This window comes from Spermophilus citellus (assembly GCF_964194105.1).
Source record: "Spermophilus citellus genome assembly, chromosome: 16".
NCBI classification, from domain to species: domain Eukaryota; kingdom Metazoa; phylum Chordata; class Mammalia; order Rodentia; family Sciuridae; genus Spermophilus; species Spermophilus citellus.
Window position 1 is genome coordinate 73,373,693 of NC_138196.1, and position 72,089 is coordinate 73,445,781.

Genomic DNA, 72,089 nt, shown 5'->3' on the forward strand with positions numbered 1-72,089 from the left:
TCTTCTGGGTAATTCTCCTGATCGTCTAAATTTATGGGCTGCATTGTTTGCCCTTCAAAGTTCTACATTGAGGTCCTCAGTCCTAATACCTCAGTGCGTGACTATTTTTGGAGGCAGGGCCTCTAAAGAAGGAATTGCCTGAAAACCAAGACATTAGGGAAGGCTCTGAACCAACAGGACTGATGTTCTTACAAGAGGAAATCAAGACCCAGATGGGCATAGTGATAAGATCATATAAAGGCAAAAGGAGAAGGTAGCTATCTACAAGCCAAGGAGAAAGCCCTGGCGGGGGGGGGGGGACAACTTGATTTTGGAACTCCAGTTTTCAGAAGTATGGAAAAAAAACAAATTTATGTTGTGTAAACTCTCAGATTGTTTGGTATTTTGTTATGGCAGCCCTGGTAAACAAATACAGGCACTATAAAGTGAGTCCAGACTCCTCCTGATAAAGATAGAACCTGTGGTCTAGGAAGGTCAAGTGAGTTACCCAAGGCCACTGAACAGGTGATCAGCGGGGCTGAAGCTCAAACTCATGTGCCCTGATTTACGGCCCAGACCTCATTTTGTGACCTGTACTGAGTCTTAAGGAACAGAGAACCAGACCAGCCCAGCCCACTGTCCTGCACTAACTTTCTCCTGCCTCTGCCCAGCACTGAGTAGCATCAGCTTTACAATGAAAATCCTCTGGTCTTCCCTACTGAGCCGGGCTCCGGCGGAACAGAGGAGAGCAGCAGAATTCCAGTAGAGCTGTTTCAGTGGGAAGACTGACTGACCTGTAAATGGCAGAGAGCAGGGCTGAGGAGATGGAGGATGTGCCTTCTCTCACAGACACTTCTGAAAGGGGCATGAGAGTCACTTATAGAGGGTCCAGCATGGTATTCACTACAGGATTCAAAGGGGACTACTTTCCAAATCCATCCTTTGAAAAGGGAATTCTCCAATCAGAGGACACAGTCCCAATTCTGTCACTAATTTTCTCTGTGATCTTGAGTCTATCACTTGATTATTCAAGCACTCATGGCTCATATGTAGAATGGGACAAGAATAAATGTCTGCCTTATCTACCTGATAGACATACAGTGAATATCAAATAAGATCATGTATAAGAAAGCCCTTGGAAAAGTATAAAAATGTTATTCAAATAGGAAATGTGACAGATCCTTCATGCTCGAAAAATATACCTGGGTCAGAATGAATTTCTGACCGAAAGAGGCAGCAGCAATCATAATAGAAATGCGATATCTGATTGATAGGCAGCTTACATGAGTGGCTTTCAAATTTGGGGATGGAATTTGGATATGTAATGAAAAGAACTTGAGACTTGAAACCTGGAGATGAGGTTTGGGGCCAACCCAAATAGAAACAATCTGTGATTTTTTTTTTTTTAACAAGACCTTAAAATCCTTTGGCATGTGTTTCTTTGTACCAAAGAAGAGGATTATAATACCCACTTCATAGTCCAAACAAGTTTATTATAAATATCAAATTAGATTACACGTCAACAAAGAGCAGAATGTTATGCAAACAGACAATCTGCCTAAATTTTAAGAGGACACTATGTTAAATAAAGTAGATACAAACTGAATAGTGTGGTCTAAGTTATTGGGGGAGAAATTGGAGGTCAGAAAAATTCTACATGAAGGAACTGCAACTTTAACCAAAATGCATTCTTATTATGGAGTCACAGAGTGTCAGAAATGGCTTGAAAGAAGGTAATTACCAATGTAAGCAGAAGTTGACCAACTAAGGGAGAAAATGTCGATTCAGAGATATTCTGCAAGGAAAGGTTGTGTGATTTTAAGAATTTCAATACCAAAAGGTTAAATGGAACAAACTAAACCTTTTAACAGGTGGAATGCTTGAAGAAAACATGCATAAAGCCTGCATTTCCTGGGGAAATAGGAAACAGGCCACTGTGTGAAAGGGTTCTAGCATATGCCATGGACAGAAGCTCAAAACATTGCAGTAAGGCAGAAATTGAAAACATGATCATTTATTTTACCAATGTCAAACTTAATGGAGCAATAAAATTCTGTATTTATACTTTGGCCACTAGCCATACAGTTCATCTCTTGATTGTTCTAACTATTCTTGTTACATGGTTTTTATATCCAGCTACTTATATGTGAGGTAAAAATGAGAAGGTAGAGAAAGTAGCAGGAATTGAGTGGTGCTTTGCATCTATTCAGCACTTATTCAATGTTTAATTCTCCAAAAGTCATGAAAATGGAAGCCTATAAGTCTCATCAATGATGCAGAAGTGTAGAAGTTAATATGTGGATAAGAAAATATTTGAATCCAGTATTAGACTCATCTTAAATGAACAAAGACCTGAAAAATAGCAGTCTCTCATAATAAGGGTTTATTTCTCTCTTAAGTAAAAGAAACACAGCAGTTAGGGAGTATCATGGCAGATTCATAGTCATCAGAGACAGTTCCTTCTAGCTGTCTGCTCTACCACGTCTAAGGTATTATCCTCATCTTCATGGCCATAAAAAGTTACTAATCTCCAGCCATCATCTCTATCATCCAAGAAGCTAAGTGAAGAGAAGAAAAAAAGAGAGAGAAAGAGACAACCCCTTCCCCTTTTAAGAACCTTCTTGGAAGACCATCTCAAGACCTTCCCTTACAGTGCATTGACTAGAATGTAGCCACATGCTTTTACTTAATCACAAAGGATTCTGGGAAATGTAGTCTTTTATGTGTAATACAATATGTCCAATTAAAAATTGAGCTCTGTTACCATATAAAAAAAAGTATAAAAATTAATCCAGGAGTTTTCTCTGCCATACCACAGTTTACTAATTCCAATGTCTATGCTCTTTGTCAGTTAAAAAAAAAAAACCCTCCTAAAATCATCTGTGTGAGCATTCCCCAAATCCATTTGGACACATGTGGTGTCAGTCAATCTAGTCCTGCTGCTAAATGGGAAAATAAAAGCCACATATTTTGATCATGGTTACTATTGCTATTATTGAGGGGACAATCAGGCTCAATGGAACAAAGGGTGCAGTGAACATTGACGAGAAATCCAGGAAGTTTTCCTGTGTCTGTTCAACCAGGAGATGAATTTTATGTATTGTCATGAAAATTGTGGACAGAAACGTTTCTGATATAAATGTAATTTGGAAGGAGAAATACCAAGACTGGAAAAAGAATGGCAGAAATCAGAGATAAATTTCCTTCTATCCATTGGCCTTTGATCTTGCCAAACTGAACATTTCAAAAAGGAAACCGAGCAGAGATGAATTTTATAGCTTTGCGCAAACTGCTCGAGATGTATTTTTGCAATTGTAAATGATCATGAAAAAATACCATGATTATAAACAAAGCACCATACAATCACATATAGAGCTGGCATTCTGGAAACCGGGGTGAGCAAGCCAAATGCCTGTTATGTTCACTTACTGCGTCATTGAAAGAGCTGCAGCAGCCAGTCGGGTCGGGGCTGGTTGTGTCTTTCTCTAGCCCAGAGCCCCTGGCATCCCTCGGCATGGCTCTAGAGCTTGTCCTGGCTCAGTTGTGCTCCATTCCAAAGCCAGCCCAGATAAGCTCTTTCTTTACTGCACAGAGAGTTCCAGAAAACCATGGAGAGTCCCAACCCTAGCTCTGTCCCCAACTCAGCCACCAATGCAGCTTTGTCTCTTCCCCAGCCTGGATCTCAATATTGCATGTATAAAATGAGAAGCAGACTGGTAAATCAGAGCTCCTGCCAGCTCCAAATTCCATGAACACTAAGGGAATCACAGTTAAGTTTTAGTGAACAAAGGCAGTGAGGTGAGGAGAAGCAGGAAGTAACTAAACCTTTCCAGGTCTTTTTAAAATTCTTACACTAAGTAGGAGTTTGTTTCCTCATTCGATCCCATAAGAACAGCAGAGCACCAGGGATTGATTGAATAGGCCCCTCTGGAACCCAGAATCAAAACACAGCACAGGGTTGTGAGCCTGCTACAGGCCGTACTTTGAATCAGACAGACAGACCTGAGTCCAATTCCAGATGAGTAGCTTCCTATCTGTGGTCCCCAGGCAATTTTCCTAAGCTAACCACCTCTCAGCTTCTTGATCTCTGAGGGTGAGATAATAGGAGCACCTGTCACGGAGTTGGAAGAGTGAACGGTATAATACACATAAAGCCCCTACCACGGTGCGTGGCACACACTAGGCATTAAGGAATAGTAGCTATTATTAGAAGCCTTATTTACGACACTTGAGGTGGAACAAATCCTACTCTCTGGGAATTTGAAGCTTGTGAGCTTGTTTTGAGCAGCCTGTGCCTTAAAATTCAGGAAAATGCAGATGTATTAAAATGCTCTGACCCCAAAGTGGCAGGGAATAGCCCAGTGTTCCATCAAATAATTCAAAACCCAGAACAATAGGTGTGTGTGTGTGTGTGTGTGTGTGTGTGTGTGTAGGTGTGTGTGTGTGTGTGTGTGAGGGGGTGGCAATGAAGGAAGGAAACCCTGTTTTATAAAAACTAAAAGGAGGTGGGGAAAGTAGGGATGCTGTCCAACCACAGAATGACTCCTGGTCCCACATCTGTGTGGCATTTTCCTTTGCCCTACACTTACGGACACTTCCAGAAAAACCAGCCACCTATAGACATTACCTGGACACATAACGTAAAGCTTGTCTTAATCAATGGAAGCGACATTGCTAAAATTCTGGCGATTTTCACTGGGAGCTGACAACATGGTAATTTATATTCTGCACAGCATAACCAAAGAGCTTGTTATGCAAACACAGGCCACTGATTTGACAAATCTCCTGGAAACAGAATTAATGTCTGTATTCTGTGCAAAGATGTAATTTATTTTAATATTTTAAAGAGATAATATCTATCTATCTATCTATATGTATTCAGGGAGTGAGATATATATACACATTGAGATATGTATATTTAAATAGAGCTGAGCTCGGGGGGCTGGGGTTGGGGTGTGGCCACATTCAGAGGCCATGGAACCTCAGTGGAAATGGCATTGCTGGTTACTACCAGCATCTCAGATTTGGTGAGTTTCTTGTTCTATTCCTGGTGATAACATAAATATTATTTTTTTGTGAAAATGCTTTATTTATGGTGCTACAGCAAGGAACACACTTCATGGTAATTGAGGAGTTTGGGGATAGAGAATCAGCTGAATTCTACCAAACTACAGAAAAACTTTTAATTGGGTGGAGGCACCAGCGGGTATTTCTTAGTCCTCATGGTTTCTTTTCTTAAAGCAATGTTTTTTGTTTGTTTGTTTGTTTTTTGTTGTGGTGGTGGTAAGTCAGTGCTGGCCTGCTACAAATGATCCATTCCGAGGCTGGAGGTTAATATAAGCCTGATGCCTGCATCAAAGCATAAAATCAACAAAGTCTGGGGAGAATTCCAGAGGGATATATTTTAATCATTTCCCTTGGCGGGGGGGAGATAGGGCTCTTCTTTGGGGAATGGGGCCTTCAAGAAGTCCTAGGTGAGCTTTCCCAGAATCCAAATGTTATTTGAATCTGAATTCAAAAGCAAAGGCCTTGCACCTTGCTGTTTTCCAGTGGGGAAAGGAGTAAAGAAATAGCCTCCCCCATCCTTGTAGCCCTGGATCCTCTCTTTACACTCGCCTCCCACTTCAATTTCAAAACTAGGATTTGCACTAGGCATGTTGGGTTACACCTGCAATCCAGTAACTTGGGAGGATGAGGCAGGAGGATCACAAGCTCAAGGCCAGCCTCAGCAACTTATCAAGGCCCAAGCAATGTAGCCAGACTCTGTCTCAAAATACAACAGGCTGAGGATATGGCTCAGTGGTTAAGTGCCCCTGGGTTCAATCCCTGGTACCCAAAACAAACAAACAAATGAACACAAAACCACTGTGAGTTAAGGAAATGGACCACTCTATTCCCATCTCCCTGGTTCCTTCAAATCTGATCACTTTCTCCTTCCTCCAGTGAACCCCGCCATGGAGAGACCTAATCAAACCTGCCACGTCTGTTGTTGATGCTTAGCTAAGGGCCTAAACAAGAAATCAATGTTCCAAGGCCCAGGGGATGCATTTTGCTGTTTTCCCCGTTAATGTCATGTCAGGAGATGTCACCAGGAAGCCAGGCTACTTAGGAGGGCATCAGTTCGCATTTGGAAAAGCCCCTGATGACACTCAGGCAGGTGAGGCGGGGAGGACAGTCCCAAAGGGAGGGAGGTGTTGGGGGTGGACAGTGAACTCCTGAGCTCTGTCAGGCTCTGCTGACAGAAGCTGAAGCAAAAGGAGCTACAGGGTTTGTCCTTCCAGCCCCATGTGTGTGTCCAGCCTTTTTCTTTTTTATTTTGAGATAGGGTCTCACTAATTTGCTTAAGACCTGGCTAAGTCGCTGAGGCTGGTTTTGAACTTCTGATTCTCCTGCCTTAGCTTCCCCAGCCACTGAGATTACAGGTGTGCGCCAGTGTCCCATCTTACCATAGCTCTGTCCTCTGAGGTCATTATCCCAGGTCCCAGCTGCTGGAAGACAGCTCACCTCCAACAGAGAAAGCATAGAGCTCCTGCAAAGACCACTCTGTACTGACCTTAGGGTAGGATTAGTGAGTAAATGGATCTTTTCTCTCTAGGGGGTCACTCTGGTTCATTAGTATTAACATTTCCCATGGAAACAGTCTGGGGGGGCCCTCATTGTCATGCATCTATGTGGCAATAGAAGTGGGATTTTTGCTCAAATGCGCTCTTCTTTCCTGTCCCACTGCCCTTCACCTCATCTGGTCCCAGAGAATTCAGGGATGTCTCCCAAACCTTTCTGAGCTACACAACAGCTAAAATCCTCACATTCAAGGAACCTGACACTGGAGAGAGACATTTACCCAGAATAGAAGCTGAGTTCCAAATTGGACCAGCGAGGTGTATTACCAAAGGGGTGGGGGAAGGAGGGTGGGAAGAGCCAGAACTAAATAAATCTTAGCTACAGGGAAGAGCAGAGGAGATTTTCCTCAAAGCAACAATGAAAAAAAAAAATTCCTTCAGGTTGAAAAGATGAAGGTGGAATTTGCCACGCAAGAAGGCCTTCCAATAGACGTTTTTATCTTGACAGTGGTGTCCTCTTAACATATATTTACTTTCTAATTACCCAGAACTGTGTAATTAACCTGTCACTAGACAGTGCTTACCACGCTAATGAATGGATGAGAATTCTGCGCATTAATAACCAGCCCAGCAGAGGTGAGATGATCCCTGCTCTGATGACTCAGTTTTGACTTCTCTAATACAGAGACGGGTGTCCCTCACCCCTTTATTTCATCCTTGGGGACACTGGCTCAAAGGAAATATACTTTTTAGTATGAGGATGTCCTGGGACCCCAGTGCACACTGAAGTGAGTTAGATGCCCTGCCTGGGGCAGGTCGCAAGAGGAGGGGTGATGGAATCCTAGCTGTGAAAGAGCAGGGCTGTCACCCCCAGACCCTGGCCTATGATCCTGAAGAACAGAGAGACAATGAGGAGGTACAAATGGCGGTGGGAGTTGGAATGGGAGCATGATTTTGGGTGCCAGGAGGGCGGAGAAAAGAAACGAAACAAGCCAGAGATGGCAGCAAGTGTGTGTTAACTAGGTCTTTAGTTTTCTGTGTTCTGACTTCCCCTCTCTGGTTAGCCAGGTCCTAGGAATAATAACTCACCCGTCAGCACACCTTCCGGCCACTCCAGAGCATATACCACCAGCCACCTCCTGTACTCTTGGGTCCACTATTTCTCTGCCCTAATTGCCCCAGGGTCAGGGATCAGACGACTAAGGACAAGCCTGTGCTTCAGAGTCTGCCGAAATGATTCAAAGTAGCTGCTCCCAAGCCTGCCCACCCATCCTTTCCTATGAAAACCACTCACACACACAAAAAAAAGCCTCCAGCCCACAAGTGTCCTCTGTCCCTTACCCTCCCAATCATCTGTACAGCATCCCCGGGTGGCCCCCCGGGGCATGGTGTGCCCTTTCTCTGGAGATCTGTGGACATGTCATTGTCTATTCAGTGCCGGTGTTTACTGACCCCCTGACCTCACCAGACCTGAGTAATAATACAACCTGCACTTTAAAACAAGGTGTCAGGGAGGACAGTGACGTGGCTGGCACAAGAGGGCCCAGAGGACTCGCAAGTCACTGCCTATGCCAGGAGGACCCAGGTCCCCATAAACAGATGGGCGGAGGCTGCGGACATCCTTCCTTTCTGGTCCAGAGCAGCTCAGAGACTGAGTGCCACTGAGTAGAGAAATGGGGAGAAGGAACTGCCAGGCTGGGAACCCCGGTTGGGCGGCGATGCAGGCGGGCTGAACCGGGCAGAGAGGGCAGCCCTGGCCGTGCTCACCGCTTTGGTTTAAGAGACAGTGAGGGGTTCCCCATTCTGGTTCTCACTGCCCATCAAGATTTGGGGCAGACGATTTACCTCCCCTGAGCTTCCTCTTCTATGAAATGAGGTGCATTGTTTATAGCTCGGGAGGGCAGAACAGATAAACTATGAGCAGGTGCATTTTATACCATAAAGCACTTTATAAAGAGGAGAAGCCTCCTCCTCCTCCTCCTCCTCCTCCTCCTCCTCCTCCTCCTCCTCCTCCTCCTCCTCCTCTGTCTCAGGGTCATAATTGTGGGGTTAGTATTGTTTTGACAGCTTTTCATTTTTTCTCAACAAATCCACTGGGGAAGGAACTGAGTGTTCTGTTCTGTTTATTTGCATGTGACTTGGGGCCTTAAACTGTATAGATGCTCAACATCCTCAGTTGACTTCAACAAGTAATTGCTGACTTTGACTCAACAAGTATTTTTATTTCTTTTTTTTTAACTGCATAAATCAGACGGGAGAAGGGGAGGGTTGTGGAGAATGGCAATACTGGAGGCAGGTGACATTAGGGACACTGTTTTGATTCTGCTTCTGGACACCAGCATGTCCGCTCTGCAGTGGGGGACCCTTGATGGCCAGTGAAAGGGGCTCATGCTGCTTTACTCAAACACTGAGAAAGATCCCTGTGGACAGTCCCCCCCGGGCAGCACCTCTACCTCTCCTTTTGCAAGGAAATTGGATAAGAACAAGAGTCATTCTGAGCCCAAGAATGAAGCAGTGCCCTGGTCACCGAATCCGTTAATGCAGACCCAGCGGTAACTCTGGGTCTCTTATCCACCCAATGGCCCCTTTCCATTGGCCTTTCAGGTTTCCTCCAGGAAAATAGTCCAGTCCACCTTGTTCTACCTCTTGTGAGTATCAGAGCCCCTGAGTCACTATCAAAAGCCCAGGTTCATGATTGCAAGCTGCCTACAACCATTGCTCATCTGGAGTGCTCAGTTCATTCCAGAAGGCATCCCATAATCCCCACCACCTCCACCCTGCACTGCCAGTGTACATGGGCAGAGCACAGGTGGACTTAAATCTGCAAAAAGCAGTCCTTTCTCCTTCTCTTCCTCCTTCTACCTCCCTGTTCTCTAATTCACCACCGTCCCCTGGATCCAGACATATGTGGTTTGGAAATCAGAGCATAACATTTCCCAGACAGGCCCGTCACCAAGTGGCTCTGAGCATCCCCTGTGGGCTGGGCGACAGCAGAGAGCTTTCTCCTGCATCGTGTGGGCCAGGAGGGACGAGGTTCCTGTGGACTGTCTCGGCCACCACCTGGCTTGTGTAGTGTCAGTTTTCCCTTTCCTCCTCCTCCTCCTACTGTTCTCAGAATCGAGGCTCCATTTTAAACAACAGACCCAACTATTTCTAGTTCCTCGATGAGCTCTGTAATAAGACAAAGGCGGCTGCCTCAGATTTGTGTCACTAATGCCCCCAAGGAGAGGCAGAGGCTAAAGACAGCTCATGCTCTAGCCTCTTTGTTTCTGTTTTTGAAAAATCTCACCCTGAGGGAACAGCCAGGGGATTGGGTGATGCATTCGGAAGGTGAAAGAGAAGCTAAGCTTAAGTCCCCACGGGGATCAGCCCAGAAAAATAATGCTGCACAAAGCGTTTCGCAGATCAGAGGACAAACCCTGAGCAGAGGATTGAGGGAAAGGCTCGTGGCTGCCTCTGGAGACTGTCTGCCAGCCGGTGACTTCTGCAGGCCTGGTTCTGGGACTCCTCTGAGGCCAGCCCCTGGGATCTCCAGACACCAGGAAGGAGCCATCATGGCCACGGCTGTCCTCGGCATGGCCACAGCCCAGGCCAGTCCCTGGGGCCCTTTGGCAGCTTCTCCATCTTCTGTCTCCCCCAGGTGGTGTTTTGCTCACCTTTCCTCCTACCTGGTCACAACATCGTTGCCACTGCCATGTCACCCCACACGGCTCAGTTTCCCAAGGCAGCCAGCTCCCCTCTCAGGGTTCTTCCTGTCTGTCTCTCCTTCTGTTTCCTGCCATCAAACTCCTTCTCTCCTAAATCCAAATCCCTCTCAACTAGGTGTCACATCTGAAAGAGGCCTGATAAATTAATCCCCGCTAAAATGTCCCAGCTGAAGCTGACAGGAGCTTAATGTGCTTTTAGCTTAGTGCAGTTTAGACCCTCCCCAGGGGGCTTGCATTTTATCAGGGGATTCCTGAAGGCACAGCGGACAGTCCTCACCCACACCGAAACAGAAACGGTGCAGCAGGAAGGGAGAAGCGGGGACTCAAAGGCAGAAGGCAATAGGGGCCTGTTTCCGAGCATTGCTTAAACCTGCAGAGAGAGCTTCCTCCCTGCAGGACTCCCTGCTAAGCACCGGCAGCTTAGAAGGGGAGGGGAGGCTGGAAAGTATTAGTAGTGTTTTATTTTTTTGATATTCAACACTTGTTAGGTTTATATGGTGTCCCGGGGGTTGAAAATGGATCGGCTTTATATAAAAGATGAAAAGTAAGCCACTTCCCGTGACCTTCTTCCCAAGGATTGCAAGACACATGTCTTCTACCAGAGAACCACACCATCAATGCCTTCCCCATGACAGAGGTATTGTCATTTCATCCCTACGGTGCCTCACATCGGAACCCAGTTGTGATTAACATCCTGCCAGATGGGTTGTGAGATAGAGGGCGGCTACAGTTAGACAGCATTAGCCAGGGACAAGCTCACGTGGCGTGGTAGGGATGGAGCAGCGCGGGGCTCACTGTGGGAGCAAGGAGGGAAGGGGAGTGGCAGGGGAGTGAAGAGCCCAGACTCTGGGAGGAAAGCAGAAGCTAATGAGCTGATAACATCTGGCAGGGCTGACAGCAGGACATGCATTAACCACTGTGACCATCATCAGAGCTCGCCCAGGCTTCCATCAGGAGCACTGTCTCCTTTGACTGCAAACAGCAATACTCTGTTCCCAGTCACCTACTTACATGGGTTCCAAGTGTCTCCTATTTTCCAAGGTAGCCTCCATTTTAAATAGAATGTCCATTATCTCTCTGCTACGTGACAGAGTATCGGCTGGTCCGATTTTATGATAATGTGTCCTAATTGCTGGTTCAGAGAATATGCTCAATGAACCTCACTGGCCATCTGGTGGACTTGTCCCTTGGGAAGAATACAGGGGTTGTAAGAGAGGACTCAGAGGTATTTTCCCCATGCATTTTCCACTGACTTTTTCCTCCCTTGACCACGCTTCTTAGAGGACACCAATGCCAGGACTTAAATGTCCCCATGCTGGTAAAGGTGACACCACCAAGATCAAGAACTGCACTCTTCTCAGACCTGACTGGATCCTTCCTACTCTTTCTGGACATGGCTGGCCCCCTGAGCTTCTGCAGCAACTGAGGCTGAGGAAAGCCCTCCTGCCGTATGCCCCTCATCATAGCCTCCCAGCTTCTTGCCCAAGCTCATTAGATTCAACCCAAGTCCACATTCTCTGCTGCACCTTCCCTCCCCTTTTCCCCAGCAGGAGAATTGGAGGTGACCTTTAAATGTCGTTTGCAAATGCCAGCTGACGCTAACTGGCTTCAAACCACTGCACAGGCACAGTTTTCCCCAAAGCCACCCAGATGGCAGAGCTCAGGCATGGCATGGGGAAGCTGGCTTCTGGGGACAGGTCTGTGCCCGGAGCAGTGACATGGCATTGAGATCGGCAAGAAAATCCAGATTCCCATGGCCAGACTCTTCCTTTGCCGGGAGGGTGATGTCTGTATTAAATATTAAAGTGGAGGGTACCTTCATGGTACCTAGAAAGAAACCAAGGTCTCAAGCAAAAGGAAAATACATCATTTTGAGAACCTGGTATCTGTCAGGAACCCTGGCAAATATCCACCTAACTTTGATAGGTGGTTTTGTTTTTGTTGTTGTTGTTTCTTGGACGGAATTATGGGATGGTGCAGGTAATTCTCCAACAACAAGGCAGGCATCAGCTCTATATTAAAGGTAGACACATGTTCAATGAAGTTGATTGAGATGTCTACACAGCTAATAAGAAGTTAAGCCAGCCTTCAAATGTGGGGTCGCTGGATTCCTAAACAATCTCCAGGGGTCTGTCCTGCACCCCACACTTGTTCCTCCTCTCTTCGATCATCAGGGACCTGTCTAGACCTTTCCTTTGCTCATCCCATGATGGTTTCCTTGAGTCTCTGACCTGTTCTCCACTCTCTGATTCATTCAGCAATTATTTATTCATCAAACGGTGTCCTCCTGTTCTGCCTTGTGAGGGCTCCATTTCCCATTCCCCAGCTTGTTTGTCTGAACAAACTGCCTGTGGGAAGAGAAAGAGGGATGAGTCCTTCTCTCCCGAGACATCGCATCACCAGGCAGGGACCGCCGAGGGCCACAGAAGATGTCATGTTGTGCTCCTTACTCTGCTAGACAGAGGTGGTCCAAGACCCAGATAAGAAGGGGGCTCCTTTAGGGACTGGCCATGTGGCTGGTGGTAGGGCCTTGCCTAGCCTGCGTGAGGCCCTGGGTTCTATCCCCAGCACTGCCCCAAACAAAATGAAACACAAAGTACCGGCAAGAGTCATAAAGAAGAAAATGATGGAGGTAGGTACAGCTCCGGGCCTGAGAAGTGGGGTTTCTATGCCAGATTCTGGTGTCAGCTCCTCTGAAAACTATTCTATGTCCTTTCCTAAGTGTCCTAGGGACTCAGGGAAGAACCGGCCAGGCTCAGGAGGGTGCCATTATGATGGGCCAGGCAGAGCCAGGCTCTCCATTTTCCCCTGGGTAACTCACCAGTGGCCATGGAGAACTCCTGACCAGCCCCAGCAGAGGCAGCACCTAGCTGGTGACACAGCAGTGCCACCTACTCCCACCTCAGGACAGACTCATCAGATGGAGAAGAGTCCCAGGACCTGGCCCCACTTCCCAACCCTCCTGGGGTTTCACAGCAGGAGACCACAGGTGTCATGTGAAGGGTTCATGGAAGAACAGGATGACTTTGAAGGAAGAATCAAAACATTGATTGTTTCAAGCACTTCTTATCTCAGCAACAGCTGTCATCTCGGATAACTTTTAGATGTCACGGACCTACCAGGGGTTATAGTAATCATAGGTCCCTAACTCACAAGTGACAAAACCGGAGTCAGGCTGGACTCGGTGATGTGTCACACTGCCGAGGCCTTTATAAGTGGCTTTCCTCACCCTCATTCGTTCATTATTTGCCCTTTCATAAACCAAGGAAGTGGCTTTTTCATTAATCACCACCCACTGGGCTCCCTGGATGTGCTCTGTCTGAGAAGGAAAGGATGAAAGATGCTTTTCCTGCCTTTAAGAAATGCACGGTTCATCTTGCCAAGGAAGATGTGTGCGTGCCGGAGCCCTCCAGCTCTGCTCAGGCTGTGTTGAGGGTGCTGCTACCTGCAGAGGCTCCTGGGGCCTGCACGGACCTGGAGGTCCGTCTCAATTGCCCCCAGGGGTCCACCCCTGCCTTGTCTTCCTGCATTCTCGCCCTTTGCCTGACTCTCATTTCGACTATCATTTCTCTTTCAATAATATTAAGATACTTTATTTTTTTTAAAAAAGGTATTTAAATCCATGCACACCAACACCCTCCCTGTTACCAAAAGATCTCTTGAATTAAGAAGAAAATATCTAAAATAATGAAAAATACTTTGGTGAATAAGTCCTAGAGCTGTGATTGAGTGTGGGAGTAACAACCCGAGAACACCTTCCCGCTCTGTTCATTTGCAGCCTACAGGGATGAGCTTTCAGAAGCCCTGTCTTCATTCAAGGATATCTCTTAGGATTCTGGTAGCCCTGCAATCAAGTCACAAACAAAATGGCAGGGGAGAAAAGTGGCATAAACTCCCAGAAGTCCAGAAGGCTTTTTTTGGGGGGGGCACTGGGGATTGAATCCAGGGGTGCTTAACCATTGAGCAACACTCCCAGCCCCTTTAGTTTTTTATTTTGAGATGGGTCACACTAAGTTTCTGAGGCTGGCTTTGAATCAGAGATCCTCCTGCCTCAGCCTCTCTAACTGCTGGAATTAAAGGCATGAGCCACTGCTCCTGGCTAATAGAGGTCTTAAACATGCTTAAAATAGAATGAGATGACTGAGATTTGAGGTCACTGGCACAGTCCCAGTAATGATTGCATGAACGACTCTTCATATTGGCTCCATGGGTGACATTCTGGGTTTATTTTCCATTTCCCCCAGAGGTAGGCACGAAGAGAGGAAGAAAAGGATCTATTCTAATTTCCCTAGGATGCAACTCTATTTCCAGGAATGCACATGTGCATGGGGCCAGGAAGAGAGGAAGAGAAAATAAAACTGACTCTAGAAAAAAAGAAGAAGAAGAAAAAGACCAAAAAATGTTCACCTGATAAAGGAGTCTTCTCAAGAAAGTAGAAGAAGGGAAGAGACCAAGTGCAGTTCAGGATTCTTGGAGTAAAGTAAATAAATAGGGGAGGTGAAAGTCCAAATTGTAAATAAACAAGGTTAATAGAGAGAACCTCATGTTCAAAGAGGTGATAGAGTATGTGTTAACTGAAGAATTTGGAATTCCTCATCTTAGAGCTGTGTAAAGTGGAAGTTTAGTTTAGGAAGATTCTATAGAATGCATCCAAGAAGGTCACTAACATCAAGTATCTAAAATGCAATTATGCGCTGGAAGAAAGACTCTGGCAGGGTGTGGTGGTGCTCCAGGGGCTGAGACAGGAAGATCTCGAATTCAGATTCAGCAACTTAGTGAGGCCCTAAGCAACTTACTGACAACCTGTCTCAAAATAAAAAATCAAAAAAGAATCTGATGATGTGAGGATGTGACTAAATGGTAATGCGCCCCTGGGTTCAATCCAAAAAAGAAAGAAGAAACAAAAGAGAGAGATTCCACATCCTGGTTATTAAGAGAGGCAGGTTAATCATTTTTGTTATTCTAAATTAAAAGTGCAAATGAGAGAACAATAAGGACATACTTTCCTTTTGAGGACAAGGATTCTCTATCCAGCATCTAATTCTCCTCCAGTGATAATTTTATTCTAGTCTGCCTGCTGTTGGGTGGCGTTGGCCCCATCCCCAGAGCCAGATGCGAAGCACAGACCTTGGTCAGAGGCATCAGCTCCCCACAGACTGGTGGACACGGGACTCTCTCAGGGCTTCTGTGGCACCAGAAGGAAAAGGTTTCCCCCAGCTCAAAAATCTGAGGTTGAAAGGAGAGAAGGCCTAGAGCTAACCCTGTCCCTTCCATCACAAGGGGCAAGGTGGCCTGGGAATGCAGGCAGCCCTCCAGGGAGCCAGGAGGTGGAGAAGATTAAATCCTCAGGACTCAGAACTCCTGCATCAAGCCACATCTGACTCCAGACTTGAAACCGCGCTATTCAGTTGTGATGGATGTTCCGCTGCTTTAAACTAAATGAGACCTAACACGTACGAAAATTGAGAAGAACTAGGGCAAAGACAACTTGAGTTGGGACTCTTGCCAAGGATACGGAACTATTCATCTATGACTTGCCAACTGGTGCTTCTTGCACTCCAAGAATCTCTAGCAGAATCTGCCCTCTTGTCGTACAGTGGGGTTGGTTGACCTGAAGAAGACCAGGTAAGGACATGGGGGATTGTGACACCGGCCTAGTGTCACGTCACCTTGAACCTCAAAGGCTCGGCATAGTAGCATTCAGTATTTTCCAAATAGCAAAAGACCCTTCAGCTTCAAGGGACCCGTGAGCCACCTTTACGACTGGCCTTCCCTGGAGCAAAGCCTTGCACAGGATCTCACTGGGATTCTCACCGGATGGAAAATGAATTGATGTGTACAGAATCCTGATGTGTGAGTCAGTCAACTTTGGCTGCACTTCACCCCTCCTAAATGTGTAACTGCACAACCACCAAACCTCCCTGGGCCTCGGTTTCTTCTTCCCTACCTGGAGAACGGCACCTTCTTGCCTGTCTCACGGGTTCAATGCTAAGATGCTGCAGTGTGGGGAGGGTACCACGTCAGGCCTGCACTGCCGCTTAACTAGGAAACGGTATTAGGACAACTAGAAATCGCTTCCCAAGGACACACACATCAGCATTAGCTTCTCTGTTAGGTAATAAACAAACAAACAAACAAACAAACAAACGAGTTGGTGGCATAATCACAGCTAAATTGGAAACGCTGGCATTATCCAGAGCAAGCTATCTACCCAGAGAAGCTGAGAGGCCTCGCATGCACAAAATCATATTTCCCCAGGCATAGGATTAATTAAAACTATCAAGTGTTCCCAGCTTTCTGAAATTAACTTTGAAAGTGTTTGGTGTGAAGGGATAAAGAGAGAGGCAGAGTGGTCGGGGGAGCAGCCCAAGGGCGGGGCTGCCGGAGGGAGACCCAGGCCAGAGCTGCTTTTACCTAGTTCTTAGGAGGAAAGAGAGAATAAGTGAAGTGCTAAAGTTTCTTAAGGAAGAGAGAAGAAAAAGAGAAACGGCTTTGAATTGGCCAGGCACACTCCGGAGCATCCTTTTCTGATGAACATGGACTCCACTTGTCCATCACGAGGGATGCCAGGTCGCTGGTGTGGAGGTGGGCAGGCACCGTGGTTCACACATGGTCTTTTCCCCAAAGGCTCATGTGCTGGAGGTGTGGTCCCCAGTGGAACATACTGAGGGGTGCTGGAACCTTTCAGAGGTGAAGTCTGCTGGGAAGTGACTGGGGGTTGGGGGTCCCACCCTCAGCAGGGATTAACTCCTGTTTCTTTGACATGGCTCAGGTCTCACACCGCTGAGTTGGTTACCAAGTGATCAGATTTCTGGGCTCATCCTCTTGCTCTCTTTTCATGTGACCTCTCTCGCACGCACATATTCTCACCAGGTGATACCATCCACTATGAAGGCTTCACCAGAAGACAAAGCTGGCATCATGCTTTTGGACCTCCAGAACTGTGAACTAAATAGACTTTTTTCTTTATAAATTTCCCAGCCTCAGGGATTCCATTACAGCAACACAAAAAGGACTAAGACAGAAAAGAAGAGTTTTCAAAAGGGAGACTGATCATTTACCTTTCCCTTCTCTCTTCCCATCTAGGTTTTCTTCCCATTTAGTCTCTCTCTCTCTCTCTCTCTCTCTCTCTCTCTCTCTGCTAGGGATTGAACCCAGGGCCTTGTGCATGCAAGGCAAGCACTCCACCAACTGGCTATATCCCCAGCCCCAAGTCTCTTCTCTTTCGTTCTCCCTAATGAGTAAGCCCTCTTCTGGCACTTCTTTGAGCTATTGGACAGATGCTCATGTTAAAAACAGAAGCAGTGGTAAATTACACCAGGAATCTGGAGTCTAGTTCTTTTTCTGCCATTTATTAGCTGGGGAACCTCAGCTAAGTCACCCATTTCTTCTTGAAACTTGGTGTCCTTACCTATAAAATAAGGGTTCAGGGGATAGGGTTTGTCAAGAAGGACAGGTGATACATTGTAGCAATACACAAAGGACTGCCCTAGATTCCCAACAGCCCAATAAATTCCCTCCACCCTCTTTAAGCCGGTGAAGAGGACATGCTGCTCAGCTCTGGTGGTGGTGGGACTAGTGTGCCCTTCCTGTTGGATTCTGTCCAGGGGCAGGGAAATGCAAACCCTCAAATCGCTATCCAGTTTCCTTTTACTCTCCCTTCAGCAAACTTGAAAACTTCTCCCATCCCTCCCTCATCGACTGCCCATCTCTCAGCCCTGGAAGATCTCAGGACAAGCTACGGGTCCCCAGAACCACATCTGTCACCACCTCCCATCTCCTCCCTTAGAGGCTGCACCTCCAGGGGTCAAGTGAGGCTTGTGGACTCCTCTTCTGGAATTAAGGGGTCTACTTCTTTACTGTGTACTGAATTCCCACTGACCTGTCCCGTGGTATGAGGTGTTTCCCCAGTGCTAAATGTCCTTACCTCTCATTCCTAACCGAACTCAGGATGTGGTCAGGTTTCCAACTCTCTCTCACGCAGTCATGTGCTTCAGAGGATAACAGGTGTCACCCTCCCCAGGCATGAGGGGTGGAACCTGATTGGTCTAAGCCAGTCATGGAGGTCCTATGCCTTTGGCTGATGGATGGGCCATTGCAGGTGAGAGGATGCTACCCAACCTACCGTTGAGGTTCAGATCTCAACGTGTGGGAACATGTTGCCAAATTCAATAAGTCTCACAAGTGGTTTTAAATCTCCTCCCTTCCTCATCAGGGAGGAAGGAAGCATCATCTTTTGCTTGAACTAGTACAACTACATCTGTAGCTAATCCCCCTCCAACCAGCCTGGCTCATCTTACCTTGGCTGTTTCCACGCCATGAAAATACACCAAGGTCTAGGTCTCATATAATCCATCCCCTGCTGTCGTGCACTCACCACACATAGGATGAAATTTAGCCTCTTTGCATGGTAAAGAGGATTCCAGGTCTAGTTTCCTGCCTAAGTCTGTGCCTCGTCCTTTCTTCTCTAGCAATGCCAAACATGTCGGCCTGCCCTGGGCCCCCTCACCTCCATACTCTGTCTCACAGGACTTCCTATGCATGGATTTCTGCTTCTTCTTCCTTCACCTGGCTAATCCAGGTGACCTTTCAAGACTCAGCAGGGATGGCTTTATGCACTTCTAGAACACTTCCCTGGACCCCCGGGATATTCTAAATCCCATCTACTAGCCTCCTAGAACGTGGACATATCTACACCATAGCATTTGCTACATTATATTAACATTCCTGTTCCAGTACACTCAAACCCTCACCCCAGCCCTAGCCTCCTCACATGGGGTAGGAACCGTTATTTACTCATTTCTGTATATCAGGAAGCTAATGTAGTACCTGGAACATGGTGAATATGATCAATATGATTACATATGATGAAACTAAAATTTATAATTTCACATTTGCTAAGCACACAAAATACTCAGCACGAGGGAAAAATAGAACAAAATATGTCCCAGGGGAATGACCAGGTAATAAAGGAATCTCATCATTCACTGGCCCCATTTAGACATGCAGAGATGATTAGCTGTAAGAACTTAGCCTAAGAATTTGACATAAGACAAGTTAAAGTGTTATTTCAAAGCTTATTTCAAAACTAGTCCTTTGTGATACTAAAATTGGAGCTACAGTAGATGGCTCTATTATTAAAACTAAAAAAAAAAAAAAAACAAAAAACTAATGGCTTTGATAATGAATGACAGGGCCCAGACCAGCCAGAAAGAAGTTCAAACAAAGATAACAAACTTGCCCTGTTTAATAAAGTAGGTGAGGCCTGAGTTTGGGGCTGGCAGTCCAACCAAGAATGCATATCCCGGACAGTAGCGTAGACCCTTGAGAAATAGCTGAGGGTTGTGGAGACCACAGAGCTTTTGAGAAAGGAAGTACATAACTCTACTTGGTGCTACCCCTGTCTGGGTTGCCAGCAGCCATCACAGCAGTGCTGCTCCAGGAGTCTGGCCATCATCCATTGGTGTAAAAGTGGATAATAGAACAGCTACGTGGGGCAGGATGCAAGGAGGGATGAGAAGGAGCAGAAGAAGAACTTGACCAGGGAAACTTAATTTCCAGTTCCCTAACACCAACCTGAAATGCTGGGTTTGGGTCTGATGCAAAATATCCAGCATTGCAGGAATGAGAGCCTCACCTCATTTTATTCCCATAACAAAGAAGACGAGGACCCAAGACTAGAAGACCTGGGGATATTCTGGTTGCATATTTAAATCAACAAGAAATGTGCATATGGGCTGGGGATGTGGCTCAAGCGGTAGCGCACTCGCCTGGTATGCGTGCGGCCCGGGTTCGATCCTCAGCACCACATACAAACAAAGATGTTGTGTCTGCCGAGAACTAAAAAATAAAATAAAATAAAAAAGTTTAAAAAAAAATGTGTTAGCTAGAAATTGTTCTCCACCCATTCCTTGTTGCTTCATTTATCCAACTATGATCCCAGTATTAGGGCTCAAAGCGTGAGCTGCCTCCATTCTAAGGCTTTCCTGACCATCTTAAACTCTATTGATCTCTTCATTTCTTGGGACCACTACTTATAATGTAATTTAAACCTCAATTTTGCCATAAGCTCACCTGCATTTTCCTCAGCTCTTTTATATAAGACTGAATGTGTGTGTGTGTGTGTGTGTGTGTGTGTGTGTGTGTGTGTGTTTCCAACCCAAGCTACAAGCTCTCTGAATGCAGGAATTATGCCTTACTTTCTTATTTCCCCACCCAGCATAATATTCTCCGTAATATTCTTGACAAATAAGGAAGAGCTGTGACCCAAAAGAATTAGGCATGGTCTTTTTCCAGTGGACAGAATTAGAATGTTCTGGAAGATGAAATGTGGAGAGCAAAGAATTAGAATGTTCTGGAAGATGGAATGTGTCGTGCAGAGGGGCCATTAAGAGAGCAGATGGCCCCCAATGACGCAGAGTCAGTTTCCAGACCACCCTCTACTAATTTTTGCTCCATATCTCAGATAATGGAACCCAAGGCTGAGCAGTCATTCCCACCCAAGATAGCTGCCTTCTCAGGGATGATTCTCTGCCAAGAGAAAATCCCTGCCAAGCCCCCACTTTAAGCCCCCCAGCCTGCCATCCTATCACCTCTACCACAAATGGGGCAAGGATCTGAGCCAAGGTTCCTCTCGTTGGGGTAGAAAACAGATGTCTGTACCAGAGAAAGCTGATGGAGGGAATCACAGAACAAGTACCAACCAGGCCAGGCCACTTGGCATCAGGAGCAGGCACTCTGCAGCTCTAAGCAGGGCTCTCTGGTGGCATTTTTAGCAGCTTTCTTAATTAAGGAGGAGCTGTGGAGCTCATCAGCCACCCTAAGTCCACGTGAAGTGTGGCAGGTGGCGTCTGAGAGCTCCCTCCTGCTGTGACCGCCCAGTTGCACTCAGGAGGAGCATGTCAGTGCCCGCCCCAGAGGTCTGCAGGGAGCGGAGTGGAGGAGGTCTCTAAAGGGCCATCGTCCCCAGGCCAGCACTGCTTTGGTGAGTACCACATGTGGTTTGCGGTACATCTTGTCTCCCTAACGAGCTACGGATTATTTTAGGCAAAGGATGTCCTACTACAGCTTTGGTGATTCTTGTACCACTTAGCATAGGGCTAGAAACGTCGCTGGATGTTTTATTGAAATGAGGCAGCTTGATCCATTGAGTTTTATTTAGATTCCTCAACGTTCCAAATTCTAGATCATTTTGTCTGTCCTGCTGATCTGTACTTCGAACCTCTGTCTGCTTTTAATACTTAATTCGTTTTTCTATTGTTTCTCCTACATGGGTAAAGTCCTTTAGAGAGGCAGCGAGGAGTTAGGTTTGGTTCTGGATCTTTCTCTCTAGTTTCCTAGTAGCTGAATCAGGAATAAGCAAATCACAAGTTCTCCCTTTATACTTGGAGACCTGAATTGATGTTTAGGGCTGCACGTGGGTGTCGGCTGCAGGTGTGATTCCCTGATTCATGCCCCACTCACTCCATTGCTGGCCTGTGCCAGGTACTGTGTGCAGAATGTCAGCACTACCCACTCCAACACTACGGCAGCATGAGGACAAGACATTGCCATCAGAAGGTTTTGTGATCAGAAGGAGTGGAGGGCCCTACACCAGATAGGAGAGTCATTTACCCAGAGTGCTGGCTTCTGGCTAGTATGTTTCCTGCTTCTATAATCCTTACCTGCTGGTCGGTTTTACATTATCAAAGTAAATGCGACCTGTAACACTTCCCGTCTTGTGTCTGGTACATGGTATATCCTCAGTTTGTGGTTGACAATTTATTATAAGATTTTCATTACAAAAATTGAAAGGCTCTCTATTCATTTTATTGTGAGGTTTGTGTTTTCCTTGAAGCCTTCCATTTGTTTAGTTTCCTGGGAATGGAAGGAAGCGGGTGCCTTTTTAAAAATAAACAAATTGTGGATCCGCCCTCAAAAATCTCCTTCAAAGTAGCTGGATTTTAAGCCACGACAGTGACGGAAGTGACGCTTTGATCACGTGCTCAACCAAGTGTATTTTAAGACCATCCTGCTTGGTTCCCACTACCATTGCTATCACTTGGGAATTAGAGTGATGCAGTTGGTGGATAACAAGGAAAAACGTGACAACCAGCTGTGATAAATCCCAAGAGGCTGGTGGAGGCAGGATCCCTGAGCAAAAAAAAAAAAAAAAAAAAAAAAAAAAAAACTGAAGGGGACCCTTCCTGGGTGGCTCTGAGAGGTGGAGCAGACAAGAGTTTAGAAACCCAGAAGTGAGTGAGAAGAGCTCAGCACACATCCAAGGAAATCAAGGGGTCAAGAAGGTCAAGCTCCAGTTCTGCCAAGTAGATGCCCCCAAAAGATGTCGGTCGAGATCAGGATCACAATGCTAAGAGCAAGCTTTCTAATGAGGAGCAGACCCAGCTACCCTCAGGGAACCGGTGAAACTGCTGAGAAAGTTAGAAGACCAACTCCACCTGTGATCCGTCTCCACCTGTGGCAAGAGAGGGCCCCAGAGGGAGCTGTGGGTATTTAGATACTAGGAGAGGGATGAGAGGCCTCTGCAGGGAAACCGGACAGTTCCTTCTCTCTTCTTCTCAGTCAGGTTACCCTCCTGCTCATCTGCCTCAAGTCTGGAGTCCATGATGGCCTTCCCTGAGAGCCTGTGGGTGGACAGGCTTTGTTGGAAGGGGAGCTATATAATATCTCGATAATGCCTAAGTCGATTTTTTTTGCAAAGGTTTAGAAAAAGCCATGAATGACTGGTCCATAGAGCATGATAACGGCACAGCTAGGGAAGATCCAGGTCAGATATTCACCAGGGTCTCAAAATCTGCTCCCAGGGATGAGTCTGAGACCATCTCCCTGCTGGGCTCCAAAAGTTTACCCAGTTAAAATTGGAATACACCAGGGCTAAGGAATTTAGTGGGGAGAAAATTGCAGCCATCTGAAGGTGTCAGGGATGTTCTTAAAGTCTGATTGGCCTGTGTTCCCTGCCTCCAACTGACAGGCTTGTCTTCAAATTAATTAAAAAGTCAAATCTGACTGCCATTCCAGTAACTGGTGAAGGAGCAAGCCAACCATAAAACACATTGTGTTTGCATAATAATTTTATGCTTTTCTAAGTGCTTTATCATCTATTGATCCATTTGAACTTCATGACAATTCTGCAAAGCAGGTGGGGCGAGAACAGCCCAAATGGCGAGAGAGGGTATTGGAGCCAGCTTGCCTGAGTTCAACCTTAGATGAGTTGCTAACCTCTCAGAGCCTCTACCTCCTCCCCTGTAAAATGGGCACAATAATAGTGCCAGTGTCCTTGGTTTTTTTAAATTTATTTTTTAATTTGTTTTAATGAGTTATACATGACAGTAGAATGCATTTATGTACTTTGATATATCATATGTACGTGGGATATATTTTCTCATTTTTCTGAGTGTACATGTTGCAGAATCATATTGGTCATGTAGTCACATATATACATACAGTAATAATGTCTGTTTCATTCTACTACCTTCCCTAGCCCCACATCCCCTCCCCTCCCCTCCCATCACTTCCCTCTACCTAATCTAAGGTAATGCTATTCTTCCCTAGTGCCCCCTGCCTTATTGTGAATTAGCATCACATATTAGAGAAAACATTCAGCCTTTGGTTTTGTCTTATTTCGCTTAGCATGATATTCTCTAACTCCATCCATTTACTGGCAAATGCCATAATTTCACTCTTCTTTAAAGCTGAGTAATATTCCATTGAGTATATATACCACATTTTCTTTATCCATTCATCTATTGAGGGACACCTAGGTTGGTTCCACAGTCTAGTTATTTTTTGTGAATTGAGCTACTATAAACATTGACATGGCTGCATTACTGTAGTATGCTGATTTTAAGTCCTTTGGGTATAAACCAAGGAGTGGGATAGCTGGGCCAAATGGTGGTTCCATTCCCAGTTTTCTGAGGAATCTCCATCCTGCTTTCCATAGTGGTTGCACCAATTGGCAGTCCCATCAGCAGTGTATGAGTGTGCCTTTTCCCCACATCCTCACCAACATTTATTGTTGCCTGTATTCTTGATGATTGCCGTTCTGACAGGAGTTTTACTGGGAGAAATAAGTGAGTTAGTTTGTGTGAAACAGAATAATGGGTGGTAGATACAAAAAGCTGGAAAAAAATATTACCCATAAGTGTCATCGGTCATTTACAGCTGTGACCTGGGCTTTGGACCTGGTATTGCCACTAACTAGGAATTCACTTGATTTCTGACTCGATTTTATTCACAAATTACAGGCTGTGGGATGTATGGAATAGTCCTTCCAGATTCCCTAGAGAAACAGATCTGATATCACCCTGCCAGCTCCTATTCTCAGACATACCCGGGCAACAAGCATGCATTGAGCCACACTGGAAAGACAAGCTGATACCTGTGCTTTGTTCAAAACTCTTGCATTTTTCCAACTCTTGCCAGGACCAGCCAGCTTCCAGGAGAGGGGAGGGGAGCAGGAGAGGCCTGCCTATGGGTGGGGTAACAGTCCCAAACAGACGCGCCAGCACCCAGCGGTGTTCTGAGAAGTAGAAGCCCATCAGCCAGTTCCCCCTGACAGCTGAAAAGCTCCCCCAGCCCTGGAGTGTCACAACCTGTCAAGATGAATTTGATGTTTACAGTCCGGGATGAGGAATGGGCTGTGAAACAAGACAGCTGCCATGGTGCCGGAATCAGTCAGCTGAGCCGTGGGCTCGGAGAGAGTGAGAGAGGAGGGTGGCACAGGATGGTCATTCGGTTTTGTCATAAGTCCCCACCAAGCTATATTTTAAAAGAAGACACTAAAGGGGAAGAAAAGCATTATTTGGCAATGTCAAATTTTAACCAAACCGTTGAGCAAGCACAGAGAGATCCAACCAGGATAGGGAGAACTGAATCTGGATTGTGTCAAGGTGGCAGGTGCATGTGTATAACTCTCTTAGGCAGTACCCCCTTGGGGACAGGGGACAAGGGACAGGCTCTGATTCTTTCCATCAGCTGGGCTGGTATCTGTTCATTCTGATAAAGTTCTGCATCATACTTCATTTGAAAATGAGGTTCTTCAGCTACAAATACATATGTAAGCAAATAAAGGTGTGAGCCCCAGATATAATCCATCAGGGCAGTGCTCTGTGCCAGGTGGTCATCTCCCTAACATGACTGGAAGGCAGCTCCAAGGGATCCCCTGATCCTTTATTTCTTCATTGCCAAATACAGACACAGTACTGGGCCAGGTTCTAGAAGTGCTAACAGTTTTAGACCCAGTCCTGTCATTTAAAAGATTCACATGGTGGCTGAGGAAGGAGGAGATTCTGAGTGAGAAGTCAGAGGAGCAGCAGGTGCTGATGCCAAGGCAGTGGTCAGTTCTGGGTGCACCAGGGGGAGAGGGGGCTCTGGAACACAGCCTGCAAGACACAAAGTCATGAAAGTGGAGAAAACTGAAGCAAACACACCTTGGAGGCCGGAGGGATGGTGCCTAGGAAGGACCATCAGCTTATGTGGACGTCAAGATTCTGGGAAGCCACAGGTGGATGGATTGGGGCAGAGCATTCCTATAAGGGGGTAACAGGGGTGGTGGGAGGGAGTGGGAAGAACCATTTTCAGCAACGAGTTCCAAGATTTATGTGATCAAAGGAAACCTAAAGCAGGACATTGGTGACCTGCATGAGTGACAGAGGTCAAATTATATTGCTCCCACCCTCCTCACCAACATCCACCTGGGGTGCAGAGAACAGAAAGGAACCAGGAAGGCAGGAGTGAGTGAACCTTGTATTCAAAGCCTTTCCCCACTTCGTCCCCGCCCACTGTGCACATGACCTAACTGGACCCCACAGCAAAAGTAGGAAGTGAGACAGGAAACCAGAGAAGAAGAGATGGGGCTCAGGGCTCAGGGCCTCCCTGGGGACTGCCCCAGGAGAACTCAGATGGAGTGGGAGAGGGAAGGGGGCCCATGATGCACAGGGGCACTTCCTGAGTCGGGGCCCCTTCTTCACACCTTAGCATGAGTGCTGAGAGGTTGTGTTTCTGCCTGTTGGGTCCACTCCAGTCAATCCATCAGCAAGTGGACAAATCAAGCAATCAATTTCCTGTTTCCTTTTGGAGCCAGAAACCCAGAGTCACTGGAAGAGCACAGAAAGAAACCCACAAGAATGTCAAACTTGTCCCTGCACAACTGACCCACACCTAAGTCTAAAGCTACAAACACCCCTGCAGACTTGTGTCCCCTCTGCGCACGGCCCTTCTTGTGCCCTGATCAAGCACACACCAAGACCCACCACTCCTCCCTCACATGAGAATGGGCACCCTCTGTCCCGCTGGCACCTGATACTGGGCCTAAGAATGGTAAATAATGAGGGTCTGGTTGTTACATTAGCAAGGAATAAATCGTTTTTAGCATAAATACATTCCAAAAGATGGCAGGGGACATAGAAAAAATTTATTGCTTATGTGAAATTCTTATTTAACTTGAGTCCTGCAAATTTTATTTGCTAAATGTAGCCACTGTGGGAGAATGAAAAGTGGAATAAAGAGGTAGAAGTAGGAAAAGGAAGAGCGAGCAGGAAGAAATAGGCAGGCAAGAACTCGGAAAGAAAAAGAGAATAACTTTGGCAAACAGTTAGTTTCTAAAATGTCCAGGAGGAGAAGCCTGGAGAGGGTCTGAGGAGGTCTCCCCAGGGACATTGCTTCCCAGGATGACAGCGGGACATCATTCTGAAGCAGGACTGTCTAAAAGGATGACAAGGTGAGGAGCCACCAACATAATGAGCCTCAAATCATTTAATGCTCCAAAGATTCCACAAAACTGCTAAGAGCCACAGCCAAGTAATCTGATGCATGGCATTTTTGGTTGAAAGGTGACGCCAGCAAGCCATTGAGATGATATGATTATGTTAAGATCTGCATTCATATGGATATTGGACTCCTGCTGTCCACCTGGGCCTGCTAGGGACTCCTGGAGAGTTCCCATTGGTTGGGGAAGTGCGGTAGGAGGGAATTCCGGAGGAGGGACTTCCGGCTGGGGTCGGTCGGCAATCATCCCGGGAGCATACGGGGCATTGGCAGCAGTTTCAAAAATAAAGTTTGTTCCTGCTCGAGTGGCTCGTGATTCTGTGCCCAGCCAGACTGCGGCACAAAACGGTATTAGAATTCCCGCTGTACAGGGGTTCAGAAAGGTTACATGATTGGCTCAAAGTCATATAAATTTAATGACAGATCCAGGATTCGAATCCAGGCCCAACCAGGCCCCAAGCCTCCCTCCTCTCCAGTACTCCATTCCCAGGTCCCCTTGACCAGCAAGGATCATCCTCAGCTTTGGTCCAATGGAGCTTACCCTAATAACAGAAATGCTCTGTATCTGCACCCTCCACTGAGACAGCCTCAAGTCCACACAGCCGCTGGGCACTTGAAGGGTGTGTGGCTAGTGAGATTGAGGAACCAGAGACTCATTTAATTTTCATTTCATTTAAAATTATTAAAAGTCTAAAAGCCACATGTAGCCAGTGGCTATCGCAATGTGTAGCACAGACAGCTACTGCTCCCTGGCTAGGGAGCCAGCCCGCTGCTCCTGAGCCTGCAGGTGATTGCCTGTCTCTTTGGTTTCCAAGAACTGGATCTGGCATCTCCTGGATGGAGCCAGGGTTCCCAGAAACACAAAATGCTCAGTTATGGGCACCATTGGAAACCATCCTCATTCACCTTCTCATAAGATGGAGAATATGGGGGCCAGAGAGGACAGAAGAGCTGAGACCCTGGGCCTACTTTTGGAACAACAAAGCTAGCTCTGTGCAGAGGGGACCCTTGCTCCCACACCTTTGCTCTGATGGTGCTGAGGACAAGAAAGGCAAAGCTCAGTGACGCCGTGGATCTCTAGCTCGTCAGCCCAGAAGACCCCACTGGAGTTGGGCGCCCCCCCACCTCCAAACCCCCACCATGGAAAGAAGGGATTAGGAGGATCTCTGTCCCAAGGACTAAAAGCGAATTTGAGTGGCCAACTAAAAAAGATGACACAAGCAGCAAACCTCACTGTGTGTGCTGCCCCTATCACCTCAGAATTATAATTACATTAGCCCTTAATATCTACACAACCAAGTAATTATGATGGTCTCACGGCTTCCCACGGCAATCTCATATTAACTTTGTAGCCTGGCCTCTCGGAGCAGCATGGAGACAACCACAGCATCAGGGAAGCCTGGCATGTTCCCCTGATGGTCAGCAATCCTGGGGACCTCCTTCAGAGGCATCCCAGCTTAGTCAGTCCCTCAATGGCCCATGGCCACCACCGGATCTCATTACAGTCCTAAAAGCTTCCTGGGAAGGGGGCGGGACCTGAAATCCAGGCTGAGCTCACTTGCTAAGCTCTGCACCACAGGACAGGCCTACCCCCCACAAACTCCCTCTGTTAAAGTGCCACCAGACCCCCAGGCCCCCAGCCTGCTGGGGAAAGGACTTGATCTCTTGAGAGCCACTGTGGTCTAAAGGGAAGACCTGCACACTAGTCCTGGTTTTCAAAACTCTGCCTGGAGTGACCTTGGAGCAGTTATCTCCCTCCTAAGTCTTGGCTTCTTTAGTTGTAAAATGGGATAGAGGAAAGCTTGCTTTGGCCCCCTCGCAGGAAAGCTGGAAAAATCAGGTGAGGACATGGCTTCAAAGGTACTTTCTCTTCTCCGCGTCCTGTGTGAACATTATGCTTTATTAATTATTTGGTCAGCTCCCACCCTAGGGGTCCTTTGGAGGCTGAGCTGCCCACCACCCCCCCCCCCCAGGCCCTCTTGCTTGCCTCAGTGCTCACAGGTTGTCACTATTGGTCCTCAGCCCTCTGCAGATCTGCAAATCCTATGTGAACTCTTAGGAACCACAGCTACTGGGAAAAGACATATTTATATGTTAATTCTTCCAACTTTGGAAAGCATTTGTGCATGCATTGTCTTATTTGAACTCCACAGCCATTCAGTGATTTGTAGGGAAGGCACTATCCCCACATTGCAGAAAAGGGACAAATTCAGAGGAGTGACATGCCTCCTTGAATTGCATAAATTCAAGTTGATACCTCTGCAAGAGAACTAGCTGGGAGTGGGAGATTGTCTCCTGACTCCTGGTGATCATGTGGGCTTGGGTCCAATGCACACCTGGGCATCAAATATGTATGAATAACAAGGAGATGATTGAGTGGATAAATAAACGCGTATCTCAAAATCATCTCTCAACAGCACTAGATCTGGGCTCTCACAGCAAGGAACACTGGCACTAGCACGCAGAGAGACCTGTTCAAATTGGTCAAGTTTAATCCATGCTTGCAGATTCTGCTTAGCCTCTTGTCTGCAGACCTGAGAGCTTACATCTGTTTTCCAAGTTAGAAACAGCCTCACAGAGGCAGCCTGGGGTTCACCTTGAGCAGAGAGATATGGAGTGGGCAAGGTCACACACAACCCCCACCTCCAAGAGACCAGAACAGGGTTCAGGAGACCAACCTATGCATCTTCACCTTGGGGATTCTTTATTCTCTGAAGATTCTCCACTCTCAATCAATTATTGGAGTTTCCATGTCCCTGAGCAGGATGAGAATCACCCAACAAAAAAATAACTACCAACAACCCACCAACCAGACCGTATTAAAATCAGCCAACTAGGGCTCAGTTGAGAAGCAAAGGTGAAAAAAACCCTCAAGTCAGCATGTGTATAAAATATTCTCCCTAGAGGACGTGGCACAGAGATGGTTTTAATTAACTGTGCATTCCATTTACGCTTAGCAGGCGAGTTATTGTACATTAAATAAATACCGGTGGGTTATTAAGAACATATTTACTTCTAACTTAACAATAACAAGTTATAGATACAGATTTCCGTTACACCACAGTCGGGTGTGTTTGTTTGGAATAATCAATTGTTCTTTACTCAAGATATAATAATTGCCTTATTGAATCTAGAGAGGCACTTTTGGTAATTTATGGAAAATGAATTTTCTCAGTTACTCTGTTCTTCTCTCTCGAAAAAGAAGGAGCAGGGAAAACAAAGATTCTAGAACTCAGGTTCATTGATTTCAGGGACCACCTGGCCTAGGAGATAAACGGCAGCTTTCGCATCTGAGAGACCTGGACGCTAGACCAGGCAGGGAAGCCCAGGAAACTGAGTTTACAAAGCAATTGCTTAGAATAGGCTATGGTTTAGATCTAAAAGCACCTTTCAAAAAAACATGCGTTAGGCAATGCAGGAATGTTCAGAAGTGAAATGATCAGATCACGAGAGCTCTAACATTGCCAGTCAATTGATCCTTTTGGTGGATTAATAATTTGAATGGACGCCCAGGGAATAACTATAGGCAGGTAGGACATGACTGAAGAAGGTGGTCACTGGAAGCAGGCTTTTAGATCATATTTTGTTCCTGGCTTGTGCTCACGTGTTCGTTCTCTCTCTCTCTCTCTCTCTCTCTCTCTCTCTCTCTCTCTCTCTCTCTCTCTCTCGGAGCACCTTTCCTCCTTCCTTCTGACATGTTGTTCTGCCTACCTTGGGCCCAGAACAATGGAGTTGGTTGACCAGGAACTGAGACCTGTGAAACCGTGAGACCAAAATAAACCTTACCTCCTATCAGGTTGTTTGGTCACAGCAATGAAAAGCTAACACAGTATAATCATGTCCCCGACAACATTTGGAATATACTTACACTAAACCATTACCCATTGCTTTTCTGACATTCAAATCTAACTGAGCATCCTGGATTTTGTTTATTTCTTGTTTGCTCAATCTGTCCAGTTGAGGGCTACCGAGGTATTGATAGGAGGAAAGCACTATGGAGCCACTCTCAGCCCCAGCACAGGTTCTCAGTCTGCAAGACAGCTTCGGTGAGGGAGATGAGCTGGACCAGCAGCTGGCTTTGTGCCCACGTGTAGGAGGAACCTGCTCCGCAGTAGCCTCTGCCCGGTGTGTCTCACTTCTCCTGCTCAGTCTCCACTGTGGGTCACAGATCACAGGTTGTCGCATCATGAGCTTGTCCTCTAACAAGTAAGGACACTGAGGCCCAGGAAGCAAAGTGTCTTGAGCAAGGTCACAGAGAAAGTGACTGGCAGAAAGTCGGTTTTATGATCATCATTCGTCACCATCATCTATTATAGTGAACAAGAGGTATGCACTAAGCGTTAACCGTGTGTAAGGCTCTTTGCTCAGGAAATCCTCATAATAACTCTTTGAGAACGATACTCTATTATTTTTGTTTTGTTATAGCTGGGCTCAAAAATCTCAGCCAAGGTGCCATTATTTCTCCCCATGATACCCATCTTCTCCTCTTATACCTCAACTATAAATAAATCTACAGGATCCACCGCTTACTAAAAACCCAACACTGACCCAGGCTCCCTGGTAGTCAGGCAGAAAATAAGTCAAAAGGAGAAAAATCCGAGGCAGCGTAGTTGGGTGGCCAACAGCACAGACTGTGGTCCCAGTTGCCTGGACTGGATTCTTGACATCACCACTCACAGAGCATGGCAAACATGTAGAATTTTGTGCTTTCCCTAGGTCCTAGTCTGTAAAGTAGATATTATAATAGCGCTTAGAGCAGAGCCCAGCACATGGTAACCACTGAGCAAATATTTACTACTGCTACCAGTAAAACCAGGTGTCCAAACTCTGAGGATTGAATAATCAGCCAATATCAGCAAAGGCTGCAGAGCACAGAGCTGCATCTTGCTTTCTGGCCAGTGATCACCTTCCCTTCCTCTGTTTATCTGAAAGCCCCTGGGGAAATGGTCCAGGTCAGGAAGAGCTGCTCTCACTCATTGCTGATTCAACCTTAAATCCTATGTTACCCACTACCCAGGCCACTAAATATGATTATCTGGTTCCAGGGCTTTTAGAAGGGTTTCAGTTTCAAGTTTTCCCTTAAATTAGGTTCATCAATCATGTAAAATAGTCAAGATTCCAACACTTGAGAGTCCACATTGCTTCTTCCAGCCTGCCTTCCCCAATTATAACAAACCAAAGCATCAGACACTCCCACTGCCCTGCCGCCCAAAGTTAGAACACATGTTGGCTGTGGATGTAAACATACTGTGGCACACAGAAGTAGGAGGTCACACTGAGGTGTAAACTCATCTCAGGTCTGACATTAAGTGTTAGTTACTAAAATAAATATCCTGAGATTTATCTGTTATATCAGAGTTTGTTCCAAAGTCATTGAACCATAGCTTCCAAAAAATACATAAAGTGTATATTATTGCCCATCCCAAAAGCAATTTGAATTTCTAAAAATTTAATTAAAAATAAGTAGGAAATCTTAGGACCAACAAGGAGAATTAAAAAAAAAAAAACTATTAAACTGTCAAACAGGTTTCATGACTGTTTTCATTTAGATATTAGTTGTCCTCAAAATCTTATGTGTGAGACAATGCAAGAATATTCAGAGGTGGGATGAGAACCTTAACCTGATGGGATAAACTGAGTGCCAACTGAATGCAGGCGGGGTGTGGCTGGAGGAGGTGGGCATTGGGGAGCGTGGCTTGGGGTATATATTTGTATCTGGAGAGCGGAGTCTCTCTCTGCTTCCTGATCACCATGTGAGCTGCTTCCCTCTGCCACACATTTCCACCATGATGTTCGGTCTCAGCTGGAGCCCTGAGGAATAGAGCCAGCTGCCTAAGGACTGAGACCTTTGAAACCTTGAACTCTCGAATAAACCTTTCCTCTTCTTGTTGTTGGGTCTTTTAGCCACAATAGCAAAAAAAAAAAAAAAAAAAAAAAAAAGTGACTAAACCAATGACCACATGATTTTGGTAATAAATTCTATTAGTCCTTTTTAAGGATTGGGCAATTTCTATGTTATAAAAATTGATCCAGAGTATAGACAAAGACAAAAAAGCTGACTCAGATATTTCACAATGTGACCATATGCCTTATTTCAAAAATAAAAACGTTGAACCAAAGTAGGAAACTATCAACTAATTTTATTTGTGAATACAGATGCTAAATCCCTAAGGAAAATACTAGCATATGGAATTCAAGAGGGCATCAAAAGAATGAAAACTATTACCAAGAATAACTTATCATTGGAAGAAAAAGACAAGTTATTATAAGGAAGTCTATAAATTTAAAAATATCACATGAATTAAAAAGCATTTTTTAAAATAGTTTCAATGGACATCCCAAAGTTATTCAATAGCATTTTCAGTAGAGATCATTTGGAAAAATTTTTAAAAAGGGAATGTCCTTTATATAATAAATACTACCAAGCGTAAATATACTCCCTGCCTGTACCAAATCTTCTTAAAATGGGTGTATCAGTTATCTACTGCCATAATAATGCTGTGTAACAAGTCACTCCAAAATTCAGTGGCTTAAAAACAACCAAAACTTATTTGTGTCATAAGTCTTGAAGGCCAGCTAACTGAGTGGTTCTTCTGGGTTTGACTAAACTCTCCTTCATGAAGACAGTTGACTGGATTTTGGAGGATGTTGTCCGGTTTTGACTGGTAGACTAGTGTAACTCAGCTCTATTCCACATGCCCTGTCTTCCAACAGAGCACCTCAGCACATCTTTCTCATGGATATGGAGGAGCGTAACAGTGTTCAAGCCACTTTTAAAGCCCTCATGGGCTTTATGCTAGTACCATTCCTCTGTCACACATTCCTGTGTCACACAGCCACACTCAGGGTCACAGCAGGAAAACCCTTCAGAGTTACATGCCACAGGGTGTAGTTAGAGGGAGGAGTGAAGACCCGGGGTGAATTGTCGATTCTTTACACACAGGACTTCTCAATCTTTCCTGAACATGTCATGAGAATTTCTAAGTGAAGGTCCCAGCCTCTCCTAAGCCCAATGAACATAGAACTCCTTTATTTTTCATAGAACATCCCTGGAGTCAAATGCTTGTATGACACAGTTTGGGGGAAACAGAAGTCATAAATTTATACAATGGCATTCACAACATCAAAAGAAAACAGGAAAACAAAAAACCCACCATGATACACTTAGAAATAATCCCAATAACAAATGAGTAGGATTTATATAAAGAAAACAATAAAACTTCACTGAGAGATAAAAAATAAAGATTTAATTAAATGGAGACACGCCATCCTCCTGAAAGAAACGAATCAATATTGTAAAGAAGACAACATTTTTTTTCTAAATTGATTTATAGATTTAACGTAACCCCAATGAAAATCTCAATGAGATAATAATACCCATGTTTTGGCAAGAATAATGTGGAAACAGACATTTTCATACAGTACTGGTGGGAGTTTAAATTGATGCAATCTTTTTAAAAAGCAATTTGGAGCCTTAAAATTGTGCATAGCTGTTGACCCGGATCTAGAAATATGCCCTAAGGAAATGATCAAAGTGAACAAAAATCTATCTACACAGATGTTCATTACAACACTGTTTAAAGGGAGCAAAAATTGATAATAACTTAAAAATTCACCAATACTGGTATCCATAAGTAGATTTCCAAGATTTAATATTAATATATATTCTGTAGGATTAAGACTCATGATTTCAAAATTTTGTTGGATATGAAAATTCTCACAAGCTAACTTGTAGGGGTGTGGACATGGTTGAAAGCAAGATGTTAAGCTGCACTGCGACCTGCTTCCCTGTGCTACCTGGATTCCCACTGAATGAAAACCCTGGGGAGACAAAACAAAGCATTAATGTTTCCAGACTTAACTTATTTTAATTTTCTATATTTCTTAATTCTTATGTAATATGCATGTGGTATGTTTCTCTTCTAAGTACTTATCCCCGTAGATGCATCAAGGATGGGAAGAACTTAAAAAAAAATAAAGGTAAATGAAGACAACCCATGATAGGGTTCAAAAAGGAAAGCGTAGGCATGGGGTTGTACAGAAGAGGCGGGACCCACCCCACCAAATATAAAAGAAACTATAAAACTACTGTGGTGATATTCAAGATTTAACACATCAATGAGTAAATTGCCCACCCTACCTCCCTGGCTACAAGTGTAAAAGGATGAGGTGGCACACCCATAATCCCAGTAACTCAGGAGGCTAAGGCAGGAGGATCTCAAGTTCAAGGCCAGCCTCAATAATTTAGTGAGGCCTTAAGTAACTTAGCAAGGACCTAAGAAACTTAGCAAGACCCTGCTTCAAATTTTTTAAATTTTTAAAAGGGCTTAGTATGTAACTCAGTGGTAAAGCACCTCTGGTTTCAATCCCAGTAGAAAAAAAAGAAGGAGGAGAAGGAGGAGGAGGCAACACAGGATTTCCAATAAATAGTTTTAGGAAAATTGACCATTTATGGGGAAAAACAATCACCATATTCCCCACAGACACAAGATAAATTTGAAAAGACTCAAAGAATTAAATTTAAAGCAATAGAATGGTTAAAGATAGAATAATGATATAGGGGACCAACTGAACTTGGAAAGATAGAACTTTTAAAAGATAATCTATGGAATAGCCATCAATTAATATGATAATTAAAAGATTATGCTTAGTGAAGCTAGCCAATCCCTAAAAAACAAATACCAAATGTCTTCTTTGATATAATGAGAGCAACTAAGAGCAGAACAGGGAGGCTGAGCAGGAAGAAAAGATTAGCATTAAACAGAGACATGAGGCGGGAGGGAAAGGGAGAAAAAAAAGGGAAATCACATGGAAATGGAGGGAGACCCTCATTGTTATACAAAATTATATATAAGAGTTTATGAGGGGAATGGGATAACAAACATGGAGGGAAATGAATTTCAATAGATGGGGTAGAGAGAGAAGATGGGAGGGGAAGGGGGATAGTAGAGGTTAGGAAAGGTAGCAGAATACAACAGTCACTAATATGGCAGTATGTAAAAATGTGATGTGTAACCGATGTGATTCTGCAATCTGTATTTGGGGTAAAAATGGGAGTTCATAACCCAATTGATTCTAATCTATGAAATATGATTTGTCATGAGCTTTGTAATGTTGTGAACATCCAATAAAAAAAAAAAAAAGATCCCACACTCCCAGATGATAAAATACAAAGGCAAATAATACCAAAACGAGGGGGAAATATTTACAAAACAGAACAAAGAGTTAATGACCTCTCTTCAGGAACAAACCTCACAGGTCCCTCGGGATGGGAACTCTCCTAACAGCCAGCTGCCCAGGAGTCAGATGTCAGAGACCTGCCACTTCCCTGCTGGAATCACCCCAAACCTCAGTTCCCTTGCCTGGAAAACTGAAAATAATCACCCCAGAGACTTGTCACTAGGATTAAATGAAGTAAAGGATATATCCACCCTGAGATGGACACTCTGCCAAGCCTTGGGGGTAAAAAGGTGCCCAGGACAGAGGAGTTTATGCTCATAAATAAACACACAGACAGGCAAAGACCCCAGCATGTGATAGACTTCCATGGAGGTGGGGACAGGGTGACATGGAGCAAGGACATCCACCCATCTCCTGCTCCTGAAGGGGGTGGCTGCAAGTGGAGCTCTAAAGGATGAAATGTCAGCCAGCAAAGGAAACAGGAGGGCACCTGGGAGACGGAGGACAACCTGTGTGATGGCTGAGGATGAACCGTGCAGAGGGATTCTTAGACCACACAAGTAAGTGGTCACCTTAGCGGGGAAGTAAAGCTCGAGGTCGTGACTGGGGAGAGGAGGAGGTATTAGGTTTTCATTGCAGGTGGACAGGAGCTGAGAAAATCAACCGAGAGGATGAAGGGTTGTGTTGGCTGGTGGTTTTAGCGGTTCCAGTTCATGGTCAGCTGACTCCAATGCTCTAGGCCTGTGGGGAGGGAGCGCACCGTGGCAGAGGGGGCGCGGTGGGATGGAGCTGCTCACCTCACGGCCTCTGGGAAGCAGGGGGCGGGGGTAGGGCAAGATGTACCCTTCCGTGTCCCCAGTGACCTACTTCCCACCTCCTACAGCTTCAACCATTGTGAGCCCCTCAAAGGATCCATCCAGTGCAGTGATGAGGTCAGAGCCGTCACTCTCCAATCACTGCCCCCAAGCCCCACCTCTGAGCCTTGCTGCACAGGGACCAAGCCCTCAACACCTGAGCCTCTGGGGGGGGGGATGTTTCAGATCTGAACTGTCACAGAGAACCCCGAAGGAATCAGCGGGGACTTTAGGTGCTGGTGGTTTCATTTTGAGGCTGACAAGAGCCCTAGGAGGGTTCTAAGAGGGGTGTGACATGCACACTGGAAGGACGACTCTGCAGGGTGAAGAAGGACTTGGAAGGTCAAGATGGGGGTGGAGAGTCAGCTGGGTGCCTGGGCTGTGCCTGGACAGATGGGTGGTGATGGCTGTGGAGGGACAGGGACCTGAGGATGAAGCCACAGGGACATCAGTGAGGGATACGTCAGAAGAAGCAGGACAGGGAGACCTGGCCGCTGAGTGGACGCAGAAACTAAGCATGAAACTCCAAAGTCTCGGAGCTTCTGTGACACCAGTAGCACAAAAGTGGCAGAGTGGCAAAGGTCACTAAGAGATAATCCAGAAAACCATGCACACAACAAACTGAAAACAGACATACAAGAAATATTCAATGTTAGTTACAAAGATGGGTAAATTTTTTAGAGGGATAGATATACCTTATCATCCATTGAAATCTGTGAGTTAAATTCATGCTCAGAAATGTACACATTGTTTTAAAGGCCTAGTTTTAGGAGCGTGTGCCATCTGGATAGGAGGGTTTGTGGGTTTCATCTGTCCCTCCACGACGGCTGCCCTTCCCAGGCAGTTGTTTTTCTAGGTTATGAAAAGAGCTGTCCTCTACCTATAGCTCAACAACAAATGTGATTCAAAAAATAGACATTTCTCCAGAAAAGAGAGACAAGCCAACAGGCTGGAGGTTAAAGGGCAGAATCATCAAGCAGTTGATGGCACAGAGGCTACAAGTGGATAAAGGGGAGACAAGAGAGCAGACTGAGGAAAGAGACCACACTGCAGACAAAGAGCTTTGGGGTCCAGGGGTGACATGAAGGAGGGGAAGTTAGCACTTCTACCACAGAAACTCAGGGAGATGTGCAAAGACGAGTGTTTCTGCTGAAATCTCTCCTCGACAGACATCTCCCATGGGGCCAGGCAAGATTCTGCTGACAGAGGCTTCTCCTTCAGGGCATGCAGGGGTGTAGGTGCACTGCCATCCAGTGGCAAGATGGGAGGTGCCAATCAATGATCCTCCACGTCCTTCTTCTAAGCCACTACTGCAAGAAATAAGGACTTTGCAGGGGAAAGAAATGACCCAGAGCAAATCAAAGATGGGCCAGAAGACATGGGAACAAGTTTTGTTTAACCCCCTGTTTTAAGTCAGCTTTTCACTGTTGTCTAAAAGACCCAGCCAGAACAATTATAGAGGAGGAAAAGATTATTGGATGGTTCATGTCTCAGAGGTCTCAGTCCATAGACAGTAGGCTCCATTCCTCGGGTACGAGGTGAGGCAAAACATCATGGTGGAAGAGTGTGGCGGAGGGAAGTAGCTCACATGTTGAGCAGAAAGCAGACAGACTCCACTCTGCAGACAAAATGTATACCCCAAAGCCATGCCTCCAAGGCCCACCTCCTCCAGCCACACCCACTTGCCTTCAGTCACCACCCAGTTAATCCCATCAGGGGATTAACTCACTGATTGAGTTAAGGCTGTTATAACCCATTTCTCCTTTAAACCTTCTTGTTTTATGTCACACATGAGCTTTAGGGGGATACCTCACATCCAAACCATAATACACCCTAAAGAGAGATGCTCTCTTGTTACATATGGATTTTTCTAAGCACTAATACTCATGACCAAATGTCTACCTCACTTATTTTCTTCCTGGTTCCCATGACTGATGTACACAAGATCTGGCTTGGGTATCAGGAAAAGCCAAGGAGACTCCATGGGTCCATAGAACATTCATCCAACTAAGTAGTGGAGGCCAAAATCCAAACAGTCTCATTCTTATCATATTCTCATTTCCCATCCATCATTATGAACTTCCAGCTCTAGCTGTTGCTCATGACCTAAAAAGACAGGAGGTCATTGGATCAGAGGGACCAGAGACATATTTATTCAACGCTATTTTATTTGTCATGGAAGTTACTAACATACATTCTAAAGACATCAGCAAGAAAGACCTATTCTCTTCCTACAATTCAACAACACCACAATTCAAAAATGGTCAAAAGATTCAGAATAGACATTTCTCCAAAGAAACCATATAAATGGCCAGGGAACACATGAAAACAGTCTAATAATTAGGGAAATGGAAACCAAAACCACGGCAAGATAGCACCTCACACCCATTAGGGTGGCTACTGTGAAAAAATATAAAACAGAAAATAAGTGCTGGGGAGAATGTGGAGAAATGACAAATCTTGTACAGTATTAATGGGAACGGAAAACAGCACAGCTCTTGGTAAAACATTGCGGTGATTCCTCAAAAAATTAAAAGTAGAATTGCCTGATGACCCAGCAACTCCACCCGAGGTATATCTCCTAAAGAACTGAATGGAGGGCTTGAAACAAATCTAAGCATCAGATTCACAGCAGCAGCTTCCACAACAGACTCAGAGTGAGAAGCAAAGATGGTTCTTCCTGCTTGGAATAGTGACCTCCAGCAGTGGTCCACCCTTAGAGAGCTTGAGTGCCATGGTGACCTGGGCATGAAAAGAGGGTCAAGGAGAGAGTGAGACATACAGAAAGAAGAGAGAGGGGGAGACAGAGTATAGGCCAAAGTGAGAGAGTGAACATCCCCCAGCTTTGGAAATGAACTGGTAATGCATCACCTCCATCAGCCTCTCTCTGGGAGTTTCCCAAATGGCTGCAGCAATCGGTGGGTGAAAGCAGTCGGGCCGTTAGGTGCACCAGCTCCCTGGCCAGGCGAACTCCAGGTGTTTTGGACAGATGTGTACCAGGGCCTCGCTGCTGGGTGCCACTTCTCCCTGTCTTGTGCCCTGACATTTGGAAGTCAGCCAGAGGCAGGCTCCCTGGTTCTTTGTAGGTCACTTAGATTCTGGTATTTTTAGATTCGATAGCAAAAATAGCTCGTATGAGCTTCTCACATTGTTATCCTTGCAGTCTGCGGATGGCACTGTGCGTGGGTGGGAAAAAAGAGAAAAGAATCCAAAATCAGGTCACAGTCCAGCTCTCAGGCCTCACACAAGGTGTTCATCCTTCCTCAAGACGTAGTGTGTGTTGTAAAAGGTATATGTTGGCAATATCTACCTCAAAAGTTGTTGGAATCAATAAAGAGAGTACATATTGCTATACAGCTGTTGTTAGGAAAGAAGTAAAGAGTGTGTTCTCATGCCAACTCCCATCCAGTCTGCAACCGATGTCATGGTTTGGATTCTGAATGTGCCCCAAAGGCCCCTGTGTTGGAGACGTTGTCCCCAGCCCATGGTGCTATGGAGGGCTGGTGGAACCCTCAGGAGGTGAGGCCTTGTGCAAAGAAGTTAGGTCACTGGGGACCCTTGTGGGGAATTGTGAAACTCTAGTCTCTTTCTCTTCCTTGCTCTTGCAATTCACAGTCACCCCGTGGTAAACAACTTTGCTCCACCACCTGCTACCCATCATCATGTGCTGCCCTGATACAAACCCAAAAGCAATGAGGCCAACTGATTATCTGAAGCCAAAATAAGCCTTTTTTCTTTTTAAGTGGATTATATCAGTTATTTTGTTATAGTAATGGAAAGATGCCTAACACACCTTGTTTCGCCTGCATACTCTTAAACCATTTGATTTCCTTTAGACTGGCTTCTGCTCTCCAGATGCCACAGTCCCTACTTTCCCATATCATCTCACACCCATCCTATGTATTGCTACCAATCTTGCCTGGGAAGTTTGAGTTTGAGACTGCAACATGGAATTTTAAAGGTAAACATTCAACTATTAATGCAGAAGAGGGGTCTCACCTACAGCCTAGTAGATCCAGAACTATGATTTTTATAAGAATATCAATTCTGGGTTTTAGGCAGAGGAAACCTTATATTCTATAGACTAGTAATGCAGAAAGTCAGAGTAGCCAATTATGAGTTGCCAAAGATCAAAAAAAATTGGTTTTGAAGACTGGAATACTCTTGTCACTATCCTGATAATGACAATGTGCTACATATGAAGCATCAGTTCAATTAGAAGATTCCTTGGTCTACACGGAGCTGGCACCAGAATAAATAAATCATTAAAGCAACAGCACATGTTAGAAAGTCCAGAAATAAAATACAGCATGCATAGAATTTAATAACCAATAAATGTAGCATTTCTAACCAGTGCAGAGATGATGAGTTTATTTCACACATGAAGTTAGGGTAATTTGTTAACTGCTTGCAAAAAAACAAGAGTTGTTTTACGCTGTAGTCTTCACACTATAAATAAACCCCCTATAGAGAAAAGCACTAAAAGTATTTATTTTTTTAAAAAAAGCATAAAAGATGTAGAAGAAAACACAAGTGAGTATTTGTCAGCTCTGATGGAGAAAAGGCGCTTCTGAGCATAAAAGTAAAGGAACAAACTGGGAAGGAAAAACGTATCAGCTTGTCTACATAAACATTTCAAACCTTCTAAAGATCTAAAGACACCACAACCCAAATTAAAGAGAAATAACCAGTCAGAGAAAGTAACCCCGGGCACCCAGAGACACTCTCCATCTTCACAGAGTCTCCCACCTGGGCCAAGGTGGCAGATGTTAAAAGCAGGACCAGCCTCAAATCAGCCACTGTAAACAGTGACAGCCCCCCTGAAGCCAAGTCATGGGGGGAAGTGGTCCCGGGGGCTCTGAGGTCAGATGGAATGGGCGGGAGTGCCTTTCTGAAGGGTCATTTCGTGCTGAAGGCTGTGCTGGTGACAGCAGCGTGGTAAACAGGAGTCATGGGAAGAGGCCTATGGCAGGCAGCAGCGGCAGCAAGGACAGTGCCTCTAGAGCAAATGGACCCAGGAAAGTCACACAGGAGCAATGGGCCAGCCGACTTACATATCGTATATTTTTGATTGAGATTAGAGGGTCTGTCCACGAATGGTTCCTACAAATCAGTGAGACCAGCCCCAGGCCTGTAACAGGCACAGGCGCAGAGTGCACGATGCCTGGAACAAGAAGTGCCCACGAATCCGAGAGAGACCGACAGGAGTGATGTGTTTGACTGGGGCTGAGAGGGTGCAAACGGACGGCGGATGGGCTGGGGGAATGTCTGGGGGATGGTGGGGAAGATTCTCAAACTGGATTTGTTGTGATGTTTTCACAACTCTGTCAATTTAGTGGAGGATCATTAAATGGTGCATTTAAAATCTGTGCATTTTATCGTGTACTCATAAGCTCTAGGTCACTACAATAAAATACCTGACCCAGGGCTGCTTGTGAAGAAGAAGGGTTTATTTAGCTCACCGTTTGGAGATTTAAGGTTCACACAGCATAACAAACCCTCTGTGGCAGGAGCAGAGTTCTCCCGCATCACTTCATGGGATGGTTGATGGAGGTGATGCATCACATGTTCATTTCCAAAGCTGGGGGGTGTTCATTCTCTCACTTTCGCCTATACTCTGTCTCCCCCTCTCTCTTCTTTCTGTATATCTTGCTCTCTTCTCTTTTCAGGCCCAGGTCACCATGGCACTCATGCTGCAGGAGCCAGGAGGGATGATACCTCAGAGCAGGAGTGCAGGGACAGGAGGGGCTGGGATTCCTCTGTGTATAACAACCTGAGAACTGGGAAGGGGCTCCAGTGACCTGAAGCCCTCCCACCTGGCCCCACCTCCGAAAGGATCACAGCATCTCCCAATAGCACCCCTGAGGAGGAGCCGTCAGCACTTCATGAGGACACAAACAGGCCACACACAAACCAGACCATCTGCTATGTAAATGATATCTTCTAAAAGCTCTTTTTAAAAATCAATTGTTCCATCTCTGTAGTGATCAAAGAAGTACGAATTAAAACATAGCATCAGTTTTTATCTTTTAAATTTGAGAAGTATTTAAGTAATAATCTGAGTGTTGGTAAAATGTTGGGAAATGGGCAATTTTCATACATGTGGCAATAACCATCAAAGCCTTGTTATTTTGTCAGATGCCCTGGGATTTAATATAAAGAAGTAGCAATGAGTGTGCCAAAATTGTGTATGGAAATTTTTATCCCAGAAATATTTGCAAAGATGAAAAAAGATGAAAAGTCAGATGTTCACCAGTTGACATTTATTTAAATATGAAATAGTACAATTCTAGTTAACTGTGTAAGAAAATGGTCTAGAAGAATGAGTGCCTAATTACATGGATAAGTGGTGATAAACTAGGTAAAAATAACTATAAACCAGTATAGGAAACCATTTGGGAAAATCGTGTGTGGTTTTACTTAAAAAAATCTCAAAGGACAGACATCTGTGTCAGTCAGCTAATACAATGGGCTGCTGCTTAACAAACAATCTCAAAGCACACAAGAAACAGCACTCACTCTTTTTAAGTTTGTTTTTTTTGTTTTGTTTTGTTTTGTAGTTGTTGATGGACAGAATGCTTCAATTTTATTTGTTCATTATTTATTTATTTATTTATTTATTTTTATGTGGTGCTGAGGATAGAACCCAGTGCCTCACACATGCTAGGCAAGCGCTCTACCACTGAGCTACAGCCCCCAGCCCTGGTGTTTGTGCATCCTTGGCAGGTGTCTCCTGCAGGAAGCAAGGCAGAGGGACTGCAGGGGGCCCTGGTGAGCTCCTGTGCAATCTGGGACCTCTCTTCCTCTGGCACAGCACAGGAAGGCACACCCACTGTCCAAGCCCATCCCCAACTTCCGCTGGCGTCACTCGTCACTCCTGCCCTCACTGAGTCAAGTCACAGAGTTAAAGCCGAAGCCAAGGAGCAGGGAAGTACACCTTGTCTGTAGCACAGGACACTGCAAGTCACAGGAGGGGTGGAAAGAATCAGGAACCAAAATGCATTTTACGTGATTTCAAAGGTTTTCAGCCTGCTCCTGGGAGAGCATGGGAATGTCTTGTTCGGTTTTCTTTTATTAACTTACACAGATCTGTGTTGGTCAGCTCGTTGCTGTGACCAAAGTACAAGAACAAATTAGAGGAGCAAAAGTCTATTTGGGGCTCCTCTTTTCAGAGGCTCTGCCCCTGGTTGGCCGGTTCCATCCCTCTGGGCCTGAGATGAGGCAGGACTTCCTGGGGAAGGGGCCCCAGGGAAGATGAACCCTTTCAGGGCCCAGCCGCACTGACCCACCTCCTCCAGCCACGCCCCACCTGCCTTCAGTTCCCACCTGGTCCACTCCCTCTAGGATGGACGGACTGGGCAACGGCTCTCACGGTCCAGCCACTTCACCTGGGAAGATTCCTGCATTAAGGGATTCTAGGGGACGACTCCTATCCCAACCACAACAACTGTGTTACCAGCTGCTTCCAGGTTGATTTCCTAGGCACATCATGTGTCTGTGGATCCACAGCAGCTCAGCCTCAGTCCTCCCTGCTCAGAACAGAAGCTCTCCTGTCTAAAACAGGCCTCGCTGGGACAGGCCGTGGGAAGAACAAGGCAGGGGTCACAGGGGTTTCTGCAGGCAAGCTGTGTGTCACTTCCTGTCACTTCCTGACATAGCCAAGCCTGCCACTATCAGTAGGGACGGACGAGGTAGTCCCCATCCCAGCAAGGGGACTTCTTCCCGTGTCAGTGGGTGGGGATCAAAAGGCTGAGAGTGGGGACAGTAACAGGACCGTGTACCGTTCTCACGAGCACGTCGGACTCCTCCCTGATGGCTTCGGCAGTGGCTTCAATTTTACTTATTTACCATGTATGGATCTACTCATTTTTACTCTTAGGTCGATGTGAACAGAAGATTTGCTTTCTTTCCCTTTCCATTTTCTAACCTACTTTTTTTTTTTAAAGCTTTCTGTTTATCAGACGTGGAATGGCTTATAATTTCACGTGTGCCTTAGAAAGCAGATAGCAGCCCCTTCCCCTCCATTTCCTCCATTGTTCAATCTCCGGAACAAAACACATTCAATATTTATGACAGATTCATTCAGTATTTATCTCCAATCCTCTAAATTACACGCATGTTTAGCTACTTCTTGAGTTTTGCCAAATCGAGGCTTTCTTTTGATTTCCAATGAGAAGGGTGAGAGGAGGGAGCTTGTTCTCCTCCCGCCACGTCCCCATAGATGCATATTTCTGTCCAATCCCCGAATGTGCTGGTGGAGATATACTGTCATTTTTGTTTACCTATTCACCGAATACGCAGTATTTTCATCACTGGGTAGAAACGAGGCACAGCCAAGCCTCAGGGAACACAGTGATTACTTTTCTTCTAACATAATTTTGTTTAGTCTTGATTTTTTCTTTTTTTTTTGTGGGGGGGGGATGGTTTGGTTTTACTTTTTCATTTGTTCATTTTTAATCACATTTTGACAGTAAACTCCCTGCTCATGTCTATATGTCCTTTTAGTATATTTGTCCCACTGAGTACTCTGTTGGCCTCATCTTTGCTCAAGAAATCCTTCTCTGTCCAGGCCATGCAAGCTCTGAGGGCTGCACTCTGAGCTCTGGAGGCACCACTGACCCAAGACTCCCACTACAATCTGTTGCACAGGGCTCCAGCTCCTGCCTCTCGGGTCCTCTCCCTTCATTTGCCATCTCAGTTTGGCAGAGCATAATCATCAATATCTTCCCCAAAACGAGGCCCTGGAGGTAAATGTCTTGAGAGTCTTCAGGTCAGAAACGTCTTTATTTTGTCCATGGACATAATTAATCATTGGACTGGATGTGCTGCTCCGGGTTGCACATCATTTTGTATCTGAGTTTGAGCATCCCCAACCTCTGGGCTGCTGATTAGTCAGAAGTCACGCTGATGGCTGAGACCTTGTATGGACTCTATCCTTTGTCTATCCCTAGAAACTTGTAGAATTTCCTTTTAGCTTATTATAAAATTTCTTATGGCATAGGTTTGTTATCATTCATTGTTTGGGTATTCATTTGTTCTTTCAAATGTGGAAAAATTCCTTAAAATTTTTATTTTTATTTTTTTGTTGTTGTTGTGGATGGATCTCTATTTTATTTATTTTTATGTGATGCTGAGGATTGAACCCAGTGCCTCACCCATGCTAGGCTCTACCACTGGGCTACAACCCCAGCCCGCTTAAATGGTTTTTAAATGCTATTGAGCCCTTTATTTTCTCTCCTTGCTCATTCTAGAACTATTATTTTCTAAGAAGTCTTCCAACAAAAGACCTCTAATTTCCTAATTTTTTAATTGTACTCTCTTTTTTTTCCACTTCTGACTCTACTTTTCTGAGAATTCCTTAACTTTATCTGTCGTCCCTTCTACTGAGTTTCTTTTTTCTTCCATAATAACCTTGTTCTCTGAATGTTCCTTTCCCAAATATCGTCTTCTTCTTTCAGGTTTGCAATACATCCTCCTGTTTCTCCACAGACATTAACGACAGTTTGACTCTTGTGCTCTCCGTGTGGTCCCTGTTCCATCAAGTCATCTTTTTTCTGCTTCCTTCTCTGGGTGCCCATTTTTTTTCCTGACAGAGGCTTTGCTCAAACAGACGATTCTCCTTAGCCGTTGCTTTATATTTAAGACGGGGAATCTAAAAGCACTAAGTGCTTGGATGGGCCTCTTGGACTGGGTTTTATCACACTAGAGTAATCTGGGTGATAAATTGGCCTGTTTCCCCTGGAACTTCCAGTTCAGGAACTTTATATCCCATTCTTCTCAGTCTGATTAGATCCCTGGGGGAGGCCTCCCTAGCTTTCTGCTTGACAGGTAAAGATGTAGCTGCCGGTGGATGGGGAGGCGTGTGTGCAAGACGGGAAGGTGGACGGGAAGGTGTGTGTGCAAGACGGGAAGGTGAACAGGAAGGCGTGTGTGCAAGTCGGCGTGGGCAGGCCTTCACTTCAGCCCTCTGTTTTCGGAGGTGCCCACACAATCTGCTCTGCTTGGGATTCCCAAATCAGAGCTCTCCTGTTTTCTCTTTCTAGGAATAGGCCTCGGATCTTTAGCAGGGATGGGGGAATCACCTCGCTAAGTGCAGTCAGAAGAAGGATGGGGTCTAACTACTTGGAGACCTTAACGTGTCCACCTGAGACAGGCCTCTCTTCACCCTGATCTGGCATGCCTGCTGCAGCCAAACCCAAGGCATTTGGGCATTCACCAGTGGAAATCTGATGCTTCTGCATTTTCCCCCAGCCCCAACAGGATTCTCCTTCCTTGGACCAACCAGCATATCCATCCACATACCTGCCACCTTTGGATAATGAATTTCATTGCTATCGATTCACCTCACCCTGTTTATCTTTCTGCCTTTTTGAGAAATTCCCCCTGACTATGAATTTGTGGAGTTTCAGAAGGAAACAATAAATTTCCATTATTACCCACTAGTTCCTGCTTTCATAATGAAAAGAAAATTGCCTATTAGGAAGCGTTCTTGATTATCTCAAAACCAGAATGAAGAGACATGAGAAAATGAATGTTGAATGGATTCAGGCCAAGATAGCTGCACCCTTCCGTCTTCTCCCTGCAGACAGGAGGTCCAGGCTGTGAACTCTAATGCTCAGTCCACGTATCTCTTGGGCAGTACTTAGCACAGCAGGTATTATCCTCCATGACTCTTTCTTTCCCCATGCTTCCACTTTCCACCAGCCCTTTGTGACTAATGCCTTTTATTTTCAACATGTTAATATTTTTAGTCCGGTTATAGATGAGTCTGACTGGCCTTGGAGACTTTCTGTCACTACTAAAAGTCCTTAAGGGTTTGACACTGTCTTAAACATGGACAGCACACTGATTGCTAAGGTTTTTCATGAAGACACTTCATTTTAGGGCTCACTGAAACACCATTTTCTTCTGATCTGCATATCCACGGGCATAGTTAAGTATAAGTTCAACATTCTAAATCAGAAGAACTTAAAACTAAGCCACATTGTTTATACCAGAGGGGGAAAGAAGTTGTTCTAGCCCTTTTAGAAGAGGGTAAAATCTCCCAAACATGAAATAACACAAACATCAAATATAAATTCAAATCCTTCAGTAATCATTGGTTTACTTAATGGAAAGCTGCTGGGCAGTCTCTATATGACAACACTGCCCTGGTCTCACAATGATAGAGGAGAAAGGGAAACCTGAAAAAGAGCAAGAAATAATCTCTGACCTCAAGGACATTCCAATACAGTCACTGAAATAAAAGTAAGTAGTGAAATATTTTAAAAATAACATGACCTGATAAATAAACCTAGAACAACTAACTCAAAAGAAGGTAAGAAAGGGGAACTGAAGAAGGAAAAGTTTAAAGAACAAACAGAAAAAGTTACAAAATGATACATTGAAATCTAAATACATCAATAACTATATTAAGTATAAATGGAATAGACTCATACATTAAAAGAGAAATTATCAGAATGGATTTAACATATCTCCACTATTGTATTTAAAAGAAATATTTCCAGCACAATTACATAAGAAAGTCAGTGTAAAACAGTGGGGAAGGATATACTATGCAAACAGCAATCAGAAGAAAGCTGGGAGGGCTATTCTAACATCAAAGTCAACCTCAGAACAAAGAAAATTAAAGTTTCTATTGAAAAACATCATATAATGATAAAAAGATTCATTCCCTCAGAAGATACATAATACTAAATGTGCATGCAGCTAACAACAGAGTCTCACAATATATAAAGCCATAACTAGTACAATTAAAAGGAAAATACACAAATTTATAATTACAGAAGACTCTAATATTCCTCTCTCAGTAATAAATAGACTAACCATAAATCCACAAGGATACAGAAGAACTAACTAACTACCCACCAATTTAATAGCCACAGAACATTCATTCCAACAACAAGACACACTTTTTTTCAAATGTACATGGGAAGTTCAGAAATTAATGGAATAGTAAGATAGATCATGTCTTAGAACATAAAACAAACCTTAACAAAGTAAAAGAATGGATATTATGCCAACCTAATTGTCTGACCATAAAAAAAATTGAACCAGAAATAAATAATGAAACAATAAAAATACCAGTCACTTAAAAACTAAGCAATACACTTATAAATAGTCCATGGGCTAAAGAAGTCTCAAAAGACAACAATATGACAATTTCATATTGATTGAGTTTTAGATATATTAAACTAATGGAACATAACATAAAGTCCAGAAATAAACATACAAACACAAAGATCAATCTCAATCCCCACCCTCTCTCAGTACAAAAGCTATTCAGGGGAGAAAGGATAGTGTTTTCAAGAATTGCTGTTGAAGGGCTAGGGTTGTGGCTCAGTGGTAGAGCACTTGCTTAGCCATATGCAAGGCCCTGGGTTCAATCCTCAGCACCACATAAAAATAAATAAACAAAATAAAGGCATTGTGTCCAACTACAACTAAAAAATAAATGTTAAAAAAGAAATGCTGTTGAAATATTTTGAATTGAATTATATAAAAACATAATCTATCAGAATGGGTGGGATATAACCAAAGCAGTATATAAAGGCAAAATTATAACTTCAAATGTTTTCATCAAAAAAACCAGAAAATTGTTGAATCAATAATCTAAGCTTCTACTTTAAGAAGATATAAATGTTTCCAAAGAATGCAAGAGGAAAGAAGTAAAGATAATGTCAGTAATCAATGAAATTAAAAACAAAACAACAGAGAAAAATCAATGATAACAAAGAAATCTGATAAGCCTCTAACAAGTCTACAAAATGAGAGAGAGACAGACAGACATTGTTAACATTGGGAATGAAAAGAAGGACATCACTACAGACCCCATAGACCTTAAAGGATGGTAAACAAACGTCATGCACAATTCTATGCCCATCAGCCCAACAACTTGAATGAAATAAGTTAATTACTAAAAAACAACCATCTGCAAAAATCCACCAAAAAATGAGGGAGAGAGTCTAAATATTCCTATAAATATTAAAGAAATTAAATCCATAGTTTAAAACCTTCTGAAATAAAAAATTCCAGGCCTACCTGGTTTTACAGGCAAATTCTATCAAACATTTAAAGATCCTATACAGTAAAAGAGGAGGAAATATTTCTCAACTCATTTTTATGAAATCACCCTTCTCTGATACCAAAACCTGGAAAAGTAGAAAAAGAAAATTTCAAGTAATGTCAATAATCAATGAAATTAAAAACAAATATCATCAGCAAAATGTTAAGAAGTCAAATTAATACAAAAAGAATAATGTACTATGACCAAGTGGTGTCTATTTGAGGAATGCAAAGCTAGTTCAACATTTAAAAATCAATCAATATAATCTACTATATGCCCCATCTGAAGAAGAAAAAGTTCACATTTTTATACCAGGAGATGTAGAAAAAAAAACACTTAAAATAAGTCATGATAAAAATTCTCAACAAACCAGAAGAAACCTAATAAAGGACATCTATAAAAACTATAATTAACACAATGTTTAATAATGACAGAATAATGTTTCTCCTAAAACCAGCATGACGCTCACTCTCAGGACTATCGAACATTGTACAAGAAGTCTTAGAAAGAGCATAATGAGGCAAGAAAAAGTAAATTGAAGGGAAAAAAAAGAGGAAGAAATCATAGTGTCCTGACCTGCAGACAACATGATTGTCTAGGTAGAAAACTCCAAGGAATTTATAATAATGATAATAATAATCTCACCTAGAATTAATCAGTTTAGCAAGATTACAAAAGACAAAGTCAACAAATATCTGTCGTATTTCTATATATAAGCAACAAACCATTTGAAAGTACAACTATATCACTTAGAATAGTTCCAAAAAATGAAATACTTTAGTATATATCTAGTATAATACATACAGATTCAGTATATACAAACTACAAAATGCTAGAGAAACAAATCAAAGAAGACCTAAGTAAACAGATAGACATACTCTGTTCATGGATTGGAAGACTCAGTCTAGTACAGAAACTAATTCTCCCCAAATTGATCTATCAGTTTAATGCAATTCTATCAAGTTACCAACAGTGACTTTTGCAGATACTTTATAGAATAGACATGATTCTTCCAAAGTTTGTATGGAAAGGCAAGAAACTAGAATTGCTAAAACACTTTGAAAGAGAAAACTAAAGTTAGATTAATCAAATCACAAAATTATATGACTTACTAAATAGCACACTACTTACAACAATTTCATATTGATTGAGTTATAGATATGTAAACTAATGGAACAACAGAAAGTCCAGAAACAAACACACAAACACAAAATCAATCTCTCCTCTCCCTCTCTCCCTCTCTCTCTCTCTCTCTCTCTCTCTCTCTCTCTCTCTCTCTCTCTCTCTCTTTCTCTCTCTCTCTCTCTCTCTCCAAAAGCTATTCAAGGAAGAAAGGATAGTGTTTTCAAGAAATGCTGTTGGAGTATGCAGGTTCCTCAAAACACTACAAATACAACTGATAAATGGTCCAACTATACTACTCTTGGGTATGTGTTCAAAGGAAATGAAATAAAATTTCAAAAGAGACACCTGCTTCCCCATGTTCTTGTAACACTATGAGCAATACTCAAGATAAGGAGTCAGCCAAGGTGCCCATCCACAGAGGAAGGGGTGAAGAAAACACACACCCATTCATAATGGAGTATTATTAACCCATAAGGAAAAATGGAATTCTGTCACTTGTAGGAAAATGGATAGAACTGAAGGTCATTAGGCTAAGCCAAGTAAGTCAGACACAGACCAGTGTCGCGTGTTTTCTCTCCTATGTGGAAAGAAAAGAGCAAGAACAAAGGTGACCTGAAAGCAAGAGAAAGCCTTAAAATATTAGGAAGGGGGCTGGGGAAGGCAGGGAAATGGTGAGGATCAGGGAGGGTGGACTTGATGTGTGATGTATGCTTTATGTAAACATCACAGTGAAACCCATTAATCTACACAGTTAATATGTGTTGTTTTTAAAAAAGAAAAGTAGTTAGAACAATTGGACATACTTCTACAAAAATAATAATGATAATAATAATAAAAATAAACTTTGACCTAAACATCATCTAGAAAATTAATTCAAAATAGATAAAAATCTAAGCATAAATGATAAAATTATAAAGCTTTTAGAAAAAAAATAGGACAAAGTCTTTGTGACCTGAGAACTGCCTAAGAGTCCTTAGACAGCAAAGAAACATGATCTGTAAAAGAAAAGTTGTAAACTGTACCACACTGAAAATAAAGCTCTTAAAATGACACTTTTTTAAAAAATGGAAAGAGAAGGGGCTGGGGTTATGGCTCAGCGGTAGAGCACTAGACTAGTGCATGTGAGTCCCTGGGTTCAATCCTCAGCATCACATATAAATAAGGAAAAAGAAAGGTATTGTGTCTTAAAAAAATAAATATTTTTTTATAAATGGAAAGGCAAGTCTAGAAGAAAAAAATTGCAAGTCATATAATCCAACAAAAGGCTTGATCTAAAATACATAAAGAACACTCAAAATTCAAAAAGTAAGAACATCATTTGACACAGTTATCCAACTCCTCACCATATACCCAAAGGACTTAAAATCAGCATACTACAGTCATGCAACCACATCAATGTTTATAGCAGCTCAATTCACAATAGCTAAGCTATGGAACCAACCTAGGTGACCTTCAACAGATGAATGGATAAAGAAAATGTGGTACACATACACAATGGTATATTACTCAGCCATAAAGAAGAATGAAGTTATGGCATTTGTGAGTAAATGGATGGAACTGGAGGCTATCATGCTAAGTGAAATAAGCCAATCCCAAAAAAACCAAAGGCCAACTGCTCTCTCTGGTATGTGGATGCTGACTCACAATAGGCGAGGAGGATGTGGGCGGGGGGGTGGCAGGAGAGTGGAGTTTCTCCAGATTGGACAGGGGGGCGTTGGGGAAAGGGAGAGAGGGTGGGAATGGGAAAGATAGCGGAACGAATTGGACATAACTTTCCTATGTTCATATATGAATACAAGACCAGTGTAACTCCACATCGTGTACAACTGCAAGAATGGTAAGTTGTACTCCATGTACATATGATATGTCAAAATGCATTCTACTGTCATGGAGTACTAAAAAAAAAAAACAAGTTAAAGTTAAAAAAAATCAACAAAACAAAAAGCCAAATTAAAAGACAGGCAAAAGACTTAGCACATAGTTTATCAAACAGAGGGCAAATAAGCACATGAAAAATTATCTGACATCATTAATAATTAGGGAAATGAATGTTAAAGATAGTGAGGTACCACTAAATACCCCTAAGAATGTCTAAAAAATATTGATAGTACCAAGTGCTGGGAAGAATCCAGAGAACTCCAACTCTCATACATTGCTACAAGGCACGGAAGGTGTGGAAGAGTAGCTCAGCCTCTCTGGAAGGTGGCTCAGCAGTTTCTTAAAGAGTTCAATATGCACTTGCACAGGACCCGGAAATCTCCGTCCTGGCCATCTTTCCTTCATAATTGAGAATTGAGATTCAGATAGAAAGCTATGTACGTGAATGTTCCTAGAAGCTTCATTCATAATTCTCAGAAATGGGAACCAATCAATGAATGAATAAATGATAAACTGTGGTACATCCAATAATAAATGATAAACTGTGGTACACTCAATAATCAAAGAGAACAAACTGCAGATTGATACATGGACTACCTTAGAGGACTCTCAAAGGTGTTATGCTAAGTGAGAAAAATCAAGTCTCAGAAAATTACATACTGTCTGGTTCTATTCATATGACACTATTGAAAAAAAAAAAATAGTGATATAGGACACAGACCAAGAATGGGGACAGGCCTGACTTAGGGAAACCTAAAGAAGTTTTGGTGATGTACATGTTTTGTAGCCTGATGGTGAGAATAGTCACACAAATATATATATATATATATATATATATATATATATATATATATATATATATATATATATATATATAAAAACTCACAGAACTGAACACATCCCAAACACTCCAGTTTACTGTATGATAATGTTTTTAAACATTTTTATTTGTTTTAATTAGTTATACATGGTAGTAGAATGCATTTATGTACTTTAATGATATTTCTCATTTTCTGAGTGTACCTGTTGCAGAATCACATTGGTCATGCAGTCACATATATATACATACAGTAATAATGTCTGTTTCCTTCTACTATCTTTCCTATCCCCACATCCCCTCCCCTCCCCTCCCATCCCTTCCCTCTACCTAATTTAAGGTAACACTATTCTTCCCTAGTGCCCCTTCCTTATTGTGAATTAGCATCTGCATATTAGAGAAAACATTTGGTTTTGGTTTTGTGGGATTGGCTTATTTCGCTTCGCATGATATTCTCCAACTCCAACCATTTACTGGCAAATGCCATAATTTCACTCTTCTGTAAAGCTGAGTAATATTCCATTGAGTATATATACCACATTTTCTTTATCCATTCATCTATTGAGGGACACCTAGGTGGTTCCACAGTTTAGCTGTTGTGAATTGAGCTCCTATAAACATTGACATGGCTGCATTACTATAGTATGCTGATTTTAAGTCCTTTAGGTATAAACCAAGGAGTGGGATAGCTGGGTCAAATGGTGATTCCATTCCTAGTTTTCTGAGGACTCTCCATACTATTTTCCATAGTAGTTACACCAATTTGCAGTCCCACCAGCAGTGTATGAGTGTGCCTTTTTCCCCACATCCTCACCAACATTTATTGTTGAATATATTCTTGATGATTGCCATTCTAAATTTAAAAACCAAAATTAAAACTAAAGCTAACTGGAATGGGAAGGCCTTACTAAACTCTCCTATCTCCTTAGAGGTGTGGCTAAGCTCCGGGTCACAATCCTGCTCTCTGAATAAGCTTCAGATTCCACATCTACCTGGCAAGTAGGTCGAGCTGACACCCACCCACCCAAGAAATGCGGCTCCTGTTCTCGATACACAAAGATCCAGAGAAGTTCTATTCTGGTCTGTCCTCCCATCTTCCCTGAAGAGTCCAGGGAACATGCTCTTGCAAATAAAGAGAAGGAAAGAAGGAAGCAAGTACCCCCACACAGGCTCTCAGCTGGACCTTCTAGGTAACTGTGGGTGGCTTTGGGGCTGTCAGAGGAGGAGGAGAGTCAGTGACAGTCCCATCAGACCCATCTGTGAGCGTCTAGGGCTACTTTTGCTTTCTGAATAGTCAAGCCATGAGTGGGCCAAGCTGGGCCTTCGGCCATGTGTATTTGTGTGTGTGTATTTGTGTGTGTATGTGTGTGTGTGTGTGTATATGCGTGTGTATGAGAGAAGAAGGTGGGAGGCTTTCCAAGAGAAACCTGGTGGGTGGCTGTCACTGATGGGTCTATGTAGATAAATACAGAACATCAAGTAAGCCATGGCTGCCACCAGTCACAGATTGTCCTGTGTCAGCTCAGCCACCTTTGTGCCAAATAGCTGCTGCAGAGGTCAGTGTGCCCCAAGCTCGGGAGCTCAGGCTCCAGCTAGAAGGCCCTTGGTGGGAGACGCGAGAGTCCTTCCTGGCACAGAGAGATTGCAAGGGCAGAAGCACCGTGCACACTTGTACTATCCAGGAGGCAAAGCCCTGGTCCAGCCCTGGTTTCTGCCCCAAGGTGACCAGCCCTTGCACCTCCCCTCCATGCCTCACCACCGCTGCCCCTTCTCAAAGAGTCTGGCCAGTGGAAAGGCCCCAGGTCCCCCCTTACCCTGGGCCAGCCTGGTGGGGCTGCAAATCAGGGTGCAACCGAAATGTGGACATGTTTTCTTATTTATTAAGAGATGCCAGAAGACCACCCAGGCCCCATTCAGCTTTTACCAGTTCCAGGAGTGGTTTGTTGTTGTTGTTGTTTGTATCGGGGGATTGAACCTAAGGGCACTCAACCACTAAGCCATATCCCCAGCTCTTTTTTTGCATTTTAGAGACAGGGCCTCGCTGAGTTGCTGAAGCTGGCTTTGAACTCAGGATCCTCCTGTCTCAGCCCCTCAAGCTGCTGGGATCATAGGCATGTGCCACTGTTCCCGGCTTAATTCCAGGAGTTCTTAACCCAGGTACATCGTGACCCCTGGAGTATTATTTTTAAAAATAGACAGACTCATGCTTCAGCCTCTTTGGGCCTGGAGCCCTGGAATCTGCATGTTTGTGCAGCTCAGGTGATTCTGATGTGCAGCTAAGCCAGGAAGCCAGTGCTCTGGTGGAAGGGACTAGATCAAGGAGGCATGAGACGGGGGTCCTAGGCCATCTGCTTGTATGGCTCACAGCTCCGCATCTGCTGGGCTCAGCCTTCTCGTCAGTCAGAAGGGTCACAAGAGCAGCCCAAGGGACCACAGGAGTAGGGCTGGTTCTGAATGTGTCCAATGGGTAAGTAAAGGCCGCCCTAGCTACATGGGCAGTTGCTGGAATCTTTTTTTTCTTTTTTTTTTTCTTGAGTGATAGAGATTGGACTCAGGGACTCTCACATGTTAGGTAAGTGCTCTCCCACTGAGCCACACCCCCAACCCTTGTTGGCGTCTTCCCCTGGCTCTGGCAGTGGGTGCTCACAGGCAGAAGCACAGTACTCCTCCAGGCCACCTAGAGGAAGCACCGATGGAGAATCCACCCTTGGCAGCTAAGATGAGCTTAGAGCAGAGGGGTCCGGACATGGAGGGTTTGTCAGCACAAGTCCTGGGTGACCTGTGAGGGGAGGGACAGGGCTGGGCCATGTTTGCCCTCCCATGGGTTTGCAGAGTAGGAGTCACCCTGGCACAGAACTGTACTCAGGCCTGGCTAGGGCCCTCTGACCAGAGCACAGTCTTGGTCATAATTTGCATCTGGTAAATTTTTCCAGCCCACAGGCATGATTCTTCATTCTGCTGCTAAGAAGCCAAGCCGTTCTCAATAGGGCTGTCAGGAGGGTCCTAGGAAGCCCTTGGTGGGAGGGAACTCTGAAAAGGCAAATGTAAGGTATTATTCTGCTCCCACCCCAAAGCCACATGGGCACAGGATGTGGAGCCCGTCCCACGCTCAGTACTAAGAGGCTGCAGGAAGAGTTGGACCTGGGTCGGTGCAGCAATACCTATAATGGTGCAAATGACATCATCCGTAACCTTATTCCACAACAGGCTGGTTTCAAACAGCTGTAATTTATGGATGTTCTTCTGAGAGGAATTAGTCAATATATTTGTTTTCCCTTTGATATATAGCCACAGGAGCGCATCAGGCATGAGGTTTATTAAGCCTTGCCAATTTTCTGCCGCTTCTCAGCGCTATAGATTCTGCTCATGGAGTGGGCTGGTTCCACCCCAACATAGAAAAAATCATTTCAAATACTGAAAAGCCTTCCAGCTCTCGGCTCAGAGCGCTCTCGGAGCCCAGCGGCAGCCCTGGGAAAGAAAGACAACTTGTTCCTGCAGCCACGATTGTTAGGGAAGTCTAAGGAGCATGACGGGTCAGGGTGGGGGAGGCCGCAGGCCACCTCAGCTTCCTGTGGACACGAAGCTCCTCATTCTACTTCAGCTGCAGCCAGGGGCAGGGTCCTCTTCCTAAGCAGTTTGGAAAGTGATGGTGGCCATCCGGAGCCAGGGGTGATCTAGCCATCCAAGGGCGGCCCCTCGAATCAGGACCTGACACTGTCAGCCTTGCTGCTTCTACCCCTCACCACCTGGGAGTAGGATTCAGCTCCCGGAGTTAACTGCAAGTGCCTGCAGGTTCAAAGAGAGTCCTTGGGGAAGAGGCAGCCCCGAGCCCTTCATGGGTGATCAACCCTGTGGAGAGGGAGTTGTGGAGCTCCAAGCCCAGTGTGCATAACAAGAAAGTGCCTGCATGATGGTGTAAAGTGCAGATTCTCAGGTGTCACTTGGTTCAGTGGGTCCAGGGTGGCGCCCAGGACCCTGCAACTTATACAAGAGCTCTCCACAGGTTGATTCAAACCCACTGACCTCCTCACCACCCCTGTCACTGCTTAAATAGAGAAGCTCTGTGGCACTTCTTGTAGGTGAGGCACAGAAATGACACAAATATAGTCCCGGGGATCAGATCTAGATGCTACGTGCAGGAGACGCGTCGGCGATCCAACAGCCCTGAATGCACTCAGCCTGGTCCAGGAGAAGAGCAGAGTTCCTACGTGTCACGTGCCTACTGTGTGCCAGATGCTCAGCAGACGCGGTCTCCGTGAGCTCGCTGATGGTCCTGTGAAATGGGCTCTAGCAGAGAAGCAGTGAGACAGCTTGACCTTGCCAACCTCCTGAGCAGCAGCCAAGCTGGCCCTGGAGGCTGGTCCGCCCAACTGCGCAGCTTTGCTGAGCTCCCCCGTGTCCCTCTCACACCCGGCACCCAGCACAAGCTTGTCCACTCCAGATGTGCCTCTTCCTTTTCTTCCATTCCCCTTCCCTTGAGTCTGGTGAGCTTCTCTTCTGAAAGTCACCCCTTTCTTTGAACAACATGAATCCTGCCTATTTTGGTCTCTGGAGCTAGATTTCTTAGGTGAAAAGTTCAGCTCTGCCACTTTCTAGCTGTGTGACCTTAGGCAAGTGGCTGAACCTCTCCCAGACTGTGTTTCCTCACCTGAAAATCATGACACCCCTCATGCCCACCCCACACTCAGACCTGTGGACGACTAAAATCAGAGGCAGGTGGTGAGGGCAGACACCAGGCCACAGAAGAGGTGGGCGAATGCAGCCCCAACATCCCACCGTGAGTGAGAAGGAGGGGTCCCAGCACAGAGCGGGCAGCAGAGGATGAGCCGGGAGCCGGCTGGGAACAGGGATCAGGAAGGGCACTCGACATGAAAATGAGACACTGGGGGACACGCACTGTCAGGAGGGGCGAAGATAGGGATCCAGGGAGGACTGAAAGGGAGCACCCTAACCCCGTTCAAACCATCGCCCCAACACGGCCACATCACAGCGGGCACCCTACACACTACACATGCATGCACACACAGAGATACAGGCTGCACACACACACACACACACACACACACACACACACACACACACACACAGCTATGGTTTGGATCTGAAGTGTCCTCCAATACCACATATATAAAGGGCTTGATCACCAGCCTGTGGTACAAATGGGAGGCAGTGGAACATTTAAGAGATGGGATCTAATGGGAGGAACATAGGTCACTGACGTTATGCCCTTCAAGGGGATTTTGGGACTCCAGACCCTTCTTTATTGCTTTCCAATTGCATGAGGTGGGCAGCTTCACATTACCACGAGTTCCCACCATGACCTGCTTTCTCACCAGAGGCCCCCAAAAATGGAGCCAATGGACCACATATTGAAACCGTTGAGACTGTGAGTCAAAATAAATCTTTCCTCCACTTTAGTTGGCTTTCTCAGGCATTTCGTTACAGCAATGGAAAGCTAGCAAACACAGATGCACAGATACACACACACACACACACACACACACAAAACAGGCATATGCAGACAGGCATGCACATATACACAGATACATACTGACATATACACACACAGACACATGCAGCATGCCTACAGACATGCATAGATATATATATAGATATATAGACACCCAGCAACACATACACAGATACACGCATGTAGACATGCATAAATGCAGACACACACAAAAGTAGACACAAAAGTATACACAGGCATATACACAAAAACACACAGACACACACAGACATAGTCACAGATATACAATTCACATACAGACATGCACACACACAGATGCAACAGAGCACACACACACACACACACACACAGTATGTACACCATACACAAAGACGCAGGTATGCAGACACACACATGCACCGATAGGCACACACACACACACACACTAGGAGACATATGCATGCATAAACACACAGAACACAAGCACCATGTCCTCAGGCTGCCTGGCCTACGTGCTTTCCATGGTCATGGCCATCTGGCTAGAAGGAGGGTAAGAAATCCAAAATCCGCTGATGAAATCAGGGATCAGGAAGAATCAACTGACTTTATATTTACACAGAAAACCACGGGTCTCTGAGACTCCCCGGAGACAGTAAAATAAAACGGTGTCTATGTTAATCCTATGCATATTGACTCTGCCAAGAAAACTGGCTCTGCAGACTAGTGGGGTTCATGTGAGCAGCACCTGAGCTCCCAGGAGCCAAGGTGGTGTTGACTTATGCTAATGGCTCCCCTGCCAAATCCCTGCCTCCCAAAGGCCCCAGCCTCTGCCTAGAGGGAGGAGGAAGAGCTGGGGACTGAGGCAACGCTGGGCACTGGGATCTATCTGTTCCCTGACTTGCCTCCTCCCCTGGGTCCCACGGGCCCTCCTGCCTGGCACCAGGCAGCCCCGCAGTTACCAGGAGGGCAAGGAAGCAGACGAGGCCTGGAAGGACTTTGCCATCTCTCTCCCTGCTGGAACGCAAGCTCCAGGAGCAGGACTGTGTGTGCTCACTGCTGTACTCCAAATGCCTACCACACACAAAAACATGGAATGCACAAACAAACAGACAATACTGAAGTCAGCGAAAGCAGCTAGATGCCAGAGGTGGTCCTGGGTTGGGGAGGCTCCTCCGTCCTCCACTGACACAGCTCAGCTCACCGTCGAGTCCTGGCCTCACCTTCCTTTTTGCCCCTCACTCCTAGGTCAGGGCTCACCTGGGCCTCCTTCCCCACTCAGAGTCTTGCATTATTTCATTAGAAGTAAAAAAATCACAAACTTGCACAAAAAGGTATCAAAGATGGACAGACACCTTCAAAAAGAATACCATGGTCCTACCAAGAGGGACGAAGGTGAAAATCACCAAAATGGGCCCTTGGTAAAATCAGGAAGAGGTCCATTCCGTCTCCTTATTCCCTGATGGTGCTCCCTCCCCTGCCTCTCCATCCCAGAGCTTCAGCCAACCGCCTCCCCACTGGGTGCAAGGCCTCTCCCATACTCCTGCTCGCCCTCACAAGAAGTCTCTTCTCCGATTAAAGACTTAACAGCACCCAGAATTTACCCTAAAATATGTGGAGACTTCCACTTCCAGCCAAGGAGGAGTAAGAAGAATCAGACTTACCTTCCCCCTGAAACAAACAAAAAGACAAAATCTATAGAGCACGTAAAACAGACATTGGGTAACTGGTAGCATGGGACAGTGACACCTGAGAGAAGGGACATAAACAAGGTGAGCCCCATCATTCATTGTCTCACCTTATTTCCAGGGCAAAGTCTCCAGAGGAAGGGAAGAGAGAGACGGAGAAGGGGAGAAGCCCACAGGCTCCCTGACTTGACAAAACTGTACTGGTAGTGGAAGAGACCAAGGTGTGCCATACAGCCACCTCCAGTATTCACACTGTGCAATTCCCCACATTGTCCCCAGGCTAGTCTGGGTGACCAATAGTATACACTATGGTAATGAGGATGAAGGGTTATAAAAAGACTGTGGCTGATGACCACCTCTGACATCTCGCTGCCTCTGGTCTCTCCCTCCCTTCCCTCTCCATCTCTCTCTTGCTCCCTCTCTTCCTCTCACCATTTGCACCTGGGGAAGTTTGAGACCATGGAATGTGAGAAGCCCTAGGGAAAGGCCCACATGGTGAGGAGCTGAGGCCTCCTGACTCAATTGCACAAGTGAGTTTAGAAGCAGATTTTCTAGCACCTTCAGATGACTACAGCATTGGCCCACAACTTGACTACAATCTCACAAGAGATCCAGAGTCACAAGCACCCCGAGAAGCTGCTCCCACAGGTACTAATCCACAGGATCCACAGAAACTATGTGAGATAATATCTGTTGTTTTAATAGTGTTATCAGAAGCTACACAAATGCAAGAAGGGCATCAGAAATAGGAAATATGTAGGTAAATATGAAACATTTTCATCTCTATTTTATAAATCCCCTTTAAAGATAGCTGACTGTTTAAAGCAAACATAGTAACTCTACATTATGGGTTTTATAATATATGTAAAAGCAAGTACAGGTCAATAATAATATGAAGACCAGGAGGAAAAAACCTGGGTATGCAACTGTACACTTTACAAACTATTCATGAATTGATGCAATATCATTTAAAATTAGACAATGAAATTGTAAAAATATGTACTTTAACACTACCATAATTACTAACAAAAGAAAGAGTACAGTTCATAAACCAACAAAGAAGATAAAATAAGGAAAAGTATTTAATCTAAAGGAAGGCAGGAAATAGAAAAAGGGAACAAAGAAAAGAAAAGCAAATTTCAAGACTTTTAAATTCAACCACACCAATGATCACACTGAATGTAAATGATAAAAAATATCCAACTAAAAAGCAATTTGCTAAGTTGCATTAGGAAACAAAATATATCTGCTGCTGCCTATAAGAAACCCATTTTAAATATAAAGATAGAAATAGTTAAAAAAGCAGAATTTTAGAGGAAAACGCCAGGCTAATATTGTTCAAATAGATAAATAAAGCTACAATGTCTATATCAACATTAGACCTGGTGGATGTCAAAGCCACTCAAACGGTGTCAGTTCCCATAGACAGAAGAGTCCATTCACAAGGAAGACATGCAATTACAATGTTTGTGCTCCTAATGACAGAGCTTCAAATCCAACAAGCAAAAGCTGATGGAACCGCAAAAAAAAAAAAAAAAAAAAAAAAAGATCAATCCATCATTATAGCTGGAGACACCAACCTAATCAGCTGATGGGCAGATGTAGGACCATCACATCCTAGCCATGAGATCAGGAAGTCTTGTGTAAACAGAGAAAGGGGCTGGGAATCAACAAACAATTTCTATCTCAAGGAAGAGAGGGTGATCCAGGTTAGGACTGTGGAAGGAGACGTCAACAGGCAGCATGACCATCTTTAGCCTTCCCCTCCACCATAATAGCTTTGATTTCTAGAAGTCCCTCTGAGCAGCAGTGCCCTGGGGTTCCAGATAAGCTCTACTCCCCTACTGTAGGATCTCCTACCCCAGAACCTACAGAGCCAGTTCTTAACCCAGGGATGGAAACCCTTCTTTTACCTTTGACAGATTTCTTGAAGTGCAATTGCCATACAATAAACTTCCCATATTTAAAGTCTAAAAATTGGTGAATTTTATGCCTAAAAAACAATATCCACACTCCAGATAAGTAGCTCCATCATCTCCAAAAGTTTCTTCAACCTATCGCAGAATCCCCTCCTCCCACTCTTCCCTGACTGCATTTGCTTTAGCTCCCAAGTGGGAAAAATCCAAATGTCTATTAAGAAGAGGACTGATAAATAAATTGTGTTATGTTCAAACACTGAAACACTATTCAACAATAAAAGAAAGTAAATTATCAGGATACCGAACAACATGAATGAATCTCAAAATAAGTCACACTGCGATAAGAAGCAGCACCAAAATAGAGTCCGTTCAGTGCAAGCCTTTGTAAAGACAGAAGCTTGTATTTCCCTTGGATGTGGGATTAGGATGGCTGGGCCATACAGTGGGTGGATCTTCAACTTGTTAACCTGTTTTCTAGAGTGGTCTTACCAATTTCCACCAGCAGCGGATGGGCATTCTGGTTAACCCATCAATTTGTCAGCAGGTGGCACGGTCAGTGTTTTTAGTTTGAGCTCATCTACTGGACGTGAAGTGGGATCTGACTGGGCTTTGAACTGGAATGTTCTCAACCACCAGTGGTGGGGCGTGTGCGCAGACGCTCATCTGCCATCTACAGATCTTCTCTTGGGAAGGATTTTTCCAATTCCTTTGGACCATTCCACCCCCCCGCCCCCCACTGGATTTTTTGTGTCACTGCATTCTAAAGCAGGATAAGGAAAGGGAGGAATAGAGGGGGCCAGAGGAGGTCTCTCCAGGTAAGTGGCATTTAGACGGAAGTTTGGACAGAGTGAAGGAGCAAACCACTAGTATTTCTGGAAGAAGCACCTTCCTAGAGGCAATAGTGAATGGACAGAGGCCCCAGAAGGGGCAGAACGACTGGTGAGTGACAGAACTGAAAAGGAGGCGGGGGTGGGGGGGGACTGGAACAGGGCCAACAAAGGCGAAATGGAGAGGACGAGGACAAACTCACATCAGAAAAATCTACTTCCCAGTAAATTAAGTGGAATACCAGATGTCAAAGGACCAACAGCACAGTAAATATTCAATTTAAAAATCAGTTTAAGCTGATGCTTGACTCAGCAGACCACACTCACCCTACTCCTGTGGCGCTTAGCACCAGGATTCTGGCTTTAAACAACTCTTTAGCATCCTGGAGATTTTATTCCCTGATTTTTGTGCTTCTCAGGGGGCCTTGCAGATGCCTCCTCCTGCCAGCCAGGCCCAGCTGGAGGGGCAGAGGCTTGGAATGGGCAGCAGGGGAGGATCGTTTAATCAAGAATTATTTAAACTGCTTACCGGACTTCATTTACCATTATGATGGGACATAAAAGTTTAAGGGCTTTCGCCAAAAATAATCTATGATCCAGCTCTATACAAGTTCTAATAAATCTGCAAAGAAGGAATTTATCATCTCTCAATAAATGTGTCTTTTCTGTACTCTATTCTGAAAACTTGAAAATCCCAGGTATAAATCTCAGCCTTAGGCTTCATTTTTTTTCTCCTTGGGGGTTGGGCTTGCAGATCCAAACACCCCACTGCCACCTGGCACCCCATGTCTCCCTTCCTCTTCCTCCACATTCCAAGGCTTCCTCTGGTCTTCATCGTGGGGAGTCCCAGAGTGTTCTGGAGGGACTGGCCAAGTGCAGGTAAACCTCTCCAAGCCCGGTTTTCTCATCTCGGAAATGAGCAATGGATTCACCTGATGTCCTGGTGGTGATCTCAAGCAGTGCCCAGCAGGGCTCTGGGGAGGCTTGTTGGGCAGGGGATAATGGCACAGGATGTAAAGTTAGAATAAAGACACGAGGAAGGGATTTCAGTGGATACCCAAGGCCAGTCTTGCCTGCAGGTATAGGTGGGAAAAGCAAAACTACAGGCCCCATTACATGCCACCACATACATGACCCTGGGAGCACCGCAATAAGGGAAGGCAGACATAAAGGCCACACGTCGCATGATTCCTTTATATGAAATGTCCTCCACTGCCAAATCCAGAGGGTAGAAAGTAGATTAGCGGTTGCCAGGGGATGAGGGAGAGAGGAAATTGGGACTGACTACTAATGAGTTCAAGCTTTCTTTTGGGGGTGATGGAAACGTTTCAGAGTTAGATAGAGGTGATGGCTGCAAAACCAAAATGATTATACTAAAAACCACTGAATTGAACACTTTTAAATGATGAATTTGATGTTATGTGAATTAAATCTCAATTTTAAAACATATCGCTCTTAGAAAATTGCAGACCTTGGCAAGCTGAGCACAGATGGATAGAGGACCTACGCCCCACTGGAGAGCAGAGAGCTCGGCCACTTTGTAGATTCAAGAGGGCCCAATCTGCGTGGGTGCAGCAAAGAGCCATCAGACTACTTCCCTAAACTAAAAGACCCCTTCTCTCTGGGCAAGGCTGTTACCTTGGATGCTGGAGAATCTCAGCCAGTTGTTGGCCCAGCGCCCTGGAGGCTCAAGCCCAATTCCTGGATGCAGTGCATCTCGGGGTGTGATCCCAGGACCAACCACATCAGAACTAACTGGGGACCTTGTTAAAAAGGCAGATCCCCAGCCCCATCCAAGACCTGCGGAATTGGATTTTTATTTTTAACAAGCTCTCTGGGTGATTCTTTTACATGTTTGAAAAACATTTTGAGCTGGAGAGCTTCTCGAACTTTCAAGTACATACAAATCACCTGGAGATCTTATTAAAATGTACGTGATTCTCAGTTAATCTAGGGTGGGGCCTGAGAGTCTGCATTTCTAATCAGCAGCAAGGATCAAGGATTGGAGCAGTTTCCTAAACTTGGCTACATGCGACAGTCACCTGCAAAGTTTTCAAAACCCTGGTGCCTGCAAGTCACTCCCTGAGATTCTGAATTGGGGTGATGGGTGGGTAAAGCATCAAGTTTTGGACAGTTTTCCCCAGGGTGATTCCAATATCCAATATACAGCCATGGTTGCAAACTGCTAAGAACAAATGAAGTCCTGGGCAGGTGTCCAGGTATGATAAGGAGTGGAAATACAGAGGGAGCCTGTGTCTGTGGTTAGAAGGACATGCCAACTCATGGACTACAGAAGCCAGGGCTGCTTGTGTCTCACATCTCACTCCTGGTGCACACAGGAGTGCATAGATTGATAGAATTTCTATCTCTAAACCTCAGCATATGAGGAGAGCAAGGAGCTCCTGCCAGGTCCCCTGCCTCTATCTTCCTTGGCGCAAGCCTGGGTCTGAAAGCAGAATCCATCAGCAAATCTGATTTGAGAAAGCTGGATAGGCAGGGACAGGAATCCAGAGTCGCCTACCTTACCCCAAATGTGCCATTTACTGAAACCACCTAAAATCCAGGAGTCCTTTGAAGGAGATCTTCAGCAGATCATTTGACTCCTTCCCTGGGAGGCAGTGTATCATCCCCTGCCACCAACTGGGTTGAATGGAGAAGGTTAAGAGATGGGAAGCTCCATCCCACTCAGGTTGGCCAGGGTGAGCCCAGAATTTGAGGAGGAAGAAGGATGCAGAGAGCAGGACATGGCAAGGAAAGTCTGCCAGGAAGCCAGGGACAGATGTCAGAAGCAGCACACAGGCACGCTGGGCAAGACTGCGCCTGAGCCGCGTGGAGCAGAAACACAGGCCGTATTTCAGAGGGAAATAAAAATCTGTAATTAATGATCCTCTAGGAACACACGGCCCTTATTAATGTAGCAATTTGGAGAAACATAATTCACTAGAGTCAGGCTTGAATTGCCAGAATGGTTTTGCAGCTGCAGGAGGATTCGGGGAGAACAGGACGTGGAGAGGAGGCAGCGCCCATGATGGGTTCCCAAGGGTCTCCACGACAGGATGCCTGGAGGGGAGGGGCTCTGCTGGGGCAGCCACACTGAAGATCTGGGACACTGAGGAGGAGACCCTGCATTCTGCCATCACTTAGCGCCCCCCACTTCAGTAGCATAGCACAGAAATGGCAGGCTGAGGCCATGAAGCCCGATTGCCTGGGTTCAGGTGCAGTCTCTTACTGGTTAGGTGACCTTGGCTAAGCTGCTTGATGTCTCTGTGCCTCTGCAAAACAAGGCCATGAAAGTTGTATCCAAGCGTGAGATTAAGTGAAGTGTGTCACTGCGGTGCCTGACACATAGAACCTGCTAAATAAACAACAGTCTTTGGTTTTGGTTGGCAGTTTCACCTGTGTGGCCACAGGAATGGGGACAGGAGCAGGAGGTACCAAGAAGATTTCTGTGGATTTATCTACCCAATCTGGCGGCTTTGATCTAGTGATACAAGAGGGAGGAGCACAGCAGAAGTGGTGTGTTTCCTCCTGGTGGGCAAAGGAGATGCAATAACAAGAGTAATAATCATAAGGATAACAAGGTCACTGCCCTGCAGAGGCCAGTGACCCACACATCACGTAAGGCTGAACTGGAAAAACTGGACAGGAAGCCCAGGCTCCTGGGTTCTGCTCCAAGCCCTCTTTTAACTATCATGGCCTAGTTATTGCTTAGACCAGCATTTCCTCATTTGAAAAAGAGGAATCAAATACAACACGTGTCACTTAACAATAAATAGGGCTACTTTCTACAACATGTGTCGGCAGGTGATTTGATCATCGTGCACACACCACAGTCTGAACTTAACACAGATGAAGATGGTGCGGTGTACTACGCACCTGGCCACACGACATAGCCACTGCTCCTCTATGATGGGCAGCACAGAGGGCTTGTCCCCTGCCGCATGGTGACAAGCATGTGGTGATGCACTACACTGCACTACAACAGTGACCACAGCCACTGCTACTCCCAAGTGATGGGAGTCTCCCACTCTGTATGACCTTGGGGGACCACCATTGGGTACGTGGTCTCTCTAGTTGGGTCAAATGTCATTTTGTGGCATGTGACTGTAGTTCCAAAATAGCCTAAACTATTTTTAATTCTATGGCTTAAAAGAAACAATAGTAAATTGTTTCTGGGTAAATTTGTGGGGGCTAAGCCAGGGAAAGTGGGGGCTGAACATCCATGCTTCCTATGACTTCTCAACTCAACTAGAAGGGAGCAGACAGACCCCTCCATGTGGGGCAGACCTGCGTGTGTGATGTCAGAGATGTCACGCACAGCCGTGTCCGCTGGTAGACTGTGCCACTCTGCTCCTAACCTGCCCCTCCAGAAAGCACCCCCAAAACAAACCACATATCCCAGTCCTGCTTTCCCTCAATTCCATCCAGGAGGCCATGTGGTCCCAAATGGAACCAAGTTAGACTTTTACCCCATGAACTTCAGGGTCTCTCTTCTGCTCCTTCAGGTGTTCTCATTGGCTCTTTTCTGCCCATCAGTGGGCTCACGTCTGCTTACCCAGCAGCATCCTAATATGGACAACAAAAGCTATTATTCTCTGTTTATGGATTTGGCTGCCTCCCATACATTTCCATATATCATGCTTTCTTTTTCTTTTTCACCAGTTGAAAATATTTTCTACTTTCCCCTGTTGGAGTCTCTTTTGGCCTGTATTTAGAAGTTATTTTGCTTAATTTCAAATTCTTTCCTAATTTATCAAATTTGTTGCATTTTCTTTTAATTATGTTATAGACAGAAAACACTTAGAATAATTTCTGTCTTTTTTAATTTATTGGAATGTATTTTAAGTCCTAACATATGGCCTTTCCTGTGCTCTTGAAAAGAATGTGTATTCTTTTTTTTAGTTGACATTTTCTATTAAAATCAGTTAAGTCACATGGACTGATAAAGTTGTTCTAGATGTCTATATCTTGAGTGGCTTTCTATTTAGTCTATTTTGGGGGGGGGTAATAACAAACCATCTGAGGTTGGGTACTTTGTAAAGAAAAGAGGCTTAGTTAACTCAGAGTTCTGGAGGTTCAATTGCATGGCACTGTCCTGTGCTCAGCTCTGGTAGGGCCCTCTTGTTATACCTTCACAGATCCCACCACCTCAATACCATTGCACTGGGAACCCATCCTCCAGCACATAAATCTCTGGGGGACAAACTCAAACAGTATTCAAACCATAGCTGTCTCCATTCAGCTGCTTTCAAATATTATGAGTATGGTGCTCAAATCTCCAGCTCTCAGTTCTATCTGATTTAGAGTAGCATACTTGGAAGCTTTTTGTTAAACACATATACATTTTTAACTGTTACATTTTCCTGGTACATTGGCCTTTTCGTTGTTATGAAATGTCCCTCTCTTTCTCTACTAATATTTAAAATCTATTATGTCTGCTATTAATACAGCCTCTCCAGTTCTCATATAGTTATTATTTACATGCTGTATGTTTTTCTATTCTATTACTCTCAAATTAGTTGTGTTTATGGACGGTATGTAGTTGTATCAGATGTATCTTGCTTTTTTTAAAAAACAAACTAGCAAATTTGCCTTTTCATTAGATTGTATAGTTAATCCAACTTTAACATAATTATTATGTTTGGTTTCACATTTGTTCTTTGGCATTTTGCTCTTCTATATATTATAAGTTTCTCTTTCCCCTCTGTGTCCTTCTTTGTTTTCCTTAATTCCTCCCCTAGTTTTAATTCATTTGTTTTAATTCTTCACTTAATTTGTTAACAATGTATTCTTCAATTATTTTCTTGATCTACAGATTATAAATTGCATCTTAACTCATCACCACGTACTTCAGGTTAATATTGTCTTAATTGATAAAATATATAAGTTTTGCTTTAATAAACACTCTTTTGTCTTCATCTGTGCATCATTTTCATATGTGCCTATATTATATACCCAAAATGTAGTACACAATTATTGATTTATAAAACCAGAAGACCTGGGCATAGTGGTGCATGCTTGTAATCCCAGCAGCTCCGGAAGCTGAGGCAGGAGGATCACAAGTTCAAAGCCAACCTCAGCAACTTAGAGAGACCCTATCTCTAAATTAAACAAACAAAAAAAGGAGCTGGGGATGTGACTTAGTGGCTTAGTGCCCCTGGGTTCAAAATAAAAAAAGAGGGAGGGAGGTTAGGGAGGGAGGAAGAGAGGGAGAGAGAGGGAGAGAAAGGAAGGAAAGAAGGAAGGGAGGGAGGGAGAGAGGGAGGAAAGAAAGAGGAAAGGAAAGGAAATATATTTCATAGTCTTTTATGTTTATCTGCATGTTTATCATCTCTAGTCCTCCTCATTTCTGCCTGTGGGCTTTACCTATCATTAGTGACATCTGCTTATACTCTGAAGGGCTTCTCTCAGCATTTCTTGGGATGCAGGTCCACATCTCTCAGTCTTTATTTTATGGGAATGTTTTTCCTTCGCATCCAGTTTTGAATTGTGTTTTTGCTGGAAACAGAGCTCTTCACTAACAATATTTTCATTAGCCCTTAGACCATGTCCACCCACTTCCTCTTGCTCTCCATAGTTTCTATTGAGAAGTCAGCAGTTAGTCATCCTGTTGCTTCCTGGTATGGGATGAGTCATTTTTCTCCTATGATTTTTCAAGACTTTCTGTTAGCCTTTGGCTTTCCACTGTTTGGTTATAATGTGTTTAGGTGTTACAGTGGGTTGGCTCTTCATCCATATTTTTCTTGGCTCTTTGGATTTCTTAGATAAGTACTCGTAATATTTTTTTATAAAATTTAAAATTTTGGGGGCACTGTTCCTTGATAATGTTTTTGGCACTTTATCTTCTTCTAGAAATCCATTATGTGTATCTGGGTGTGGGTGATGCTATCTCATAGATCTCTAAGGATCTTCTCCTGTTTCTTCTATTTGTTCCTCTATCATTTAGATCGGATGCTTTCTATTGGCCTATCTTCAACCTCACTGACACTTTCTTCTGCTAACTTAAATCTGCTCTTAAGCCTATGAAATATGATTTTCATTTCAATTATTAAAGTTTTCAACTCCAGAAACTTCCATTTGTTCTTTTACAAAGTTTTTTTTTTTTCAATTTAGGTTTCTTATTTGTTGATTTGTTGTCATAATATTTTTTTTCTAAATTGTAAAATATTTATACAAGCTACTTTGAAGTCTTTGGCAGCTAAATACTTTATCTTAGCCCACTTATATTTGGTTTCTTTTGACTGTTTTGTCTTTTCTCCCTGAGTATGAGTCAGTTTCCTGTTGATTATTGGATATATTTAGTCACTATATTGAAGAAAATCTGATTAAGCTCTGACACCCCACTCTAGGCTGTAAGATTCCCGCATTACTAGTCCATTTTTCTGACTAATATTGAATTGCTTCAGAAGGGAAGTGGTTAAAAGAAATGGGATAGAAGAAGGAGATGCACCCTTTGACTCTTGAATCTCAGTTTCCCACTTGGCAAAACAAGAAAATAATAACTGTGTCATTGATTATTGTAAAGCTCAAATTACATGATCTATATAGTCATATTTTATAAATTTAAAAACATTATGCAAACATAAAAGAATATTTAAAGTAATAATGTGTTTATTATTATTTTATTCCTTTAGCAGTCATATAGTTAACCAACCTCAAATGTAATATAGCTAGGGAAAGGGATAGTAAAAAGCACCACATACCTAGAAAATCTATGTCCTTAAAAAAGAAAATTGTCGCAGCAAGAGACAAAAAGAGAGAAAAGACAAAAATAGAGGGAGAAAGGGAATCTAACAGAGAAAAGGGGGAAAAGAGAGAGAAAGAAAAACATCAGCCTTCAAGCTCCTTCCCTTTGTCTCTACAGAAACATTTCCCCAAAGTCATTATTGGTGTTGTGAACCTGCTGGCAAAGTTTCAAAGATTCCCATGAGACCCTGTAATCAATTTATTCTGGTTCTATAAATAAGTGACCCCCTAGAGGTCAGACCCAGTTAACAGCTGAAAGGGGAGAAACCATTGCCCTCCCAGCTACATAACGGGAAAGGTAATAGGGGCATGTCCAAAAAGTGGGTTTGCTCATTATGGGTTGTTACCTTTCCCACTTGCTCCTCTATAGAAATAAAACTGCTCTCCTGGCTTCCTGTGTTTTGCTTCTTCCTTGCTGGACTCTAGTGGGCTCCTCTGGAACTGTAGGTAGCAGAGGTATGACCAGAGATCCAAAGACATCTGAGATGACGCAGAAATACGAGCCTCCCACCTGTTAGGTTGCTGTCAGGAGA